The 60948-nt window shown below is 39.5% G+C and overlaps 2 protein-coding genes across 3 annotated transcripts; both read right to left on the bottom strand.

Annotated features, from left to right (window-relative positions):
- Window positions 1–207: 207 nt before the first annotated feature.
- Window positions 208–18694, bottom strand: LOC137290510 (cell cycle checkpoint protein RAD17-like). Its single transcript, XM_067821490.1, has 17 exons — window positions 18537–18694; window positions 17864–17995; window positions 15742–15975; window positions 15361–15438; window positions 14967–15132; window positions 13514–13650; window positions 11946–11998; window positions 10208–10403; window positions 9017–9125; window positions 8342–8536; window positions 7785–7873; window positions 7020–7166; window positions 5276–5425; window positions 4494–4533; window positions 3643–3723; window positions 3193–3247; window positions 208–2600 (listed from the first exon to the last, which is right to left on the bottom strand). The coding sequence occupies exons 1-17, from the start codon at window positions 18537–18539 to the stop codon at window positions 2381–2383; spliced, it is 2085 nt and encodes a 694-aa protein (XP_067677591.1). The 5' UTR covers window positions 18540–18694; the 3' UTR covers window positions 208–2380.
- Window positions 18695–28516: 9822 nt separating this feature from the next.
- LOC137291119 (pyrokinin-1 receptor-like) lies at window positions 28517–44160 on the bottom strand. 2 transcript variants are annotated; one of them, XM_067822400.1, is made up of 3 exons: window positions 43988–44160; window positions 31234–32198; window positions 28517–30559 (listed from the first exon to the last, which is right to left on the bottom strand). In XM_067822400.1, exons 2-3 carry the CDS (start codon window positions 32078–32080, stop codon window positions 30150–30152), a joined length of 1257 nt encoding a protein of 418 aa, XP_067678501.1. In that variant the 5' UTR covers window positions 32081–32198; window positions 43988–44160; the 3' UTR covers window positions 28517–30149. The 2 variants fall into 2 exon arrangements, with proteins under 2 accessions (XP_067678501.1, XP_067678502.1); XM_067822401.1 differs by having other exon boundaries at window positions 31234–32185.
- Window positions 44161–60948: the final 16788 nt, after the last annotated feature.

Here is a 60948-nt window from a genome sequence, read left to right as displayed (position 1 = left end):
CCGATTTAGATTAATGTCAAATTATCTCCACACGCCGCCATAGACCTGAGTGCAGCAAAAAACCTCACTCACTATTGAAAAAATACTCCGAATAGTACTATTCCTTTTCACGTAAACAATTATATTATAAGGTACCTTCAATATATAAATACTGTGTGTAATAACACCTCTTCAAAGGTTCTCAAATAAGAACAAAACACAATGCAGTACAAATTATCGATTTCTTCATCAAATATTTACAAAAAAAATGTATCCTTCGCACATTCAGAACACGAGATGACTTTGAATAAAGTGTGTATGGTTTTAGGCCGTTTATCCCGCTGGGAGCACCAGAAATGTGAGTCACTCATTCAAGAAATAGAGTGATTGAGTGAGTATGGTTTTACACTGTTTTTAGAACTATTCCAGCTATATCACGGCGGGGACAGCAGAAAAGAGATTTACGGCTGTATCCATTGGGTGAATCCAAACTGGGTTTTCAGTGTTACCAGCAAACGCTTGAACTACTAGGCTACCCAACCACACCTATCCCATTATGTGTATGCTGAAAGTTTTGTAGTCTTGTTTCGCATAGCTGTCTTGGAATTAATATTCCATATATCAGTTTACCCGTACCTTAACATACCTTAACAATGACTTACCTGGTAGAGCTAAGACTGCTTTTGACAAGGGCACCAAGAACAATTTCTCTACACCAATCTTTAGATCGGTACAAGTGATGAATATGTCTGAAAACACCAGTGAGTTTGCGTGGGGACTTCACTCAGTTCAAATTCCCCACATAGGCAAATTGTGAGAAGGTTCTGGTATAGCACCACACTGGCTTGCTCATACTACAATAAGCCATATTAAAGAACACTACATAAGTGAGTGGTAATGCTTGGAGCCAGCCAACCTGAGGCTGAAGGTTGGTCATTCACCACTTCTGCGAACCTGGAACAAAACTGCTGTCGATGGTGATGGCTACTGGAGAAATTGTTTAAATCACATGTCAAAACTCTTGGACACGCTGGCTTGGATCTAGCAGTGCACATCATTATTTCACTGAAATAATCACTGTGATGTTTGCGAGCACTTTTGATGATGCCATACGCACATATGCAACACAATAAATATATGAATGTAATTTACAATGAACAAATATTCACAACAAAACCTTATTTGAACAGCAGTTATTCCATATATTGAAGTGACATTAATTCTACACATTGAAAACCCAAACATCAACAATGATGGTGTCTTCCTCCAAGGTCAGAGCAACTGTTATATCTTCCAAGATTCAGTCTTAAACCATTTTGAAGTAAAGTCTCTTGATTACTAGCTTCAAAGAAATAGAATGAACTTCCAGACTATCTCAAGAATTCAAACAAGAAATGAAGACATTGCTTTCTATAATACGTCAGTAGTATTTTTCATCTGTACTTGTGTGGGTTTAATGTATCCGCAGGCAAGAAATCATAAGGTATAAAATAACAGACCTCTTATTGATAATTTTTAACATTAGCTCACACTGGAATAGAAAGAGAAAACACACCTAAATACCTAATGTCTGCTTGTTATTTTCATCCTTAGCAAAAAAGTTTGTTTTTCAAACAATTTTGCTGGTAAAGTAACTGTTGAGTTACTATTGAATATTTCTGACAGTCCCAAGACTTTTTTGTGAATCATAGCTACTCATAATGAAGTTTCACTGAAAGGGGAAACATCTTGCAACATTAAGAATATGACGAACCTGTATGTCAGTAAAGATACAAGATTTCAACCACAAAATTTCAGAATTTTTCAAGGCTTTTCTGGGTAAAATTAAGGCCAATAAGACAAGCAATTACATAAGTAAACTTAGTGAAAATAACAAATATAGCCTTTGAGCACTGTTATAGTCTGATTAGAAAGTGTCCCCATGAATTCCTAAATAGTTCAGTATGGAAGTAGCTAATAAATATGTACTATGTACATAGTACTAAGTACTTTGAGGCATTCATGAATAACCTATACCCAAACACCTTGACTCTCGGCTAACAGTTGCACAAGGGGGTTGCACAAGATGGGTGCACAAGGGGGTTGCACAAGGAAGTGGCTTCACACATTGTACTCCAGCAGGAATTGAACCTGGGGCTTTGGTGAACGCTTTAACCACTATGCTAACCACCACCCCAGGTACATTTATAGAAATCGGCCTATGTGTTAACCTGATTTCTGACAAAAACACACTCAATAACCACATGATCACATAAACCATGTGCCACACATTTACAATGTAAAGGCATTTTTGGAAGGTTTTTTTCAACCTATGTCATCCTGTATTGCTTTTAGCTTTGACACAGTTTGTTCCTGAGAAGAAGTGTTTCACTCAGCAGGTCGCTTTAAGGTACATGCTGGGTCATGTGAAACTGTCATCTGAGAGGAACAAGTCTTCATAGTCCTCATCATCGTAGTCCTCTATAACTGGGTCATTGTCTTCCTCATCGTCAGGCACCTGAACCTTGTTCTGACTGAGGGACACCTCCTCCCCAGCTGAGGTGGGGTGTGTGGTGGCTGGCAGAGACGGTGCTTCATCCTCCCCATCCAGAACATCAGTCTCCTCAAGCTTCTCCAGTCTCCTGTAACAGATGGACACCATTAGGGCTGGAAGGTGTGGAGACACATGAAGGCTACAGCAATATCAATGAAGAGGTGATTTCAGCACAACAGCAGTAGGACAGCAACGGTTTGGTTGGATTCATAAAAAATCAAATTTAAAACTCTAATTTTGATTTTCAATAACACCTGTAACTATTCTGATATTTGAACATCGATTCAAAATTATTTCCACACAGCCACAATGTAATTCTGATTTGAACTCGAGCAGTTTCGAGTGCTGAAATAAGGTGAAAGCAGAAACTTGATTAACCGACACCAGGCTAGTTATACGATAACAATTGTTGTTAGCAGACATTGCCAAGCTGAAGATGGATTCCACGCCAAAAGGCAGACTCTGAGAGTTAAATGAAATCTGATGTTTTTACTTATATGAAAAGGTCTCCAGGTCACAAAAGAGTTCAATCATTGTTAAATCAGTCAAATCAATCAGAACACAGTGTCAAAAGTAGTTAGCTTTAGTTGTAAGGTTAGTGTCAATACAAAACAATAATTTCTTCAGCCCATGTCAGAAAGCTCAAATTGACTTTTGTGAAGATAATACTTTCTACTTACCTGCCACTGCCAAAGGTTGAATATCTACACATCTCTTGGGTAAAGGAAATCTGAGCTGAAAGTATAGTATTAAGATGAAAATCATTCATACATTAATCAGTACAAAAACAATACAAATCTGCTTGTTTGCCACTGGTCCATAACTTTTGCAAAGAGATCTGACTTGAACCTTCATCCAAAAATATGTCAAGAATATTTTCCGTTAATATATTATCTGAATTATGCATGAAAACATTGCTGTTGTGATGGACAATGGACATCCAATGATCAAGGGAAAAAACATAGTGCCTCTGAGCATCTGGATATCGGCGATAAACAAATGTTAGCATAATAATATATTATAGACATTCCTCCAGAATACAAATGGTATTGTTGCAGAGCGAGGTCAACAATCACATGGATCTACATAAAATGATGATACACATTGACATGGCTGAACAACTGGCCTACCTGGGCTGTGTAAAGTGACGTTGATCAGGTTCATGTAGGGCAGGACTTCCGTTAGGAGCATCTTGGGATCCCAGTGGTAGCCTGTCACAGCAACAGAGTGAGTGAGTGAGTGCGTGAGTGAGTGAGCAAGTGAGAGAGTGAGTGAGAGCAAGTGAGAAAGCGAGTGACAGAGAGAGGGAGAGAGAGAGAGAGAGACAGAGAGAGAGATTATGTGGATGCAGAGGTAAGTGTGTCAGTCAGTATGGCAACATGCACAGAGATTCTATGTAGCAGTTTGGTTTCTGACCTGGCAGTTCTGAGATCATTATGAACTAGTTCAATTTGTAAAACTGATAAATAGCTATACATGTACATAATTAAAATTTATGCAAATTCTATAACATAACTTTCTTGCTAAAACATTTCCAGACCTGTGAATATATGGGTTAGAATTGGTCTTCAGTAACCAATGCTTGTCATAAGACACAACTAATGGACTAACGGGATAGGGTAGTCAGGCTCACAGACTTGGTTGACATGACATCATTGTATCCAAATTGCATAGATTGATGATCCTGCTGTTGATCACTGGATTGTCTGGTCCTCAAAGCAAGAGTTAACATGAAACACTTTGTGAAGGTGAAGAGAAGATAGGACAAAGGGGATGATTCACAGAGTGTTGTTGAGGTGTTGAGTCAAACACCAGAGCAGATGAAGACAGTGATGTGAAAGGACAAGATCTATTACCCTTGAAAACGTCAAGATCTACTACTCCTTTTACCAATGGTCATTCATAACCACAGACTGACAACACAACAGTACAGTCACAATATACACTGAACTGAAATAACACCAAGTATTTCATATCTTACCTTTAAACAAAGCAGAAGCAGTTTCGGTATTTCTTTTTGCCTGTAATAAAAGCACAATGACATCTAGCAAATGGACTATAATTTAATGGTGAACCATTCATAGTTCGATCCTTAAATGCACCTTGTTGATTCTGGATAAAATATCCAGTGGTTTGATGCCAAATTCACTGAGCAGAGTTGTGTTCTGTATGTATGACAGGATCTGCACGTCCTCAGTTTCAAATCCATATTCTTTCCACGAATCTGATTGTCTGTGAGTATATCCAATTTGCCAAAATGTTCATCTTCAGCCGGCATCAGCATTAATTTAGTTCCATTTCAGTCTGATATGCTGGAAAGGTACTGCAATACTGCCAAGAGCACCATTCAAACAAAGGCAAAATTTGCTTATTTGTCACTACTGCAGCAAGAAGCTGACTGCACCATAGGTAAGCCAGATGCACAAGAGATGAACCTATTGAATCAGAAATTACCCATGGCAATGAAAATAATTGCAAGATTTGTTACAATGAAATTGTTAACTGGGAGATGTCATGTATAAAGATTGCCTTCGCATGTCATTAGTTAGGGGGAAGAAGCCATGCCTTGAGACTGCCTTCACGTGCCATTTGCTCAAGGGAGATAAATCATGTTTCATATGCCAGTTTCCCAATAATCTGACACCAGATACAACAAGACTGCTATTTTATTTTAGTGATTTTGAAACAGAAAGGATTTAGACTGTAAATAATATTCTAAATTTCCAATTGGAGTGTCACTGTGAGACTACCCCTGGGTGTTACCTGTCTGTGTATGGTGAACCACTGAGACTTGTGGATTGGTTTCCAGCCCAACCCTGTCCTCTTGCTGTCATGGCGAGCATTGGTGGAGTTGGAGTGAATTATACCTCGTGTAGCTATAGACGCAGCATAGTTCTCCATCGCTGACCGGGACTGGAAATACAATAAATGCACTATGACCCATCGTATCCATGTGCTAGAGACTGGGTACACAATAAACAGACCTATGATCCATCATATCCATGTGCTAGATACTGGGGAGAACAACAAACAGACCTATGATCCATCATATCCATGTGCTAGAGACTGGGGACACAATAAACAGACCTATGATCCATCATATCCATGTGCTAGATACTGGGGAGAACAACAAACAGACCTATGATCCATCATATCCATGTGCTAGAGACTGGGGACACAATAAACAGACCTATGATCCATCATATCCATGTGCTAGATACTGGGGAGAACAACAAACAGACCTATGACCCATCATATCCATGTGCTAGAGACTGGGGACACAATAAACAGACCTATGATCCATCATATCCATGTGCTAGATACTGGGGAGAACAACAAACAGACCTATGATCCATCGTATCAATGTGCTAGAGACTGGGGACACAATAAACAGACCTATGATCCACCATATCCATGTGCTAGATACTGGGGAGAACAACAAACAGACCTATGATCCATCATATCCATGTGCTAGAGACTGGGGACACAATAAACAGACCTATGATCCACCATATCCATGTGCTAGATACTGGGGAGAACAACAAACAGACCTATGATCCATCGTATCAATGTGCTAGAGACTGGGGACACAATAAACAGACCTATGATCCACCATATCCATGTGCTAGATACTGGGGAGAACAACAAACAGATCTATGATCCATCGTATCAATGTACTGGAGACTGGGGACACAAGAAACAGACCTATGATCCATCGTATCAATGTGCTAGAGACTGGGGACACAAGAAACACACCTATCATCCACCATATCCATGTGCTAGAGACTGGGGACACAACAAACAGACCTATGATCCATCGTATCAATGTGCTGGGGACTGGGGACACAATAAACAGACCTATGATCCATCGTATCAATGTGCTAGAGACTGGGGACACAAGAAACAGACCTATGATCCATCGGATCCATGTGCTAGAGACTGGGGACACAAGAAACAGACCTATGATCCATCGTATCAATGTGATACTGATACGGATAATTTCAAATTCTATTTCAGAGATACATATTTTTCATGTTTCAAAAACGAACACTCACAGAAGATACAGATTCAAACATGATGCAATGTTTTCATAAGGAAAAACATATCAAATTTCAGCTTCCTCAGGTTGGTCACCAAAGCTGCAAATTGCTGATGCAGTCGTAAACAATATTCACTCACACAATCCTCAGGCAGTGTATGAAATAAGGACCATCTGACCACCTCAGATGGCCTAGATTTTGATGGACGGTCTAAATTTACAGATAAACAGCCTGATGGTCCGGTAATATGTTTTTAGATGTTCTATTCATATGGGTAAATTAAGTAGATCTGGCTAAATCCTTTTTGGGCTGGTAACATTTTGAAGTTAGCCCTGATGTCTGGAAGGATTTTGGCTTATTTTATACACTGGAGCCTCAGGTTGATGATTCTGAGAAGTTTACTGCGTCCAAAATGCAAACTAAACATTGGGAGAACACATAACATTTGAATTTGTATTCACACTTACTGCCCACTCTGCAGTGAAGAAATCGGCATCACTGATGTACTGACTAGCTCTCACAACGTCGTCGATGTCAGTGTAGAAGTCTACATAGTTCTGGTGTAAGAAGCTGGCAAAGTAGTTACCTGACAGGTGTGACTTCTCTACAACCTCCTGTAAATACAACATTACAACATACACCAATGTCAGTTTGTGCTTGTTGACTAATGCCTTTATAATATTCCTGCGATATCATGAGTGCCTGTGAATATTTATGTCTGCACCACACAAATCTGCCCCATGCCTTACACTTGTTTCTTCCTTGTTTAAAGCCACATCAAAAGATCAATCCAATGATTGATATCATGAGCAGTGATGGATGTAACTGTTATGATGACATGCATCAACATTATCTGTGAGTCTGAAATCTGGTCCCATTAGTTTCCTCCAGGGTGATGGTGTAGCCTAGTGGTTAAATTGTCTGCTTCTCATGCTGAAGACCTGGATTAGATTCCCAAAATGGGTACAATGTGTGAAGATAGTTTCTGGTGTCCGTAACTGTGATATTGCAAGAATACTGCTAAAAGCAGCATTAAAACTAAACTCACTCACTGTCTCCTTTTGCAGCATGCATGGTTGCTGAACACCAGTTCTGCAAACCTTGATTCTCATACTTATCTGCCTTGACCAGTTTTACATAAAACTTTAGACTGAATACAGAGAGGTACCTGGTACACATCTCTTGAATGCTGACAAAACATCCCTCCATCAGACAATGAAGAGTGTACTCACCTCTGGGTTGAGGAGCAGTGGGTCTCTGTCGTACAGAGATAAATGTGATGGCAGTAGACAATGTTCAGGAAACTCCTTGGGGTCCCCTCCTACATGGGGGCAGAAACATATCATGATCGCCTCCATGCTGAAAATCACCCACCATACACTCTGTCCAAATGAGTGAACACTGACATGTATATCAAAGTAACTATGGGTAAAATGCTCTGTTTTACCTATTATCATGGAAGCACCAAGCTGTGCTATTTCAACCATTTTGTTGGCATTCCTCAATGTATCATTATTCATTCTAGTTGACATTCTTCATTAATTTTCATCCTTATCTTAATCAGTGAAATTCTTAAAAATAAAGAAAAGGCTATACGATGCAACCACTGGACTCCATTGTTCCTGCTTTGGATGCCATATCTTAGGAATGGCAAGTCTTTCTGGATGATCAGCTTCTTTATTGTGCAACAGTGACGTTCCAGTACAGATACTTATACTGTTTTCAAGCATGATTTTATCCCCGAATGTGAGGCTAGAGAGATTTTCATCAGTGTCAGAATGTAGCTTACGTTTACAGTACAACACCTTGCCGATAGCATGGAAGAGGAAACATGAGGTGTCTCTGGCTCCGATTGAGGACACTGCCTCAGAGTTTGTGTCCTTTTTCTGACTGGTCTCATACTTGAGTCTACGCCCCGAGCCAGATGAAGACTTCTTTGGTGCTGTTTGTTTAGATGTACACTTGTGCTTTAGGTCTAATGTATCTGTCAGAAAAACACAGCAGAATTAAGGTAACTTGTAGTCTTCTGTGAAACATGCATTGTCAAACTTCAAAGTGAGTGGATAAAATGTAAACAGCAAGCATTTGTTTATCTTTGATAATCATTATCAACCATATCATATTCATAAGATAATATGTTGATTTCTGTTTTGATATCAGTTTTCAGTCTTACATTCTCTCTTCCAAGCTATAAATGAATGAATGTTGTGAAAGACATGAGACTGATGTCTTTACACGTAATACACAAGGTCATGGGATAGTGAGAGAGAATCCAATACATTACTGATTGTTTTAATCACAAATAACTACGTAACTGGATCGCCAATTCCCAGACCAAATGGGCTATAGGCTATTTATCAAAACAGACTGAAGACACAACTGTGTTGGACAATCAAGAATGCTGGGAATGTGTTTTCAATGTATCTCTTCTTGTCTGGCCATAATCACATTTAAGTTGGCCTACCTTGACTACAGGCAAACTGGAGGGAGTTGATAGCAGACCTCACGTCGCCTGCACTGGACATGGCAATGGACTCAATGACTGGGGATGATGGGATGGCAGATATTGACCGCTGAAAAACACAAACATAGTCGCCATTGTACATTATAAGTTGTTCACTGGTCACAAAGGGAACATGTGCTGATTTACCATTAATTTTTGTTTATGTTCCCTGAGCCTGACAGAAAAAGGGGAACATAAACAAACATCGAAAGTACATCAGCCCATGGGCCCCAAGGGAACAACATATTTATCTTACTGAACACCTCAATGCTAATTTGCTGTGGTCTAATTCTCCTTCTTAATATTCACAGGGACTGCATTTGAACGTTTTGTCAACATTTATTCACTGGAATGTGAGGCAAATGTTTTTGTAGCCATCCCTAGATCTTGTGGATGACACACAGAAAAACAGATTTCGAGTTATCTCCGTTCCACCCATTTGCATTCGCAAACCATCGGCAATTTTCATGATTCACTGTTATTCATGATAAAGAAGTACTACCACAAAGTAAGGAATCAGTTGCCATTGGCAGTACACTGGGTGCAATGTACCTCGCTTGAAAGTGGGGTGTATTGAAAATAACTGAAGAGCACTCAGCCAATTCGAAAACAACGTTGATGTGTGAGGTAAGATAAACTCACTGTATTGGGTAACAAAGATAAAGAATTAAATAACATCTGAAACAGAATATAGGAGCTGATTTGAGGTCAAAAGGACACATTTACAGGTTTCACCTTGAAAATATAGTTAATCTTTCAAATAAGCAGTTGAGTACGTGAATGGCTTGAACAATGTAACCATTAAGATCATTTGAAAAGAGAAATTAGATTGGCTGGCTTATTTATTTCATTTGAAATAAAGCACACACATATTGTTTGGGGTAGTTTTTGTGGCCCAGAGTTTGCAATTCACACTGCATAGTGAAAGGATCAGTGAAAGAATCTGCTGGTGATGAGTCTGAATTTCAGCCTCAACCCATCACTGATGTTTTAGTCAACACAATATTGTGACCACAGAAATCACAATATTTCTAAATGTCTAAACTATTTACTACGTGAGGCTGCTCTCCCTAATTCAACTAACACAAGTGGTTTGACTTAAAGGCAGCACACAGAGTATCTCATAATAGAATTACCAATATATTTCTGTACCTGACTATACTCTGAGTTTGCAATCCTGGCCAGCACTTTCACCATCATGGTGGGAGCCACCGGGTTGAAACTGATACTCTCAATACTGATCTCAGCCTGGAGGTCTGCAGGGAAGAGTTGTCTCTCATTGGATTCACCACTAGTGGTGTCGCTGATAATAAACACCAGGGGGCAGCGTCCAACCTGTCTGTACTTCCTGATGATAGACAACTCCAGTCATAACACAGATCATGGAATGTCATTAAGAAACTCTTAAAGCTCAAATGGACACGACAACTTTCAGCTGCAAACATTTTGCATGTTATATTCTTCAGATGAGCAGTTGATTGCACAAACCAGGGGGGCACAGAAGCAATGCAATCATGGACTACAAATGTGTAAATGAGCAGCAACAGGAGATGTTGAACAACACCATAAGAAAACGGGGTCATGAAGGCTCTGCTTGGGAGACGTCCATAGTGATAACATCTGATCTTTGGAATTTACAGTCAATGTTAAGGTTGCAAAATAGTAACTCCCATAACAAAGGCTGATTTGATCTTTTGCAGTTTGCATCATTATAAATGATAGATGACGTAAAAAATAATAACTTTCATGCTGAAACTATTAAAGATGTAGCTACCATACAATCTCATTATCACTATAAGAAGAAACTGATAGGAGGGGCTGTCTCAAAAACAAAACCAGGACAGATGAAGCAGACGATGGTTGGGGTCGGGCTGAGGGATAGAGATATCTGCAAAGATGTGATAATCCTTTTAGGGGAATTAAGGTAGGGAAGTACATGGCATGTCCTAACATGTAAACATTATCTAGTCTTGTCGGTCTTTGAGTGGTCATGGCCACCTATGTACTTTGAGACATTTAATACAATGCTTTTCTATGGGTATCAGGTATCATACTCTTTTACATATCTTGACATAAACATCATGAAAGAAAGACACATAAGATGTTAATAAATAAATGAGACATATTCAACACACGTGAAAAAGCACAAACTATATTTGAGATGACCCCCTTCTGCCAGTAGGCTGCACATGCATTTCATGCCAGGTTAGTCGATTTTCCGTTGTCATACCTGGCTCAGCGACCTAATTGTCACCCATAGTCTGATCTATTGTTTTCCTCACCTGGTCACATATTTTCTAAGTTTTGCCTGATTTTAGGAGTAAACATGCTTTTCTGGATATCCTCTTATGCTGAAAGCCCAGTTAGGCTGAGATGAGTAATTTCGACATATCCTATTTGAAGTTGTGTATGTTTGAAGGATACAGACTAACAGCCTAAAAATATTTACTTTAGCAGTAGTTTCCCCAGGAAAAGCAAAAACTTGATTCTTACATACCAGTAATGCATCTCTTTCCACAGCAGATATCAATGAGGTCATTAAAAAGAAAATTATCATGCCCCATTTTCTCGAAACAAACTTAAGTCTGAGTTTTAACTTTAGTTTAACTCAAATTTGAGAAAATGTAGGAAAATGAATTTCCCAGAATGGTCTGAAATTGATATTAAACTCAAACATAGTAGAAAATTTGAGTTTGAGGGATCGATTGTTTAAGCTGCATGGGCATTACTGTTTTAAAAAAGCAGCTGAGTTAAAAATTCAGTTGTTTCAAATTGTCCAACTCAGTTTGAAATATGAGTAACGACAAAAGTTTGTGTTGAGAAATCGTGGCTTGATGCTGGTCCATCAGTTGTAGTATCACATCAAAGGCAACCAATGTTAATACTGTACCTGAGTATATTGTGAAATAATGAAGCATCACGGAAGAAAATATTAGGTAGTTCCTGAAAAAATAAATATGTACATATATCACTGTTCTAGCACAAATTGACCCGTGAAGGTCCCGGGATAGTATAGGCCTTCAGCAACCCATGCTTGCCATAAAAGGTGACTAACAGGATTGGGTGGTCAGATTCGCTGACTTGGTTGACACATGTCATCGGTTCCTAATTGTGCAGATCGATGCTCATGTTGTTGGTCACTGGATTGTCTGGTCCAGACTCGATTATTTACTGACAGCAGCCATATAGCTGGAATATTGCTGAGTGCAGTGTAAAACTAAACTCACTCACTCGCTCACAGTAGCACAAATTACTTTCAACATAGTGAACATGAAATGATCGTGTCTATTATTCAGCATGTCCAGATAGGTCACATTGTAGAGAAGGTAACAAAAAGTGTGCATACTCTGTTGAATGGAACAGAACAAGTTTCTTCTGTAAGTGATATGAGAATGTTTTCTGAAAATGCATACATAGCATGTACAATTCATTTTTTATTCATGTTTGAAAATGTTTTGTGTTTGATGCTCAAATGCATGACCTTGTAGCACATGATGAATATGATGCAGTTTTGCAGTTAAAGATCAGACATGAATCTAACGTATGCAACATGCAATGAACGCAGACAACATGGCCTCAGTATCTTGTGTACATGATGTATACTGGACAAAACTAGTTAGGGATATATGTAAATTTTGAAATTAAGAATAATGATCTGTTTATTCATTGACACACTGATGACATATCAAGCATAAAAATATCAATATCCCTAACTTATTTTGTCCAGTATATATCTATCAGCTGCTGTCACAGTGTCAGTGCTGCACAAAATTTAGCATAAATTTCACAATTTATGTTCCAATTTTTCAAGCTTATCACATATAAAAATGAAAACAATGGCAGCCAAATCTGTACACAAAGGTAAAAAAGTCTAAATTGTGACAAATATCACAACACTGCAAAATGTGAGTAACTTTGGTTATCTTTGTTAGTTTGGGGACAGTGGGGTAGATGATTGGTTAAAAAGTTTGCTTGTCACACCGAAGGCCTGGGTTCAATTCCCCACATGGGTACAATGTGTGAATCCTATATCTGATGTCCCCCTGCATAAAATAAAACTCACTAACTTTGTTACACCTAGTAACCTTCCAGTGACACAAGATATTGGTTTCAAACACTATACCATTCTGGGAATCAAACCTAAGTCTTCAGCAGGACAGGTAAACACATTTTCCATTAAACTATCCCAACACCCCTCATACCTCACATATACTGACAATCAATCTTTCATGACAAAATATGCAGCGTTAGCTGAGTGAACTAACTATTGCCTCTTCGATATCCCAGTCATGGTTAAAGCTGTCAAGTGATGCTCCTTCAGGTGAGGTAGAAGTTTAGTGTTAAGACCCTTTAGGGCTCCAGTGCAGTTCTTAACAACTCTTAACAATAGTAAACAAAGCTCTGAAATGAAACTAATTTCGAGGCGGGAAAAGGCACAAATGTGAAACAAGATCTTACCTCTATAAAGATTATCTTGTGACTAGACGAGAGGGTGTCGCCTATCTGCAGAGATGAGTATTTGTTGGCTCTAAGCAGGAAATTCTTGAACTGTGTCACTTGAGATTCTGAATAGCCTATGTCTAGACCGGAGTGAGCTGGACATAAAAGTACACATGTAACAATGACACATTATGAGACCATTATGAGTGCTATCTCTCATGGACAGATGTGTTCTAGGTTGACACCTTGTAAAGAAAGGGAGGTAACCCTGATCAATACTTGCAATGCACAGGGTTAAATTAATGCTTTTTGAATGGATACCTATGTTTATGAAATACTAGTCATGTAAAAAATATCCAAAAAATATCATGTCCAAATTAAAATCAGTTTAATTCAACATGCTCAATGATGTGAGTTGAGACAGAGTACACTGGAGACTGAGTTACAAGAATCCATATATCTCTGTTACTGCTTGTACTTGTCAGGACAGTGCCCACCGACTGTTGGTTTTTTTTGTTTAATGCCACTATCAGCAATATTCCAGCTGTATGGTGGTGGTCTGTAAATAATCAAATCAGGACCAGAAACCAGTGACCAACAGTATGAACGTCTATCTATGCTTTTAGAATACAATGACAGGTGTCAACCAAGTTAGTGAGTCTGTGCACTTAATCCTGTTAGTTGCATCTTATGACAAGCATGAGTTGCTGAAGGGCCAGTTCAAACCTGGATCTTTTGGGGTCATATGCTCACTGAAATAGCTCACTGAAATACCACACTGCAGATGGACATAATACCACACACAGACACAGGTTACTGACACCTTGTCAGGCAAGGTAACAACAAGTTGCACCATTTACAGCCTTCAGAGGACTGAATCTCTACCCTTCTGTTCTATTGGTAGCAGGGGTTAAAAAATATGTTGAAAAGCCACTTGCCACAGGGCAAGTGATTTCAAAAAAGTAACTTGTCCTGATTAATTTTCCTTTTGCCCTAAATTTATGACACAATGCGTGATGTTAATGTTCACTTGACTATTTATTGAAGAGTGATAATTTCACTCTCTACTGACTCTACTTTATTATTATTGCGAACTTTAATAGCTTTCTTATGAGCAGATATGAAATTAAATCCAAGATTATTTGCACTTTCAAACCATTAGTGGAAATTATCTAGTAGTCCACAGAAAAGTAAGATACCATTATTTGATTGCAAAGAAATGAAAACTGACTTGTCCCGGGCATCACGCAATGGGATTTTTGAAGATGTTGTACCCTCTACACTTTGGTCAGAGGACCTTTGCCTACACTGCAGCATTGCTTTGGAATTCAATGCCATCTGACATCAAATGTGCTGAATTTTTGAACTCTTTCAAGTCCCTTCTGAAAACCATTACTTCTCCATAGCTTTCTCTTAGATCTTTACATCTTTGGTCATAATGTTGCAGAGATTAAACATATTCATTCCTTACCAAAGGAGTTATATGCTGATGGTAGGAGCTGCTCAGAATTGTAGCTTGGCTGTATTGGATTGGTCCATTCCTGTACCTCAAGCCCAAGCTCCTTGCAGAGCACTTGGATTGTGGCTGTTTTTCCCACGCCAGCTGGGCCTGTTAGAAGTAAGATGGGGGCACCATGCTGGAGGGAGAGAGTAAATTAGAGTTTGAATGCTGCCATCATCTCATGCAGTACAAGTAACAAGAGTCTAGAGGGTAATACTTCTGATGGTTGCAAAAGCAATTGTCAGGTCAACTATTCTAATCCAGAATACCAGAATAAAGAAATAAAGTTCCCCGATCATGACTTCTGACACCATAGCTTTGAACTAAGACATGAAAGGATGAGTATGAGTAATGACAGACAAACCTTTGGTGTAGATTTACTCCGATCTTGAAGCCATGCTTCAACATCATCAACCTTCTTCTTGTGAACTGCTAAATCACCCTGAAAAAAATCCAATGGTTTGTGGGATGAAATTGACAGATGCACAGAAATAAGTAACATGTTGATCAAGTGAATAACTAAACATGCAAAAATGTATATATGAAATGTTTAGCAGTATAACTCAATGCTACTTTGACATGTTAGTCTACATGACATATACTGAACAGCAAAAGAAACACAACTCTGACTTTCTGTCAAGTTTATAAATAGTGGATATAAACATGAACGATTACTTTCATGAGATTTCGTTTTTTTCAACAATTGCTTTTCTTTGCTGTTCAGTATATGGGATCTAGACCTTACTTTATTGCTTGGCTTGTGTTTATCTGCCCAGAGATCGTCTCTAGAGATCTTCTTGAGTTTCTTTCCCTTAGCTGCAGGGGAGGGTCGGTGTATTGGCACAGGACGTACACTGTCCCTAGGTCGCTTCTTGCTCTGAGACAATACAGCATCTGACAGCTGGGATGAACATGCAGGCTTTGATGGGAGGAAGTCAGCAAAATCATCAAATGATGAACTAACCCATTTAAGGGATTTCTAGAACAGAGAAATCAGATTCACAATATGACTACATTATAAACTATGTAAGGAAAACAATCCTGCATACATAAATTTGGGTTACCAGGGGAAATAATGTCCATCATGTTGTATGTGCTCCAGGGCCCGCTTGCACCATACAATTGCTATAATCCACTTGCACAAACACGATCTTAAGACAGCATGGATTTAAGATTGCAATCTTAACTAAGATCGAACTCTTCAACATTGGAGGTAGAAATTTCTTAAACTCGACTCCTGTCTACAGCTGTCTTCAAGTGCGAATAGCATGCAGCGCAAATAAAACGTGGAGCTGGTTACTGCACGCAACTGACATTCCTTGACAAAGGAAAAAAAAAAAAAATTCAAGCAAGAAAACCCCACAAATCTTTGTAATGACAAAGTGGAAGATAACATACATGGTAACTCGTACCTCGTGGGCTATTCTCTAATTTTTCTACATTCTAATATTATTTATGAACTAAGGATGCCATACTGCAACCACAGAAATATCACGTTTTATGATAAAATATTGAAATACAAACAATAACATTAACAAATTTGGGTTTTGAGTTACTGACCTAGTACTCATGAAAATTAAAAGATAACATAAATTATAAACAAAATTTCCTTATGATACAACACCTAAATGTACCATGATTTGTCAATGGCTATCAATGAATCTGTGTTTGGCATCTGATTGGTGTAAAATCCCAAATATATCCCACAAGCATTAGATGTGTAAAGATAAGAAAGTGTGACATGAAAGTGGGAGTGTTGTGGAAAATGCATGACAGGGAAATATGAAAACGTTATTATTCCATGTGTTTTGTATGTGTTGTTAAATACTTATCTACAGTATGTTAATTGCTTTACGCTATTTTGTTGATAATTATTTTTTCTTTCAGTTAAAAAACTTTTTTACGCAAATTTCACATGCCTCAGCAAGTGTATTTTCCTGTTTGAAGAATACTTGTATTAGAATGCATAGATTAAACTCTATTCTCTCGTCAGAAAGAAACAAAAATTTGTTTGTACGTTAACCAACTGTAGATTATTGATACGTCTTTGATCGAAAAGAAATATATGTGGAGATCTGCGCTGTCACAATATAACATACACTGTATTTGGGCATAGCAGATTTTAAAGCAACGGTATAATACCCAAAGGGAAACCACTCCCATCTTGCGTAAAAACCAAGATTAGCTGCCCTTGAGTTATTGAAAAGGTCATGGCCATTGCTAATCGCATGCAGGCACCTTTTGTTACTATCCTTTCCTTGTTTATCAAAAAGGTATGGTGTTCATACTTTTTCCTGCACTGAATCGGGTGAGAATTGTACTCTATGATATCTACTCGATAATGATGTTGTTCACTACCTCAAAAAACGGTATTTCAGACGTTAAATCGTCGATGTTGCATTCTCTGTGTTGTTGAAGTGTCGAGGCGAATCATACAGTTTTATGCAATATAAAAGCAATCCCCAAACGTAAACTTAATTATTTGCGTGAAACTGACACCAGCTTGAACGCAATTTTGCTACTGACTACAATGATCTTAGCTCCTTACAATTGGTTCCGACCAATTGTAAGTTTTGATTGTAACTTACAATGATCTTAGCCTACAATCGCTTTGTGCAAGTGGTTGGCGATTGTAGCCGAAGCCTAAAATCGCGATCTTAAGGATTTACAATAATTGTAGCTCTAAGACCGTTTTGTGCAAGTGGGCCCTGGTATGTCCCTGCCGCAGCACTATGTTAGTAAGACATTAAAAAGTCTACAATATACATATGATTTGTGTTTCAGAAAACTGATTTATATGGAGACAATGATAAAGTGAGTCAAGTAAGTTAATCATTCTTGTGTTAGTTTTATTTGAAGCAGAATACCTTGTGTGATGGGACTACTTTTACGATTGAGACATCTGTATCATCATCATCATCATCATCAATTTCAGGGGTTTTGCTGCTGGATTTCTTCTTTAGATACCCTCCCAAAGTCGACTGATGGCTGAGTTTGCTCTGAAAAATGTAATATGTGCTTTAATATTGTATATCATCCTTAACCATATGAACAGTCAGCATGTTACCATGGTTACTGTACAGTCATGTAACTACAGTGATTGGTACTGTTTGGGTGGTTTGATTATTGTCTAAGACTTAACTCATATTCAACATTGTTCCTGCTATGTAACAGCTGCTGGCAGATATCGGGAGTACGAACAAGACAAGAATGTGTTTGGTTAAATGTCAACACCCTAAGTTTCTGCAGAGGATACTTGGGAGACACCACAGAGAGTATAAACAGTGTCTGTGTATTAGTTCAGCCAGCTAACATGCTAAACGTCGTGGCGTACACCATCTGTGCATATGGTGAGCATGTTTCATTTGCTAATGGTGTAAGGCCGATGGCAACGTGATGAAATGAGCGTTGCCTAACTAAAACTCACCCCGGTAAACTGCTCGATGCTTTCTAAAACATCAGTGAAACTTTCGGTTTTCGTGAGCGAGCGTGATAACATAGCACAATCAGAACGAATAATTCCTGATAGTTCCACCTTACCATTGTACTTCCTCAATTCCGAACAAATAATAGCGTATGGCTTGTCAGCTGTATTCCCTTTTTTCAGCGTGTCAAAAGAGTTATTTGATTTGAACGAACAATACAACGACGGTGTTTTGAACGCGCCGCCATGTTTGTTTTTACCGGAAGCGCACAGTGCAAAAATGTGGAACCTGTCTAATGTGAAATACGGAACATCGTCAGGATAATCGCAAACATTTGCTGTCAGCCTATATTTCAAAGTTCATGTTCACTGTGATTTATTGTCGTTTATACATGCAACCAGGGAGACTCTAACAAAAATGACCAAACATTAATCTCGGAACATTATTGCTTGTCAAAGACTGAGGCATTTGCCCACATAGGAGAATGAGCCTCATTTGAACCGAATAATTGTTTGTGGAACAGACGGTAAAATTATGATAAAAACATGCCTTTTACTCTTCACTGCATTCTCCTATAATTAACTTGAAAGTTCATAGCAATTTATTCACAGGACAACAACACTTTCGCTTTTTATCCATGCTATATTTTAAGTAAATTAATTCATTTACATATTCCGCATTCATTCCATAGTCACTCCATGGGTCAGTCTTTATGCCATGGACTTTCTTACATGGTATATATTTGTATTCCAATAACTCTGGCAAAAACAAAACAAAAGGTGTTTACAAGTGACGATGGTGGAGGACATGATGACGATGGTGGAGGATTCGGTGACAGTTGGGAGTGGGCTACTAGATCTGCATTACCCAGTGCTTGCCAGAATGGATCTTCTTGACACCGTGTTTGTCAGAATGGATCTTCTTTACACAGTGTTTGTCAGAATGGATCTTCTTTACACAGTGTTTGTCAGAATGGATCTTCTTTACACAATGTTTGTCAGAATGGATCTTCTTTACACAGCGTTTGTCAGAATGGATCTTCTTTACACAGTGTTTTTTCAGAATGAATTTTCTTTACACAGTGTTTGTCAGAATGGATCTTCTTTACACAGTGTTTGTCAGAATGGATCTTCTTTACACAGTGTTTGTCAGAATGGGTCTTCATTATACTTTAGCTTGTCAGAACAGGTCACAGTCAGTCAGTGCTTGTTAGAAGCAGGGATAATCTACAACACTTGTTATGGTCTCCGTGTTACAAGTACCTGCTACATAAAACTAATTGACAGAATATAACCCAAGTAGTAAATGTTTTCAGAATATATTCTTTTTACCAGGGATAATCTACAGCAGCGAATATAATGGGCAATTGAAAATACAACGGGCTCAATCTTAAAGGTCACATATACTCTAATAGGGTACAAATGCAAAATCACTTGCTGACATCGTTATAAATGAAACCCCGTCATTAAAACTGCTCATTTCGACCCTTAATTACCTTAAATCGACCTTTTTGTCGACAGTGCACAATTCTCAGCCGCAAACGAAATTTCAACCAATCAGAGCGGCGCGTCTCCGTGACGTAATTGTAGGTATAGAAATTAGGGTCTGTGCAGTATTCATCTACATTTCAGGGGTTAAACTGTTTCGTTTACAGGTTTGTACAAACCTGAAATCGCGAAAGCTGTTGTGAAAAATGAAAGCTATATGTTCTCACAATCTACTATGACTTAGTTTTGTCTCCTGCTTTACCTAGTTTTCGAGTTACAACCCTTGTTTTCATAGACGATTCTGTCAAAATCACTTGGTGTCGCTAGGTTGTAATCCGTGTTAGCTGGTATAAACCTACACGTTATTTGTCATCATTCACTTGATGGTCAGTTAATGAATTTATAACAGGTATAATTAGTGGTAACGCCACTTAGATTACCCAACAAAGGCCCCCATTTGGCATTTCTTGTGTCTGGATCGATCAAAGGATTAACCGATAACACGCTGATTGATTAATTAGTTTTATGCGGATTTAAATGGGGGATTTGTCAAAAGGGAGTGTTTATGTATGTACATTTACTAATCTATGCTGAATACACTCTGTCATATCTGTGCATATGGGAAAACAAGACCCTTCTTTCAAAGGGTTAACCGCAAATACATTGATTGATTGCTCATTATTGGCTAACTAAATACTTTTTAAATTTTTTAAAAAGAAGGACGCACATTATGCAATTATGATAACACGATGCCATTTAGAAAGTGGTCAAATGCGACTTATGTCATATTTGGGATTTCACTTTCTCAGTAAAGTACAAATTCTAGTACTTTTTTGGTTGAGTGCCATCCGGGATTCGAACCCGCACCCCAAATGGGACTCAACCCAAAAAGTACGAGAAAGTGAAATCCCAAATATGACATATGTTGCATTATATAATTAGTTGCCAGGTGTGCTGTCTTGGGTGACCAATGAGACTATACAGCAATGTGAAAAAACTGAAACGATACATTTCCTATATTCGATTGTTGAAAGACCATCATCTTGGGAAATCTGCAGATGATTTATATATCACTCCTTGGATATTGATGGATACATTCCCCGAACATTGTAATTGCCTGACATTGCTCCTATAACTTTAATTTGTTTTAATTTTAATATTTGCATTTTGTTTTTGTTAAGTTGTCGTAATTTTCAACAGAATCATTGTTTTCGTCGTGAAGTTGTAATGGTACAGACGACATACACTAGGGTGTTCGTGCGAATTATGATTCATACAGTCAAACTATAAAATGTCTAGATATTACATTCCTGTTATACATTCGCAGATCTGTTGAGTTTTAAAATCCATACAAGTATGATTATAAAGTAATTAGGATCATGAGACCAAATATAAAGACGTATATTGACAAGTGTCTACATACTGGTGAGTGAACGTTTACAAACCAAGTAAATTTAGCAATTTACAAAATCAAAATTACTTTTCACTTGTAGTAAAATATGCATTTTATTGATGGACATTAGGATTTTACACACCATTGCTTATAACATAACAATTTCATTCTTGGAATCGAGGCGGGGGCCGATGTAATATTTTTTACGATAGTATTGTCACTTCAACCACAACCTCGCGTCCGAGGAAGAAAGCGTCATGCAAAATCCTTTTGGTCAGCAATGTGTAGTAAGCAGTCTTTATTGTATAAACTCGATGAAACTTGAACTCCCATTTTCTATCCTGGAAGCGTGGTAAGGGACGAACCATTCTAGTTAGTATATACCAAAGGCTTCCACAACGCTCGTTTCGCACACACAAACAACCAATTTAAGCACGAACTACGGAGTCCGGTGCAAATCTGTGCATAGTGACACCATCACCTGACCCCAAGGAGCAATTGACGGCAACACAGCAATTCGGCATGTCCTTGGTGACGTCGAGAAATCAGCAAAATGACGAACTTCCTACACATTTTCTCTACCTCTAATTGGAAATCGTTCCCTCTCTTACGTCACGTCCGGTTCTCTGGCGGCAGTGTTACGTAACCGTGTCTGTGGTTTCGTTTGCGGACGAGAGAGAAGCAGACGGCTTTTTAGCAACTTTTAAGCGCTTGGTATTAATTAACCACAAATTTGTTTTTTTTTATAAAAAAAATGGTGTTTCGTTTTTGACTAACCAAAAGTCTTTCATATGCAGTGACAAAAAGGGTACAAACAAATTGAGTTTACTGGTCCTTTAAAACTAAGTTGCCGCCATGTTGGCTACACTGGTCACGAGACGACCCGCGACCCGCGGCATACGCTAACAGGCTTCTGACGCTAACAGGTGTGACCACTCCCCGTGTTCGAATTCCATTGCTTTTACTCAGTTTGGTGTTGTCAAAATATATCCCCATTTCTAAGTGTTGTCACACCAGATCTCCACAACTAAGTGATGTTGACCAACTGCTGTTGGAGTTCCCTTGCTTTTACCAGGGAGCCTATATATAGAGGGAGAAGAAACTCCCCGATAAGCCCCCGAACGTATGTCTCGGGTCGTTACGTAGCAGCGTAATATTTAAGATTGAGGCCGTTTTTTTTCAATAGCTGATTAAGTTCGCTGAGTGTTGTAACAGCTGAAATCCTACTTGTAGGAGATAAGTTAACTATTTTGTCACTTTAGCTTTAGTCAAATAATTGGTATTAGTGTCCGTGTTAGGACAGTAGATTTGTAGTAAAGTTTCAAGTCGGTTTTTACAGCTCACTAGCTTCTATTCTCGAAGATAGACTAAACTGTGCCGATAAAATCTTCTTTCATACATTCGTTTAACGTTTAGAAGGGAAACATACCTTTAGTTGAAAGGTATTTGCACGTAATTGTAATAGTTTTATGACTTAAAAACACTGTTAGTGTGTAACTGAGGTGTGTGAAAAATATGACATATCGCCGATCTGTTCTGATCCGCCATTGAAATGCTACACGCCGCTGTTTCAGTGATTCAAGTTATTTCTTCAAAAAACATCTTTCACATACACCTTTAATTCTTATGAGAGGGATATACTTTCAGGTGAAATTGTTTGCAGGTAATAGGGATAGTTTCATTATCTAAAACAAAATGTTAGGGTGTATTTGAGGTGTGTGAAAAAGATGACATATCTGATCTGATCCGCCATTAATGTTTGTGATGCTTGAGGGTTATAGTTCCATAACGTCTTTCTTTCTTCTTGATCTTATTATTTGACAAATAGGAAAGGTGTTTAGGACTCTTTGTGACAGTTCTACACTTTCTGTTTTCGAGGGGTCTGTGACAGTGTCAGTTAACATTTTGTTAATGTCCATTCCATTCCCCACATGCAATAAGATATCTGAATTAATTATTAATGTAAACAAAAATGTCTCAAAGTAGATTTTGTAAAAAGGACAGCTGGAGTTATCACATGTATTCTCGCGATAGTTTTACATTCTTTAACATGTTTTGGGAGGGAAGGCCGCTTTGTATCATTTATTCTTTCATTCATTCACATATGTACTTCTTTCTTTTGTTGTGTTTCTTTCTTATATTCATTCACATAATCTTTGCACTTAATTCTTACTATAATTCATTCATCCATTCATTCATTGTAAAATTCCGACTGATGCAATAAACTGGCTGAAGTTAAACACAGGTGAAGTAGCGCTGGGAACGAGCCAAGTCCCCGTGTGCGTTGGAGCATGACGAGACACACGTTAATTAGTACATATGGTAAAGAAAGAAAGCGAGTGACCTATCCCTGTTGTAGATTATTCCTGCTTTTACTCAGGTTGGTTGTCAGAATATATCCCCATTTCTAAGTGTTGTCAGACCAGATCCCCACAACTCAGGGATGTAGGAATAACTTCGGGTAGTTCCGCTTTTGGTATGTTTCATACTATATCACCACTATACCGTCTCGATCTGTACGTGTTGGAAGACCTGACTCAGCGTCTTGATGGGTTGTTACAAAAAATGACTTATGTATGTGTCGTCATGCCCCCACTGTGTGGGTCTGCGCTTATGATGCTGACCGTTGGTTCGCCTGGTCAGAGATCATGTAAGCCCAAATATCGCTTACATAATTTGGAGAAAGTGTTGTGTGACTATCTGATGGTCAGCGATGGCGGTGGGGTAGGCTAGTGGTTAAAGCGTTCACTTGTCACGCCGAAGACGCGGGTTCGAATCCTTACAGGGGTACAATGTATGAAGTCCCTTTCTGATGTCCCCGCCATGACATTGCTGGGATATTGCTAAAAGCGGCGTAAAACTAATTTCACTCACTATATTACTACGAAAAGCAAGATTTATGGATGTCAACTTCTTTATTGTGGAAAACAGAACGCTTCGGAACGTATGCTTGCGTCATCATCAGGATCGCTTCATGGAGAAGGAGCAAGCATAAACTCCGAAACGTTGTGCTATCTACAGTAAAGAAGCAGACATCCATAAATCTTGCTTTTCTTATGCTTTCCACTTCTAAATGCCCTTCAAAGATTTATATTACTACGCCTTGGTATGTTCAGTTGAGTCTGGAGCAGGACACGCAGCGGCGTCTGTCCTTGTTATGGATGGATTTGACTCCATTTCCGTTTCCAGAAACCTGAAATTATTTGGGCATTTTCCGTTTTTGGTAATTTTAATATTCTTTCTTCTCCGTACATCGCCATGTATTAACCAGTGATAAGTTACGTGGATACAATGTACGGAGCCTATTTCTGATAGCCTATCCTGATATTGCTGAAATATGGCTAAAACGGCGTAAAACATACTCACTTACTCTTCAAAAGAGGACGGCACTTCTCTAAATTAACCTCAGTGGACGAGGAACCTCACCGCCGTTATTACCTACAGCACTAGCAATTACACTTATAAACACATACAGTTAATGGTACTGGATATTAGAATCCAAGGCACATCTACAGGTGAATATCCGTATAAAGTGAAATACCGCACTTCGCATGGTTCTAATTTTTTACACGCTGTCGTTGATGCTATCGACGTATCCCTGGTTTTCCTGACTTACATGAGATTTTAGTGAAAAAATAACCGTTTAGCTAACACCGACAGATAATACTTGAAACCTGTCTATGTATGTCCTACGCGAGAATGCAATATTTCTCAAGTGCATACCTAAGTCTGAAAGACACAGTAGGTGGTCCACAACCATATCGTCTTAGATATTTCCTGCAACCTGGACCAGATACTGTTTAAATTCCATTAAAGTGTTGTCACTTTCAATCAAGTAATTATCTACCTTTTTGCCAGCACGTCACAGAAACGAGCAAGGGAGTCGAGGCAATAAACCAGTTTTATGACTGCTATGTAAGGAGTTTAGGAACCTCTGAATGGCACTTCATTACGTTATTGCTTTCCGAACGCAGTGATGAGTTTCTACTCACCTCAGATGTTTTGAGATAAATGTAAAATTGGGTGATGTGGGTTGGTGAAAGCTTTAACACATGTGTGAAATATTGTGGGTGAACCAGCTTAATTGATACTTGATACGTTCTTTGATGTCCACATTGTACAAAATGTATCGAGGTTGATTCTTGAAAAAATGACTGAAAACTGACTTACAAGACAATAATCACTTCCGATATACATAAAAGAGTTTTTTTTTTGTTGTTATCAGGTTCTTTGAAGAGCATCTCGCAGGAACACCCTGAGTCATTCCGGACTGCAGATTGTGGCTTAAAATGTTAACTCACTCACTCCGGACTGAGATAATCGATTACTCTGTACACAAGAGGGTCAAAGGTCTGTATGCAATAATATATTTATTGCTTCTTTCATTGATAAAGGCATATCCCAGATACTATAACCCAGGTTAGCAACAGTTGGAACGTTATCGATAGAACTTAAGGGCAACAGAAGAATCCCGGAAAGGAAAGACATTGATTAGGACAACATGTTCCCGCTTGTCTGGAATGAGGTCCTTGTATTCCCTTATTTGGTCATACTCTAATATAAAGGACAACAAAAGACGCACAGGTATGGCTTTTTGTCAAGTTTTCAAACAAAAGACATAAACACGAATGCTTACTTTCATGAGATTTCATTTTTTTATAGAGACTTTAGTTTATTTTGCTGTTCAGTTTATTATGTAGGTCAGAAGTTAAAGATTCTAGAGTTGTCTGAATGTAGCGCATCGATGCTCCAAACTGCATCTACAGATACAGTGGATAGCAGTGGAAATACTGTTATCTCGTAACAGTGTAAGACCATGGCTGTAGTCAAGGATTATTTCCGGTAACTGGTACTAACTCTTAATGTTCTTTGCTGTGTGTGACCACTGTTGCAAGTATTCCGTTTCTGTTATCCTCGTATACAATAAGTAATTATGCTTGAGATCGTTGATGGACAAATCCCACTACCGGTACACAGAATAGCAAATGGTCGGTTATTCAGGCAGTCCCTATCTGTTAGACTTAAGCAGTTCCATCTTTACGATGACCGAATCTTTGAGAAAATTGTGATTGACTGAAAATAAGGAGTATTTATATTTTAAAATGTAACTGTTTGTTCACTGAATATCCTGAATTTGTGGCGCTGAAAGGGTGGAACTGAATATTTGATGGTTGATTCTCTTTTCAACTAATTTGTATGGCAGGTATTGGCTCCATGCACAAATTCTGTAGGGAATTCTCACATCCTGAAAATTACGAGTAAATTCGCCATTAAGTAATCACGGGTGTCAATCACTTTAGGTAGCACTGATTAAAAGCATTTTTCATGCCTAGTCATAACATACAAAATAGATCCATGATTAGAAACATGTTACCAACATCTGTTTTGGGCTGTATGTAATTATTGACATATTCGTAAAGTCCTATGTTCGTCAAAATTAGTGTTATGATGGGAAATCAAGAAAGGGGTCAAGCAATAGATATTGTGTTTCGTTAGTGTGTGCTTGGTTTGTGCAGCAAGCCCTATAATCACGCGTTCCCACAACAAAATCTGTTTACAATTATTCTTTTTTCTCATGTGTTGTTCATGAAAAACCGTCATTTAAGTAAGTCCTCTTTCTTTTATATAGATGCCGAATTGTGTCTTACAAGGGCATATTTGGGGCATGGTGGGCGAGCTGGCAAGGCGCCTGGATAGTGATCCTGTGAGGTTGAGGTGTGGGGATCGAGCCCACCTGTGACCGGGTGTAAAAACCGTGGAGTCAACATTCTGTGCAGACTCTTTCAGTGTTGTCACAACCCCTAATGTACAGTACACAACCCCGAGCACTTAAAAGAACCCACGAATCTGTTGATATATGACCAGATGGTGGCCACACGAATGCGTGCAAACACCTAGTTACGGGTACAGCAGTTGCAATTGGATAAAACACTGTGACTATGTGTCCCAGTCCACTCAGCTCTTAATGGGTACCTCGTTAGGATGACACAGCATCAATAAACTCGGTGCGCCAAGTGGCAGCTAGAGTTGTATACTCCCCAGGGAGTTGAGAACACGATGTGCTGTTGAGATTGACATCCCGTGATCTAGGGAAAAATACCAGCGCCTTGAGCAAGCACTAGTGCGTGGATATGTGCAATATATAAATATCCTATATCATATCATTTATATCTGTTGTGTGATTTTAAATGATGCAAATCCTTGACAGACCAACCCGAGAATTTACCAGTGTTTCAGGTCAGTGACTTTGACTGTATTTTTCGTTAACCAGAAAATCCATTTCAGTATTACCGCCATTGTTTGTTGTTGTGAACCCAACAACAGACATCCTTTGATCTCACGCAGAGCATAAAGATTAGTTGTGCTGTTACAAAGAACGATAGTGTATTTTTTAAACCCCTATCAACGTGTACGTAATTGCTTATCACTGTAAACTGATCTTCAAATATAGACGAATAATCAGGTCTTGTAATTAGGTTTTGCTTAGTCATATTATTGGAAATAAAACATGATTATATGTTTAGGTTTAAGGCTAATAAAGACTGATGTAATTTAGATCACACACTGGGAAGGACGGCCGTGTTGTGTTTCAAAGCATCTCTACTTTATTGTTACCCGCTCGTCGGAACAGCAACAGAAGCAGCTTGTCCGTATGATTGCAACGGACCATACCAGGTTTAAGCGAATGTCTCAGTCTGTTTCCATTCCAAATTGTGCAAAATGTGAATGAAGTCGATTATATTAATGTAGTATAGATACTTGTTTTTCTGGAATGAATAAAATGACGAAATCGCAAACGTAGGGTTGCGTTACCTGCAAATGAAACAAGATTGAAGCTTATCAGTATCTTGCATTCGGAATCGCTTTTTTACGATCGGATCTAAAGGAGTGCTACTGGGCAGAACCAGCCATAAATAAACGCTCACTTCTTGATGCAAATTATGTGGGTTTTAGGTGCAACAGGTGGGCTGGACATGTTTATCGTTTTAAGGCGAACACCCGGTGTCATATTTCCAGTGCTTTACCGCTATATCGCCATTAAATGTGGTGACTGCCTAATCCGATTTCGTTAGGTAGCATTCTGGCAGCTCCACACATCAACCACCAGACGGACCTTTGAAACTTTGCTGGAATATGGCTAAAGACGGCGTAAAACCATACTCACTCCAGAGGATGTTTTCTTAGTGGTTGGAAAGAGTAACGCCAAGAATAAAGTATCGTTCTCAGCAACATATTTATTATGTAATTCTGAAAGATCAATGTTCGTTTCAGCACTGTCTGTGCACACAAATGTTTGCTCGTGTTAGGTCGTGATTGTTGTCTGGGAGAATTTGATGTAAGAAGTCATTTAAACATCATTTGGACGAACCGGGATTCTAACCCACAACCGTGGTTTCCGACTTGCCTACACACGACAACACCGCACAGACATTCAAGTGTAAGTGAGGCCTTCGCTCCTCTTGTTCGACACATTTAAGTGTTTGTTTGTTGTTTAACTCAGAAACGCTATTCCTGAATAGTATGTCGCCTGTAAGTAATCGAGAGTGGACCAGACAATCCAGTGACTGACGTCACGAGCATCGATATAAGCAAGTGGGATAAGGTGACATGCATCAGCCAAGTCTTTGAGTTTGATCATCCAACCCCGCCGGTTGCCTCTAACGACAGGCATGGAATGCAAAAGACCAATCCGCAGCCTGTCACAGTCACTGAACCATCTTAATTTCCCTAAACCCTAGCCCTCCCTGCAACGATAAAGCCCTAAATGAAGCAAGCCTAGATTTCCACCAATTCTGATCGCTGCTAAGAATATTGAATCCGCTTTACTGAACAGCTCTTTAAGTCTTCAGAAAGATGATCACAAAGACAACGTTGGTGATTCGTGAAGACGATGAGAGAGTTTGATTGTTGAGTGAGAAGCTCTGTGATAAGGCACTCCATGTCGTTGTTCTTGTACGGAGACACCGATGAATGAAATAATTTGTGTTTACTGAAGCTTTTAAAACGTTTTCTCACATGCCGTTATAATGTAGGCAGGAGTTACTCAATGGTTACTAATCAAAACCCCAGTTGACAAGCCTTGGATCATAACGAATCCAACTAACAACAAGCGACCAACTCTGAGGTGTGACGATATGTGTCATCAGTCACACGTTGATAATATTGAAAGGCACATGTCTGAAACACCATGAATATATTGCACGTCAGCGAGACATTTTTCGCTCTGTGGCATTCTGTGACGTTTTTGAAGTCACCGTCATTTAACTGGGGGTCATATTCGACCAGCAGTCCGCTTTGCAAGAAGCCAAGTTTCATTCTGCAACATTCAGTGATATTCTGGGACTTTCTTTCACTTTCTCAGGCTTTTCCCGTCCACAATGTTGGCAGAGACATAATATACTCATTAGGAACATTAATTTGGTTCACATTTCAATTGTCTATTGACCATTCGGTGACGTTCCGTGAAGTTCTTCGGAGTGTTTTCAACGAGCGTTGACTATTAGCTAGAGACACTCTGAGCTCATCTGTAGAATTAGCCATGTTGTCATTCAGCGACGTTCTCCAGAGTGTTTTTAACAAGCGATGACTATTCGTTAAAGGCTTTCTGAGCCCACTGGTGCAATTAGCCTTACTGCAATGTGACATTTTGTGTCGTGTTGTGACGCTTATGACGTCTTTTGACGTTACCACAGTCAGTAGCGAGAGGCCGTCTTCACGTGTCACCACTTTAGTGCATACAGCAACATGGCAGTCATTGTGTGATATGTTGTGACATCATCTGATACCCACATGAATAAATTAGGTAGAGGCACTTTAGACACATGGGGCACATTAGGCACATTTGTAATTAGATATCCGGTTTGGTCCACATTGCCATAGGACATGGTACATTCTGTGAAGATCCACTCGATCCACAGCAGCGTGTTGCCGACCCACTGTCAACCGCTGTACATATAGTATCCGAGCCGCTGTTTTTATGGACAAATTTGTAGGTATAGCTATTCCGGTTCCTGTTTCGCGGACTCCTACAACAAGGGCAAAGCAGCGTGGATCTGAACGCCTGTCTGAACTTGAGGGACATGATGCTGTACAGGATAGGGTTGATGGTGGAGCTGATGTAGTAGAAGACACCGGAGACGTGGTAGAGACGTTCATGCACGAGCAGGAGTTGCTGTGTCCAGCGTTCTACGTACATGACGAGGAGGCGTTGGGAGTGGAAGGGTGCCCAGCAGACGAAGAAGGCCACGACTACTGTCACTGGAACAAGAACATTGGTGGTGAGGGGAAGAACATACACATATGTGTGCCTCCGTGCGTTCCTGTTGTTGTCTTATCTCAATTATGCGAAACGGTAGGGTAAAAGCAAATATCATCTTCTACCATCTTTTAGCACGGATCGGGAACTGAACTGAAGCTCCCGCTTTCGCAAAGATAAAGAACTTCAAAGGAATGGAAAAGTATTATGAATTTTTAAAAAATAATAGTGATAAATATTTATAATTGTCATATGTGTGCTTATAAGCAACCACAACTTCGTAAGTGAGATCTTACCCCACTTTATGCAATATCCCAGTGGTATGAGACAAGAAGTAGAATTTTACCCACACGCATTAACAACTTTTCGGTCATATTCAGACGTATTAACGCTTGTTGGCATACTAAAACCAACTGCAAGTTATACAGGATGTGGATTCGATCTTGATCCCACAGGATGTGACTATATACGTTTGGTCTTACAGAATGTGAATAAACGCTTTGTCTCACAGAATGCGGATAAAGGTTTGGCTTTAAAGAATGTGAATAAACACAGAATGGGAGTAAAATCTTGATCTTGCAGAATGCTGATAAAGGTTTGCAGAATGTGAGTAAAAGTTTGGCCTCACAGAATATGAATAAAAGCTCGGTCTTACAGACCCACTGATGTGTCTTACCAAGCATCTTGAGGACCGACTGTCTGGCCCTGCTCTGCTGCTGTATCCGAATCTCGGCTCCAGAAGGCTGACTCTCCGTCGAGGAATCAGACCCACTTCGATTAAGTCCAGACCTCCGGATAGCGATAGCGATCAGGAAGTACAAGATGGACAACACCGTCATTGGGAACACAAAGAACAGAAACGTTGACAACTGGAAGTAGATTCTGGCTTCTTCTTCATCCATCGTGTTGCACTGGGCAGACTCCTCTATCCTCAGCATGGAACCCTTCTGGTATCTGTACACAATTCCAAACTGTAATGATATTGGTATAGAACATATAGCTGATATTACCCATATGGCAGATATCACTCTTACAGCCCTTGGCAGGTTGGAGTTGCTTGGCATCCACATCGGATGACATATAGCCACGTATCGCTCAACGGTGAAGGCCGTGATGGTCAATATGGACGCGTATGTTGACGCCTCCGCGGCAAAGAAGCGGAACCTACAGAAAGTCTCACCGAAGATGTACGGGTATTCCGACCAGAAGGAGTATGTTTCTTGGGGAAGCCCCAGAACTAGAAGCAAGAGGTCTGATACAGCGAGGTTAAACAGGTAATAGTTGGTGGCAGTGTGCATGTATTTATTGCGGGCGATGACAATGCAGGTGCACACGTTTCCCCCTATACCCGTTACAAAAATGAGGGAGTATACCACAGTCATTGGGATTACCGTGCTCAGAGCGCGCCGCTTGGGACCGATCAGGAGGTCAAGGTCAACCGAGGCCATGGTTATGTTCTTGAAATCGGATGAACCTAAGGTCACATTCTTGCTGTCTGTCGCATTGAAAGCTTCCACTAACATTTTTGCAACTCGTCGTCTCCTACGGTATATATCAGATGGGTGAACACGGCTTGCTGGCTGTTAGATCATCGGTTGTCTCCCATTCTCCACATCCCGGGTAAATTGCTGAAATTAATTTCTGAAATATATGACAAAAAGACATGAAGTAAAAGTTTCACAACAACACAGATGGATTGTGCCAACCTTCTTAATCTGTTGCTTCGAATACAGGTGAAAAATGTAATCACACGGTGACATTCATAAGAGAACCATACGAAACATGTTAAAACCAATGTTAGACAGACATGCACAATTATTATAGATTTAACATAAGCAAGTTCATTTATGATCTATTGTCAAATCCGATCTGAAAAGAACCACTCTTGATATATCCCTGACGTTCGACACCTGTGCAGTTTATCCTCAAGATGCGGTCAATATATATTATACGTGATGTTTTTTACATCTTAAAACGTCAATCCGTCCAAGGTCAAATCGTGATCTTCAAGCCATTTCTTTCTTTTGTACAATGTCAATCACATTAATCATTTATAATATGTCGTACTTGTAACGCCTTTTTATTTAACCTGCCTTTCATCCTTCGTGAACCTGAAGCGTGCTGTCATTGTAGGCGTGTTTTTATTAGGTTGAGGGGATGTAATTAGGACACTTGTGAATGTGTCGATGGTAATGTCTCTTTTGACGTGCATTGCCGTCCTATATGCTAGAGACTTTTACGTACTTACTCCATCGTATTCACTCAAAAGACTCCATCAATCAATTATCAGCTGTTTGCGTGTGGCATGTCATTTCCTCTCTTTTGAAAATTATAAAAATATATGTAACAGTTTTTCGGGCCATAACCGCAATGAAATGACATAAGGACATTTAAAAGACAATATCATAAATGCTTTATAATTTATCAATGCCGTTTGCACGTTAATTAAACACTAATGACATCCCAATGACGAATTAATGTTGCTTTGGGCGCCAAACTGGTTATGTAACGTCGTCAGTGAGGACATACTGACAAGGATGTTTTTTTTTCAAAATTGTTTGAAAATGTGTCTTTTTTCAACAGGGGATTATGTGTATAAACTCATGATAAAACCTTGAAAATGTATACGGGGCAGATGTTGCAGATAAAAATGATGATGATTGGTAAAAGCCATACCGAATTTTTAAAGAGAGTCATTCTGTGGTTTTGTGTTAGGTTTCTTATGTTGTGAGCGCTTGTTGGAGAGACACAGAACACAATGTTTGACGGTAATTATTAAACACGTAATCATGAAGTTCATTCTATTTATGGCGACCATTTCAAATTTTTATTGATATGCAGTAATATTCCAGATCTGTACCATCGATGGTTAACCAGACCATCCGTTAGATTTTAAGGTAGTGTCAAATCTGACACGACCTTATAAATGCATATCATAATTTGACGGATCCGCTTACGTGGATGGTACTTTCATTGGACGCTTGATCAAATAGATTGCCGAAACACTTTTATCATTAAACATGAAACATACGCGAAAATTGATTTCAAATTTTCCATGAATATTTCGCAAATGGATTGTAAGGTACCAGTGGTCACGTGGTGTAAAACCTCACTCACCCACTCACTTAAAATGCCACAGATGACAGAAAAATGATTGCAAGCATTTCAAACACTTCTGTGAGTTACACACTCCAAATCCTCTTTAAAGAACAGGTTCCATTAACAAACTTTAACAAGTACCTTATTCTGAAACAGCGTTGAAAGGCACACGACTCATTATCCATGTGTAAATTCCGGAAGCTGGAGAACAGCCTCCCCAAATCCACCCCTCCCCTCCTCCTACCCCTAACACCTCGTTAGTTACACACTGGATCCCTCCTATCCCCCCAACTCCAACCCCTTCGTTCCAGCCCACGGCGGTGTTACTGTCTGCAGGAAACAATCTTCAGGTATATCCACCTTCACAAAAGAGCACTGTCCGCTTCACCTGGCTCAACAGTGGTACCCTTATGAATGCATAGCGGTAAAAATAAGGCAAAACGGCACTAATCACACACAGAGGAACTGTGCTTCAGAACTGTGAGTCAGAAACAGAGAAACAGTGAGAATGACGAGTCAAAAGCACCTCTAGTCTCTGCGAGTGTCTGCTTCAACGCAAAAGAAAGGCACATGTCTCCATACAGATATAGCTCTTCTAGGCTACCATACATATAGACCCTTAATGGCGTTACCCATGGTGTTTGTGCTGGAATACTGATAAAAGAATGTTATATCTACATATGGCATATTCGAAGAAAGTTAGCACACTTTTGAAAATGGTTTTGCAACTGTCGTAGAATTGATGTTTAGATCTAATACGTAGCTTTTCTTTTGGTAAGACTTAAAACTGGTAAACAGAGAGCGGTTTGAAATATGATAACTGGATTGACAAAAATTGTACAAACATTATCGGTACGTTACATGGCTGGAAACATTCAACCAAAATCTGCAAAGTCTAACTTCTAACTTCCTCACCCCCAAAGTCTCTACACAAACATATCCGAATACACCACGTCACCGTCGAATATCCGTTTGTTTGTTTTCTATTTTACCACATCAAAAGTGGGTGTATATCTTCTGGCTTTTTATTTGGGTTTTAATGCAAAAGTAGAAAATGTTTTTGTCTGATATCACTCCTATGGCGACAGTCTGTCAGAAGGTTTCGTTAACATGAATTGGCCCAGAAAGAACATTTACCGACCAATCAAAAGGAAGTAACAGTATGCATGTCTTTTTTAGAAGTATCGTTAATGTACGCAACCGTCTGATTCGAAATTTATCACTGACCAAAGAGCGACCGAGAAAAAAGATGAATCTGCCCGTGTTATTCATTGGTTTCACATTAATTTCAGACTCGCTGTGCGCATGCGCAGAACGTGTAAAAATATCCACTGTTCAATTCCGCTGACTTTTTCCCAAAAGCCCCACGCTGATTGAATGATCAGAAAGCTGCCCCGATGCGACCGCTGATGAACGTTTTTTTTCAGATCCTGACTTGGAGAGGTTTCAAATCGTAGTAAAAGGTATAATTCTGTTAAGATTGTGAAAATGCAATGATTATTCTGCAAATTAATGCGTGCTATATCTGTGATATCTTTATATGCTTGGCTCAAGTGTATCTTCCGTTATCAAGTCTGCGGTTTTGATGACAGTCACAAGTTATTTCTTGAATGCAAATTCTGCAAAGACCTCATCAGAATCGCAATGCATTAAGGTTGCTAATTTAATTCCCCCAAATATTGTGTTCAGGGGTTGGATATTTATTTTGCAATCGGCGATTCAATGTTGAGCAGACACAACAAAACAAGAGGAAAGGGAAACCGATTAGGAAAATAACATGTTTTAGAATGTTTTTTCTATAGAATCAAATTAACATGAAACACCCATGGACTCATAGAATGGACAAAATACCCTTTTGAAATTTAGAAAAATAACCCACTTTACATATTTATTTAAATATTTACTCAACAGTGAGGTCGTGAATCAGAATAAAGCGCGCACAATTCCCGCATGGCGTACAAATTAGATGTTTGTTTGTTTGTTGCGAGCTTAGTCACACACTATGCTTGTTTACCCGTGCTCTTAAAAACAATTTTATTTCTCCGTAAATAGCGGTTTTCGTAACACCAATGTCCTCGCGCCGTGGATATGCTGCTAACAGACATGGCGAAAACGAAGTTGCCAGACAAATTATTGTTAATGGAAACACTCATCTCTTTGGAGACGTTATCTAACACAATGCAACAACGGGTGTCCGTGGAGAAGATTATAGCCTGTGTCTCACCGGTAGCACCCACCACTGACACAATTTGTTGGTTGTCTAGCGGTACACGACAGGAATCCTGCCTTGTCGACACAAATCTCTATACCCCTATTTTGATGTTGAAACAACGCCTAAACAGAAACCACCCTTTACGCCGAGTGAGTGAATTCAGTTTTATGCCGTAGTCAGCAGTATTCCAGCCATATGGCGACGGTCTGTAAATAATAAATAATCGAGTCTGACCAGACAATCCAGTGATGAACAACATGAGCATCGACTTGTGTCAAACCAAGTCAGAGAGCCTCAAAACTCGATCCAGTTAGTCGCCTCAGGCGACAAGCATAGTCGTCTTTATGGCAAACATGGGTTGCTGAAGGCATATTCTATCCCGGATCTTCACGGGTATTCTTACGCTGAGCCATTAGAAACGTTTTGCTGGTAAATTTAATGCTAACCGTCAATTGAAGGGACAAGAAAGACCAGAATAACTACAGCGCGGTATATAACGGTTGTCAGGTGTGAGGTATGTGATGTATGGCATGGACACTAAGGAGTTTGGAGAAATGAGGATGCCGTGACGACAGAACGACATCTCAGCGGCAGGATCAGCAGCAACAGTAGGGTCTGCTTTTTAATATACACAAAAATGCATACTCAAGATAAGGTGCGTCTGAACCGAAGGATTCGCGTGATGTAAATGATTGAGTATGGTTTTACGCCACTCTTGGCAATATTTCAGTAATACCGAGAGAGGCCACCAGAGATGGGCGTCAAACATTGTACCAATGTGCTGAATCGCAGGCTACCGCTTTTGGATTTCCTAAACTCATGATGAAACAATGTGTTTCTGGCGACTGAAAAAGAGAGAGAAAACTTTGGATAATCAAGTACAGTGGAAGCTGCCAAAACCGGCATCTGTCTAATCCAGCAAGTTGTCAACACCGACATAAAACCCAAGTCCCTTCTGTGGCTTGTATATTTATCATCAGCTCTGCAATCCGGTACATCCGGATAATTTCGTCAGTCACAGTGAGTGCCGGATTAGACAGCTCCCAGTGTATATCTATTGTACTATTTCCATTACATCGTATCCATTCATGATTCATCATTAAGGGATGGCGGTATTCTGCCACTTGCCCTTCTAAGCACGGCATGTGTGATCAGCTATTTGAGTGCAAGTAGTGGACTACTTGATGTTCATCAGGAAACATTCATGCCATAGACAACTCTGCCGTTTGTCTTGGTGATGCTGTAGGGGTCGTTAGCTTATCAGAGCTCTAAACACTGACACAAATTAAGACGTCTAGACCAGAGCTTGAAATAGTGGCACCAGACTGCCTGTTTATGAGTAGACGTATATTAGAGAAATTAGGGAATGTTCGTGGGATGGGTGAATACACATTGAACAACAAGCTCATCAGACGAGCCCATGGCTTTGTTGTACAAATAAACAGTCGTGTTACAAGTAGCTTATTGCTAAAATTTAATAGTTATTAGTCTTATTACTATTATGACTAATAGTTACGGAAAGCTATCACTATGATCATAATATTAAAGTCAATGTTTATTTTGTTGATGTTCTCTACTTGTGTACAGAAATAAATGCTATGTTTGAATTCAAATACTCCGTTGGTAATGCTCTTTGAAGTACAGCTGCATCGAGTTTTATGTGTAGTGCATTGAGAAGAACACCATCCGTGCGGAGGTTGGTTGAAGAGAAACAGAAGGTTCTCTGTTTGCAGCTCACTCCCCGCCCTCAAAACCGCCATTGTGTGATATTGCACCAAAATGTAATAAAAAAAACAACAAGAAATGAAGACTATGTCTTGAACTGATAGAAGATGTGCCTGTACAACACCTTGATGCCAGCACATCCACGTTGTCTCTAGTCAAATGAAGGCACCGCTCAATCCTTTCTCTACTGTTGTAGTCAACCTTGTGGTTTTAACTCGGATTTCCATCCTTGGTTCGACCCAAAATATGTTAACGGAGTCAAGGAAAATTACAGTTGTAGAACTATCGACGCAAACACACATTGTCCTTTTCATGAAACCGATGAAAGCATTTCTGTTACACATTTGATGAACGAACAGATGATAAGATACGAAACTCGTGCTACAGGCGTCTACTGCAGAGGTTGTCCTTTGTTGTCACGGGTTGACCCCATTCGTAAATACCTGTCTCTTTCCGTGACCTGCAAGAAGACTCATACCGTTTTCGTACGCCATTATTGCCAAGAATCGTTTCAAACCAATCAAATCGCGCGTTTTAAAACACATGTCAAAACATGAAAATGGCGGGACCGTTGAACTTTGAAACTTCTCTCAACTACACCAAACACAATTTTAACATAAACTTTGAGCTACAGGATGAGCAACTTTCAACACTGAAACACATAATTGCAAAGGGAATGACCATATTGCTGTTTTGCCCACGAGATGTAAGATTTTCCAAGAGCCATGTTTGGAAATTCAGAGCTATTTTTCCTTGATAATAGTACCATTTTCATCTCCTTGCCCGTTTGCGCTTAGACAGGACCCAGTCGTAACATGACCACGAGAACGGGACGAGACGCCATTCGGGTTGCCGGAATGACACAGGTAGTTACGATTGGGGTTGACCCAAGATCCGAGCACTTTGATTGGACAATCATGGTTATGTCACTATCATATGACTTCATTCATTCTCTCGTTATGGTTTGGTCACATTGGCGACGAATTCCATTATTTTAATGTAAAGCATTGACTTTTACCAGTGAATATTTCTTTAAATGACTAAACATGTCAAAATACATGGAACTTATTAGGAATAATAAAATACATGTCTTGATAAAACTGTCAAGATTTCTGAATGTTGTGTTTGCCATCTTGTTGTAATATCCGATTAACTGTGTGTAAAATGTAACTGATGTACCGCCGTTGGTGGTTCTCTTAAGAAATTGGAAGATGGACAAGTATCGCTGTTTCTGATAGGAAATGCACACTATGTAATGATGCAGTGGGCGACGAATACCACTTCCTTTTAATATGCTCATGTCTAGCAACGCTAAGAAATAAATATCTGCCTACGTACTTCTGTAATAATCCTTCATTAGATAAATTCATCTCAATAATGAAATCACATTATAAACCACTCACTTTGAAATTAGCTAAATATATCAAGGAAGGTTTATGTCTGTACAAATGAGACTGCCATGTGCAAAATTGTAATTCTCTTTTTATTGTTGACTTGCACAAACCATACTGTACATATTGTAAATCATCTGTATGTTCTCTGTGTCACTACATGTGATTTATGAGAATAAACTTCTTCTTCTTCTTCTTCTTCTTCTTCTTCTTCTTCTTCTTAAGTAATGAAGTGCATCACAACACGGATACCTGGGAAGATCCGGGTCAGCATGGTCTTCCGTAACCCAATTACTGTTTGTCGTATGAGGCGACTAACGGAATCGGGTGGTCAGGTTCTTTGACTTGGCTGACACATGCCATCGTATCCTAGTTGCTTAGATTGATGCTCATGATGACAATCACTGGTCGTGACCGCGTGTAATGGGGGCAAGAACCCTGATCTGATCAGCATAACCATGGGCTCCTTTCATGAAGCAACTTTACTAAAGTTAACCTTTTGCCCCATTCTTTAAAACTGCACTAAGGTTACCTTAGTGACTTACGATCACCTTAGTGCTTTGGTAAAGGAAGATATGTCTGACTGCGCCAGTCCCAACCTCTTTATTGCATTTATTTTATCTGTGTAACGATTTGTTGAGTGTTTATTTATATTTAAGGATGTAATGCTTGTATTGTTTTAATTGTGACATTGCACTGATTCAAGGAATCATCGGGAACCACTGACATCGAATGCATGGTACCTTTTAAATCAGAACAACATGGCTCACGATAATGGTGATCCTATGAGTCATAAATACATGTATTGGTCAAGACATGTCAATTGATCATCTGAAGAAAGGACTCCGGCATGTACAATTCAAATTGCCTTTCTGACCATCGAAATAACGGGGTCATTCCTTCCACTAATTGGCTATCAGTTACCGTAAGGTGAAGCGAAGTCAGTTTCTCAAACATGCCTCGCTGTCAGAGGCATAACCCATGCTACTAGTGCAATGTGGAAAGTCGACTCAGTTTCTTTAAAATATTCCTTTGTTATTGCAGGTAACGGCAGGTAGACGTCTCTCAGCACCGTATGATTAATATGAAATTGGTCTTTGAAAACAGAATTGGCTGGTAAGGCCAACGATGTGTGTCCACGAAATATAACTAAACTAAACTAACATAAAACACAACTCCCTTCCATTGCACTATGTGTTTTAAACAATCTCCGTTATTTGTATATCAGGGATATCTGCCCCCCCCCCCCCCCCCCTCCCAAAAAAAAAAAAAAAATTATATTACCCTGTGTTTTCTGTACACATAAATCTTTGTGTAAACATGTTTTCACTAAGGGTGGCACCTTCCTTCTGAATGTTTCTTCACGTTATAACCAATCATTACGTTATAAGTATGGATCCCGATACATCTCATTTCGTCTCGTTGGTTACATATATCATTTAATTTCTGTGCAAAAGTGTGGTAAACCAGGAATTCCATAATTATGTCCCCCAAACGTCCATCTCAGATTCATCCGGAAGCTGTAACTATGATCAAAGAGGGTGTGAAGAATGTGCTCACATTACTGAGCCGTTAGATTCTGAGCTAAGGAGAATGGTCAAACACTGATGATAGGTTGCTGGCAACAGAACCATTCACAAATGGAAGAATGAGAGAGTGGACGAGAAGAAGAATTAGTGAGTGTAGATTGTTTTGTGGCGTAACATCATACCTGGGTACAGAAAATGGAAACCACACATTACACGTCTCACCTGAATAGCGAACGCTTTCAGCGTTTCACTTATACGACTGAGTGAGTGAGTTAACTTTATACCGCCTTTAGCAAGATTCCATCAATAAAAGGGCGGGGGACACCAGAAATGGGACTCACACTGTACCCATGTCGACAATCGGGTCTTCCGCGTGAAGAGCGAACGCTTTAAACACTAGGGTAGCCCACCGACCTGCTCACCTGTACCAAAATATCCAGAACCATTCATCTGTACCAAAATATCCAGAACCATTCATCTGCACCAAAATATCCAGAACCATTCACCTGTACCAAAATATCCAGAACCATTCATCTGTACCAAAATATCCAGAACCATTCACCTGTACCAAAATATCCAGAACCATTTATCTGTACCAAAATATCCAGAACCATTCACCTGTACCAAAATATCCAGAACCATTAACCTGTGTCATAATATCCAGAACCATTCGCCTGTACCGTAATATCCAGAACCATTCACCCGTACCATAATATCCAGAACCATTCACATGCATAATAATATCTAGAGCCATTCACATGCAATGGTATTTCTGTTAGATTGTAGCTCTTCCATTCCTTCTTATCGCGTCTGTCATAAAGGAATATCAAACATCCACGTATATTATATTTTATTTCGAGCTGTTTTACGTTGTTTACACAGCGGCAGTGATACACTAAATGGGTTACACATTCCAGTCTCTACGAGTCTAGTGAGAAACACATCAGCTGTATGCGGTACAAACAGTTAAAGACTCATCCAGCGGAAATCACGATAACATCTTGAACCCGAGAAAAAATATATAACACTTAAAATATCTGCGTGAGTGTTTACAGAATTTGAAAGTACTTTGATGTTATGTGAATTATGAGATGGTGATATTCTTTTATGACAAACGGGGCAGGTGATAGCTTCAATTTCAACGCTATACTGATATATGCCGTGTAAACGTGAGTGATGAGATCTCGGACTCATTAGAAAGGTTTATCACTACGGAATCCTTGAAGGGACATAACTAAAACGTAATCCTGTTTCATCTCTGCGTCGTTACAGCACGTGGTCGTGGCTTGATAGATGAATGCCATGTGAGTGAGTAAAAATCAGCCATATCGATACTATAACAATACACAGTTTTTTATAAACAGTAACGCCACCGTGTTATCACAGATGGAATGTTGAAACTAGCATATAAGCATTAAACATTTATGTAGACAATACAATATCCGAACCGGGCTGTAGGTCATCAACAGCTGAAGGTAGCTGGAACCAAGATATGTTTTCGGAGTTAGGCATTGTTTTAAGTAAGGCCAAGATTTAACAGTCTTTGGTCTTGTAGTGAAATGCAAATATGATGTTATAAAGAATGTGTAATTGTTTAACAGATCTGGAAAAATAGATGCATCATCTCTGTGAATCTAACGGCACCGTATTAATCTGACGCATGTGGAGTTGTTTTTTACCGTTTTAAATAACATTTCGTCTTGTTTAATGTTACAGATAATGTGACACTTTTTGACAATGATGACAATATAATATGTTTTCGATGTGTATTGTTTTTATCGAATGTTCATTCAGTTGATACCAAAATCACGCGCAATCGAGGGAGTGAATTTAATATAATTTTACGCCGCTATTTTCAATATTCCCACAATATCACGGCAGGGGACACCAGAAAAGGGGTTCACACATTGTGCCAAACCCGGGTCCTCGGACGCTTTATCCACTAGTTTACCCCACCGTACTCGCACAATAGAAATAATTATTGTATATGTACTGACAGATAAAAGAAACCTTACACTGTTCCCCTATGTCCCATGTCGCGTTACCTTTCGCGGACGTGGCGCTTGTAACATGACCGCTGTCTCATTTCACTCACCATCACACTTCGGTGTAATGATTCATGTTAACGTCATGAGCAAAACATTTTTACGTGAAAGATCTAGTATCAAGTCGCCCCATAATTCGCTATTGTGCCAGTATCCGGATCGCATTTGTTCGGAACCCAAAGGGGTATTGATCGTCAAATTTGGTTTTTCGGAACCAAGGCCATTTTGTTGGGTTTCAAAAAAATAACACACATGTCAGATTTTATCAGTGATATGATTGAAGTACGACTCAGTGTTCCGCAAGCCTCACCTCTGAAATCTGCCACGTCTTTAATAGAGATACAAATATGCTTCCTAAACTCCGTTAATTAGCTGAGGATCTTTCAGTCTAAGAGTTCTGTTCTTCGGTATCAATCGTCCAAGACAAGCTGTTATAGAAAGATGGACATATTTGTAACCCTACTCTGTGGCGGTCAAAGATCATGACCTAAAACCCATCCGTTCTGTGATATATAGTCGGTAGATGCTCTTTGCTAATCCGTCTCAGTATATGGTGATTGGGCATGACGTTATCTACAAGCCGTTATCTACAAGTTCGAGAAGATATTGTTCTCAATATACATTCCTGGGATATTGTTCTCAATATACATTCCTGGGATACATTCGTCAGAAAATACACTACAAGCTTTGAGAGAGAACGATTTTTTTCTTTAAAATAATTCACTTAAGTTTTCAACACGAGACTAAACTTTTCGACACTTTCTTCAGACATTCTATTTGACAAAACAGTAGCAAATTAAAATACTCAGGGGTACTCATTTATCAATTGTGGTAAATCGACTTCCTCTGCAAATTTGTCTTTCTCAAATATTGCATTTCCTAGGAACCTCAACGAAGAAGTTTCTGTCTGGTACTGCGAATGATGAAACATATACCTTCCCTTAAATAGCAGTACATTCAGTTGATTAATGACAGGAACTTGATTTGGTATCTTTTGAAAGCAATACAAAATACCATCGTTTGTAAATGAGAAACGTAATGAAATATATACTCTAAGTATTTGTGCTTAGCGTTCAGTATTTGTTTGTGCATCTGCGCAGGCACGCGCACACCAGTAGCAATATTGAATTAATGCACAGTCTCAGAATGCATGGAGTGATTCAGTTTGTTGTCATCAACAACATCAAACTGAGAATGAAGACTGAAGACATTTTCTCATACACCTATCACACACATACACGCGCACGTGTGTTTGTATGTGCGTGTGCGCGTGTGCGCGTGTGCGCGCGTGTGTAGGCATTCAATTATGTCTCTATACACTACATCACATCTCGCAGTGTAATAGACAGTGGCAATACAATCTGAAAATGCACGATGTCATCTTTTGTAAGAATAGTGTTGAACAATAATTAACTGAAAACATACTCACTTTGATCAGCCCGAGATTATTGTCCGAGGTTATGACAGGTCACACAGACAGTGCCAGTTGATCAGCTCTAACTGTTCACGGAGATAACCGAACGTGCCAACCAAGTCAGCCGGAACACAAACAAGTGGTAGTGCATACTGACATGCACTTACGTGATGTTTGTTTCTGAGCCGCTCAGAACCTGCTCGACTCATTGAAGCAGTGGGAGGCGTGTTTTTATCTGATCACCTGAGTTTCATCTCGGATGTGTAAGAAGTAAAACTCGACTTCCGGTGTTAATTGTCACTGACAGGCGGCACAGGCGACCTGACGTCAACCTCAACGTCAGATATATCTCTGTCTTGACAACTGTCCAGCATTAAATGAAATTTACGCTTTTGGCACGAACGTGTGCAATAAAGGGAAACTATAATAACTTTTATGTATTTTCGCTGTTAGCCTTAGAAACTATATAGCATACGAACGCTCATGGACTTTGTTATGGGGTTTTGTAAATGAATAATTACTTCTTTTGACATGTAAAAGTATGCAAAAATCTTGTTTCTACACACTATAGTGTGGTATGGTTTATATGTTCATTATATTTTCACGAAGGCGTGTGATTGTACTTCATTATTCTGTTGATGTGTTGATAAGTCCAAAGGAGCAGACAGAGAATACACTTGATAACCGCCTGCCATTGTAAATACTAACTTCCGAGGGGTACAAAAATAACAACATGTGCTCTTTTGAATATTGTCAAACATGTGTTAAATCAAGGGAGTGTGGTTATGTTTACTCACGTTTTGACATTTTGCACATTAAATTAGTCAAAACATTTGCATAAGAAGAAATGTTGAAGGAAGCCCAATCCCGTAAATAAACGGAAAATAAACTGAATAATGCCTTTACTCTATCGACACTTTTACTGAACCCTCTTTAGGTGCAAGAGGCCAAGGTCCATCTTTTAATCCATCATTTATGCAAGGACAGTTAGGGTTATGCGTCCGCTCGTCACGACGAAGACCAAGGTTCGATTCTCCACATGAGTACGATGAGTGTAGCCCATTTGTGGGGTCCCTCGAAGTGATATTGCTGGAACATTGTTAACATCGTAGTAAAACCATATTCACTCACTCACTCATTTACAAGTACTTGATCCGCTTGGAGAACTATATCGTTGGAATAATGTGGAGCACAATCTTTCCATGTAAACAACAACAACAACAACAACAAAAACCAACAACAACAAAAAACCAAGTCCATTTGCATGCCACATGTTTTGGTCAGTAAATCAAAACTAAAAAACCCCAACATTCTTATGATCTGAAGAACTATCTACTGAACCAGACCAGATCCATTGCATCATTGCAACGATGTTCACAGCCACGTATTTAGGACAACTGTCAATTATGCAATGATGGCACCAGGTGTTTAAAAGTGTAAATATATATTGTCAAATCCAATTATATTCTGAATAAAAAGCCAAATGAAATGGCTTATGACTAGAATAATGCAAAAAATTTCATATTTTATGTATATTTCAATGTTTTGGCATACTTTCTGATGTCATGGACTGCACTTTTCTACAATTTTCTAATTAACAGGAGACAACAACGTGAGCATCTAAGTAGGTATGAAGAATGTATATGTCGCTACACGACTACAGACGCATAGCCTTGTTATGTTGCAACTGTAAAATATATATTATGGAACCATGTTTAGACAAGCAGCCAATCAGAGGGAACTCGTTATTGACAAAGACAACACCAGTTAAAGCCCGCTAATGCCCCAATTTGTATCCAGGGCCTGTGTAGATACATGGAGATCTTGAAGATTCCTCCTCAACCAGACATGTTGAACATGTTCAATGAAAGTTGGAACTTTTATAAAAGCCATATATAAAAAGAAGATCATTATGATCAAAGACCGTCCACATGTAAGATAAACATCATGAGTTTGGTTACGAGATGACTTATCTGAATAATTTATTAATAATGGCTATCTAACCTCAAAATAGTACAAATCTGAACCGAATTAAAACATGTAAACTGAGCAAAAACTCATTACAAATTATCAGGAACAATTTATCTAATTTCTGTCAGTGTCGTCGTTCGCATTACTACCCACGTCTTTATTGGTAGAGTGGCAATTATCCTCAGTGAAGAGTCTGGCACTGCGTGGAACTTGGTGTTTGGCTACATGTTGGCACTTCAAGAAATCAGTTTGTCGGACACCAAATTCCGAGCAGCTGAGGCTGATGACCATCATTGCGTATCTATTTTTCAAAGTTTAACCAGAACTTGGGCTCTTAATCTTTTCACGTTCGCAACCCTAATCGTGCACTTACAATGGCGATGGCAGCCACTTCTGCACGTTGCCAAGCAACTAAGACAATCTGCATGTTACATTTTCCCTCCGTGTAAAAATGCAGTGGTAAGTTTATCAACCTCATCAGTCAAAACATCAGGCCAATTGCTGTTAAAGTGTCGGGTATGGAAACAATGAGGACGCTGAGTGGAGCAGAATTGGCTGCATAGTTTGAAACAATTTACGCTGATGTAAGATTCTTTGTTGGGTAATTAGACTTTTCATGAAAAATCTAAAAATAGTGCGTTTGTGCGTAACTACGGTATCATGCTATTGTTTGCAATATTTAGTCAACATCATGACGGAGGCGCAGAAATGGTCTTCGGACATGACAAGTAAAGAAACATGCTTGCTATAAAATGTGCCTGTCGTAATAAAATGCTTGTCGTAAAAGGCGACTAACAGGATCGGGTGGTCAGGCTCGCTGACTTGGTTGGTACATATCAGTTCCCAGTGCGCACATTGATGCTCAGGTTGTTGATCACTGAATTGTCTGGTCCAGACTCGAGCTTTTACAGACCGCCGCCATATAGCTGGAATATTGCTGAGGGCGGCGTAAAACTCAACTCACTCAGTCACTCAGTCACGAAAAAGCTAGCAAACGTAATATGTCAGTGAGTGAGGATGGTTTTCTACAATCTTTACCAATATTTCAACACGGCCGAGAACATTAGAAACGGCTTCACACATCGTACCAATGTGTGGGAATCAAACCCAAGTCTTCGTCGTGACGGGCAAACGCTTTAACCACTAGGCTACCCCACCGCCCTAAAAGCAAAAATAATAATAAAAGGGACGATGACATGTGCCAAGGTCACTGAACCTCCTATTACTACGTGTACAAATTAATGGATTGTTGATGTGTTAAATAGTAAATAGATCATAACTATTTGCCAATTTCATATTTTGTAGAATAAAGTTATATTCTATATGTTTTGATATTATCAGCGATCCTTTTGACCTTTCACGGAAAGAAAATTCATAATCTTTTTGATATATGACGAGTGTCACATTTACTGGGTTTATGTGTTATAGTTTTACGGCATGTGTTCATGACAGGTGTCACTGCATGGACAGGATGCATTTACCTTCCAAGTAACACCTGCTGTCATCTCTATTTCAATGTTATTCATGAATTCATGATCGTTTTATAGTCACAGTTGTACAATGGAATCTGCTCTTAGCAATATTTCTTGTGGCTGCGGAAATACTTCTTTGACTGGCATTCTGGAAGTTGGGCAGATGAAGGATGAGGACTATTTTATGGATGTACAGCTACTTTAATTTATATTTGCATCATTTCGGCATTGATTCTAATGTTGTTGTCACACACACACACACACACACACACGCACGCGAGGTAGATGGGTAATTTTGGGGTTACACACACACACACGCACGCGAGGTAGATGGGTAATTTTGGGGTTACACACACACACACACACACACACGAGGTAGAAAACGATTCATGGCCTCGTAGGAGTAATCTGCATTAACTGTTACACTTTCATGCTGATTTAAAACAACATATTCAGGTACTGAGACTTACATCGTTAACTAACGGCTGAAAGTGTATTACACTATAAAAGATCATTCAAAGGTCAAACGTTTTGATCCTTACAGAGTTTCAATTATGATACAAACATGCCCTGATGGGTAATGTGTTTGCACACACACACACACACACACACACACACACACACACACACACACACACACACACACACACACACACACACACACACACACACACACACACACACACACACACACACACACACACACACACACACACACACACATACATGAGGTGCTTGGACAACAGACGAGGGATGAGGCGAAAATGAGTTGTTTCTACAATACATAGGTAGACAGAAGCCAACAGAAGATGGAGATGGTTGTATAAACAAGGGAAGTTGATTGTCAGCCAGTAGGGAGTGGTGTACATAGGTGTTATGTTATGTTGATAATGTACTGTTAGGAAGCCAGTGGAGTTGTGATGGACACAAGGGTAAATTTACAATAGCTGGGCAGGGTTACATGAAAATTAACTGAGCAAGTGGTGATAGGCCTTGGTGATGAAATATCCTTCATTTCTGTTTATGGGTGGGCTGACCTTCTTTATATGGAAAGCTTCAAGTAGATTTCGGGTTTTGAACTGTGCCTTGTTCCTCTCAATGAGCTTGGTGGTGTTCCATCTGATGTTGTGGTTTGGATTGACTTTAAGATGGTCAGCTATGGCGGATTTCTCACTGCAACGTCAAGACCAGTCACTATTAGGATCACAGAACACCAGGCCTCAGTGAGTCTTCATTTCTCAGTCACATGCAAGAATCAGTATTATAGAGACCCCCTCCAGCACGATATCTACATCGCTTAAGCTAAAATGAATACGAAAATAACAAACTGTGAAACCTGTCACAAAATATACTGAGATCAATATCGTTAGCACTTTTCCTCTTCGTTTGATAACTTCTGAATCATGTGATCTCGAGTTGATGGCTATTTCAGTGACTGTTCTCAAAAGTGGGTTGTTGTGTCTGGGCGGGGTATTACTGTTGGGATGCCTGGGTTGTCCTTAGCCCGCTTGAGTGAGATGTATCATGTTAGGACAGAACAAATGGTGTGTCGTCCCAGCTGAGGTGGAATAAGTAGAAAGGCCTTTTACTAACCTGGTCTAACTTCTCACATTTTGCCGACGGTACGTGCTATTAAATGGCTGGTCTATATCTGACTTGAAACATAGGGTTTGATCTTGATAGCATTTCAAACTGTAACCTCGATATGATGACATCAAGGCGTTGCTTAATTGTGTGGGGAATAGGTTCAAACGATTCAACGAAACGTGGTTCAGTATCAGTGGGTATTGAACACCCATGGTCAAACAGGAGACAATCGAGAGAAATTTGAGTATTTTGTGTCTGGCTAGCGTCATATGCAAACACGACGCAAGTGAGGTGCTAATCCCAATCGTCTTGGTTCTCATTGACGAACATGCACAATACATGAATTGGGTCTTTTACAAGCTCTAGCTTTCTGGGTGATGACTGCGTGTTTTTAGTGCGTTCATCCCCAAAATAGAATATACCGTATAAACATGACAAGGAATAGCCGCCAATAATACCTTGGGGACCCCATAAACATAAATATACTTGGAGTGAAATGGCTACGAGGGGCGTTTATTAAAATTTCCCGTAACACACATCTGTTTTTCCTATGTTGCTGAAGCCTCATGAGAGTAATGACGCATATGTCTATGGGCCATGTGGTGGTTTTCAGCAGTGAACTATGATCGAACGCTATTTCTCTGACAATCGTTATATTGAAGCAAGGTGTGACAGTTCAGCCAGCTGAGTACCGAGCAGTAATCAAGTTTTAATACTTGGAAGGTCGCACGCCAAACAATAAAATGGAACCTTTCTGGGAGGATGCCCAATCGTATGGCGTAGTTAAACACTGGCATCGACAGTTTAAATGTGTTCGGAAATTTGTGGGAAGGACGTCATTCAGCCATTGATGAAGACACTGACCTTCACGTGGAGACTGTCATTTTAGAAGGTCGCCGTTGTACTGTTTGCCAGTTAGCCAGTGATGATGGTTGCATAAAACGGTAGGAGAAGTGTGTAACTGTTGTTTTGTCGCTATGCAGAAAAAGGAGCTATACGCTGTGCCAAGTCCACTGGAAGTGGGTCAGGGAAAATCTTAAATGAACGCCCCTCGTGACTCTGTAGCGTCCAGCGAGGAAAAAGGGAAGACCACTCACCTCCCAGAAAATGCCCACAAAGGTACTCAGTGATGACCTGCTTTTTAGAAGGGCAATGGTCCTATGAAATCAACTTGAACGGGGTTAAATAATGCCCCCTTGAGCTGAAACAACTTCTGGTTAATGGTGGTGCCCATATCAGTGACATTTTACTATTTAATCTCCTATTTAGTGTTATAATATCATGATATGTGTATATACACTGTGTGATTAGTCGGAGGATAGTTAGGAGAGGATAGAACATAGGATAGTTATAATAATAATTTAATTTTTCGGCTTTTCAGTATATTTTGAATACGTGGTATTCAATATTTTCCAGAAAATGCATAAAGTTTGAAACTGATCATTCGATATGTTGAATAAGCATACTATTTTACTTCTCTTTTGTACCTAGTGTTCCAGATTTTAACACATCTGACCTGATCTTGTGTTGACCTCATCCGATCCGAGTGCAGCTCTTGCCCACAAGCAGATGATGTAATAATTTACAAAGACACCCGTTTGTCATTAGAAATTACAACCAATTCGTTATTCCGATTTGTGATTATTCTCATGACGGCGTCAGTGTTTAGAAAGCAGCGTGACACAGCACATTAGCAATGAGAGACGGAGCACAGTAGCCACGAGTGACGGCCATGAGAGACGACAATTACGTGATTAAATATATTAGCTATGAGAGACGGAGAGTTCAGGTACAGCCAAAGAATAAAAACGAGGCATGGCAACATGATCAAGGTCAGGCCAGGTTCGAAATATATATATACTGTAGACCCCTCACTCACTGGCTTTGCGACCACTGACGGACCAGCTAAGCTTGGGGTACTTGGGCACCAATACTACGGCAATACGATTACATACATATAAAATATACAAGATTTTAGAGACTATTTTACTTTAATGATGACATAGCAAAAATCCCTAACACAATATAATTTAATTGAATGAACAGTTTGCAAAAATTATTTTTATCATTTTGTTGTATGTATACTCATGAAAAAAATATTTCATAATGTATAATAGTACACATCCAATCTTCTCTGCAGTTTCATCAAGTATGAAACCGTGTCTGTGTAGGCGAGTACATTAAGTCTGCCTGCAGGCAAATCATCCTTAAAAATGTCTATATTTCTCGTAAAGTCTCTATCCAGCACCACACTGGTCCGGATGGATTTCATTCAGTTTCTGTTCAGTCTTCAGGAAAAACCCCCAAAACAGTTAAGATGACTATGCAACTGTTTTAGAGGGTTATGACTGTAGCGTTAGACATCAAACAAACTCTCAAATCTCAACGTAAAACAACCCGGAGAAACGTCGGATATTAACGTACAACAACGTGCAGTGAAAACCCAGCGTGCATATATAGTTGCAACCAGCTAACAACGTACAATTATACGCTAACAGTCAGCTAACAACGTGCAAACATACATTCACAATCAGGTAACAATGTACAGATATACACTCACAATCAACTAACAAGGTACAAATATACACTCACAATTAGCTAACAATGTGCAAATATCAACTCACTATGCGCTAACAACGCATAGTTATACACTCACAATCAGCTAACAACATCCAAATATACACTAACAATCAGCTAACAACGTACACATATCCATTCACTTCAGCTAACAACGTGCAATTATACTCACATTCAGTCAGCTAACAACGTACAATAATACACCCACAACCAGCTAACAACCAACATATGGGGACAATTCAGTTCTTGGAATGGCGCCGCTGGGATGTCTCTGTCTCAGCATGCGACATGTCGTAAAAGTTCAAACCCGCACACACTTTCGCTAAAAATAGTCTTGTCTGAAACCTTTTAGCATTCTAACGCCGTAAAAGTCGGCAAGATTGGTGAAGAGCAAACAGGCAATTACATGATTAAATGTGGGAACAGTTTTGGATCTGTTCTCAGAACGAAATGTTCAGGCATATAACGACCTTTGCGCATGCACCGATTTTGTTCCACGGCGATTCGATGTAAAGGTAGGTATACCCACGCCCTGTTGTTAGATCAAAGAGGTGATAAGAAAGACAGATTTGTTCCTAATAGTGGAAAACACCTTGAAACCCACTTCTCCAGTGGTCTGACCGAGCTCACATATGGCATTTGTGAATACTTAATGACCAATCACCGTCATGTTCCAATCACTTGAAGAATGATTGATTCAGTGAATCTTTCTGCACGAGTCTTCTTTATGGCTTTGTCTTCTTGTTGTCAAACAAACTCGGTATGCATTAATTAAAGGCTAAACCTCGTTAAGGGAACATCAGGGGAACATCACGGAAGTCTTACTGAAATGTATGCGGTGAATTTCATGTTCACATTTTAACCTTATAAATTCAAAGAAAAAATAATTTTCACAAGTGTGGATTTACTGGGTTTGCATATCAGATTCAAGTACAAGAACATTCCATGAATATTTAAAATAAATAAATAAATAAAATATAAAAAATGGGGAATTTCTCTTGAGGTTTCGAGAAGCCCATTAATATTTGGAAGTAAAGGTCTCATTGTGCTCGGAGCATTATCGTTCCGTTACTTTCAGTGTCACAGAACATAGACATTCCTGTTGTCTCAGTGGTTGTCTGTGATGTTAAGTACGTCGAATAATGCAGTTTTCCATGTTAATTTGAAAACCTGAAGTGGTCTCCAAGGATACATGCTGCCGCCTCTTTGCCCTCGTTAGCTGCTAATGTGGCCCATCCTGGTGTTGGTCTGGCGGGACGCTACAAGCCCTTCTTGTTACACGTGAAGCTCGTGCACATCGTTGATGTACATGCGCGCTTTAAGCATTATGACATGTGCGTGTCATGCATTTAAGCATGCATATTTTTTTCGTTGCATGTGGTTCAGTCCATCAAATTTGTTTTCGTCTTGTCTCTTCTTTACCTTTGCCCATCCTAGCTTTGTCTACGTGTTGTTTCAAAGAATACCTCAGGATAAAAACGTTCCGTATTCAAAGCGTCTCCGTTCAAAGGTAGTGGCAATTAGCCCTGAGGTCAGAGTGGGGATGGATTTTGAAAAAATAACCCATCCCATTTTTATGGAACACTTGGATATGTATCGCATTGTAGGATAATAGTTATATGCCCTTCATTGTAAACAAGTGAGCAATTAATAAAGTTAGTAATCATATTTTCAAGAGACGTAGTTGAGCGCCTTGCTGACAAGATGATTAGCACCTGTAATATATATTATATACATTTCAACGCCGTACTCATCAATAATCCAACATATTGATCTTGAGAGCAACGATCCAGGAGATGTGTGGATACACTATCTGCAAAGTCACAGAGCATGACCATGGCTTCATTCCGGAAAACACTAAACAAAGGCATTTATGGAATCAGTTTAGCCAATCGTTTGTGTTCCCTGTTTCGACATGGAAAACCGTCGATTTTAATTGTTGACAAATGATTTGCTGTCATATATGATTTACAGCTACACCAGATCACAAAGAAGCCAATTGTACGCCACTGTTTGTTCATCTTTGTGTTTACCGCCTTGCTGATGTAGGGATATTGATCTGGCAAGAAACCATACAGGTTCTATTACACCAAATCAGAAATCAGAGTCGTTTATCAATGGGTTTACGTAGAGATTGAATGCAGACTGAAAAATCTGGTTGGTGTGATTGGATGATTTTGTGACCTGTTTCTTTTATACATACAGCCATTTAAATTTTTGACGTTTTAATATGGTGTCTTGAGCTAACTGCAAACACCGAAACTGTTACACTGACGACATATGTTGCAAAATAGGTTTTTCGTGGGGTCCACCTTCGGGTGTTTGATTCTTTATGGCTAGACTGGGCTCATATGGTCTAACTTGTTGTTGATGGAAACTTGTTTAAATGTATATATAACTTCAGGTGTATGTGGGAAAATATAGATTTTGAGTGACAAACTCACGCAGTGTAAATGGAGTTACATCCCTTGATATATCCTCAGTGGGTTTCCGTTGCTACTCGCCCTTTGGATGATTTGTTTGTGACAACACTACAAAGCAGCTAGATACCATGTTGGATTATAAATATCGTGATGGATTATAAATATCGTGATACAGGAACCATCTTTAATGTTTTAGAATAGTTTGAATCTAAACCTTCAACTAAGTGGCATCGTTGACCGTTTTCCAACTTATTTCCTCTTTGTAGAGCCAAGCTGACGAATATGGTCGTTCCCAAGTGTCCCATGTTGAGCCAATCTGAATGGCGTTTACAGAAAGGGACGAGTGGTGACGAATGGAGCGAGCTGGTGTCGCCATTCTGTTTGTATCGGAATAGCAGAGATACAGTGGTCGCTATTGTTTCTTGAGGTGGAATAGCAAAGGAAGCGCATGTAAAATAACAAATCTCTTCTCACGAAGTCTTTCGTATGAGCTGACAACCTCGCTGCTATGAAATAGATTCCCAAGGTTGGTGAAAAACGCGTTGTTTAAAGGGATGATAAAGGTACCATTGCAGACATGCTCTCTCATATCCTGGGAAAACATTTTGCGTTTTTTTACCCACAACACCATGCTTCGGCCTCCTAAAGGCCTGGAACGCGTATCGTTCGTGTAGCTTGAAACAGTGTCACCAACTGAAGACTCTTCGAAATATTTAAGTTTGTGTCCTTTAAGAAACCATAAGGAACGATGGACCCATGAGTAGTTTTCAGTAGAATGAAAAACAATATTGCAAGAACTCAATCTGCTATAATAACGTGTATAAAATGTTTCTCATGAGCTGTAACAAACGAGCGCCCCAATAATTGTAACAAATATTACACAACACTTTGGCAAAATACGGTTATTCAACAGATTTGATCGTGAGTACTCGATCATGAATGCGATTGTACCATGCAGATGGTTGCATTGTATATGTCTCCGCAATATATGTATGTGCCGAGTCAATATATGCATGTGAATATATTTCTCTCCAGTATATGAATGTAATTTTATGCCTCCTCAATGTATGCATGTTGTTGTATGTCTGCTCAGTATATCCATGTCATTATAAATGTCTCCTCAAAATATGCATGAGATCGTCTATGTCTCCACAAAATAAGTATTTGGTTTTATGTGTCTCATCAGAATGTATGCATTTAATTATGTATGCCCCCTCAATATATGCATGTGATTGTATATCTCCTTAATATATGGATGTGATTGTATATGCCTCCTCAATATATGCACGTGATTGTATTTGCCTTCTCAATATACGCATGTGATTGTATATGTCTCCTCAATATATGCATGTGATTGCATATGCCTCCTCAATATACGCACGTGATTGTATATGCCTCCTCGATACATATGTTTCCTTTATATATGCATGTGATTGTATGTCTCCTCAATGTATGTATGTAGAACTTGAGCAATGCTTTCAGGTTGGCACTATGTCTATCAAACACGACATCAGACATGACAGATCTGAAATAGCATGATATGCATCCAATTCGAACGGTGAATGTGTCATCCGTCAGACCTCATTAAGATCAACAATCGGTTCCTCTTTCCTAGTCTTCTCATAGGCTTACACACCCCAATCAAAATATACTAAGCGGAAATGGAATCTAATGCCTCTAAGCTAAGGAAGTCCTTGGATGTTCAGACAGGATGTCATTACAGAACCCACCCTGTTGCTGACACGCTGATGACTGATGCCATGTTTATTAGACTAATTGGGAAAACCTGACAATGGCCATAAGTGAGAGACTGACACATTCTGCACATATACTCTTCAAAAACATAGGGGAACTGTACTTTCAATGCACGATTGTAGAATTTTGGAGATATATGGGATTAAATCAATGTTGATACAATAATAATGGATGTTTTGAGAATGCATCACAACATGGATTTCAGTCAAAGCAAAGCTGTTCCTTCACCCTTGTTAGGTGACTGGGGTATAACGTGAACATTTCAAGTTTACAATTTTCAGTCAGTAGAGTGTGATGTGACCCTTAAAACCCTGACCATGCACAGATGCATGACAATTATCGAAAAAATGGCCTACAGTGATTTATCGACCTGCCTGAAAAACGCCAAGATTCATGATGACACCCATGCACGCCAAGGAGGCTCCCACGTTGTGCACGTGCTTCCCGTGCGTGAAATGATACTGTATTTACACGAGGAATGTCCTTGTAACGTTCCTCAATGGGTTTTCTTTCTACCAGCCTTCAAAGTTCAGGTTCCCCTACTTTTTTTGAAGCATTGTGTCCAAGATACTACAATACTTCATGAGATAAAAATCACCTGCAAACGCACCTCGTGAAAATTTTCAAATTTCCACATGGATAGAATGTGTGAAGTGGAATATGTCGTGAAGTGGAACATGGCTAAAAGCGGCGTAAAACTTCTGCCAGTCAGTCATATACTATTTAATGTGAATAAGTATTACACCGTGGAGAAGACTGGTCTCACTACACTGACACCCCCCCCCCCCCCGCCCCCAATCGGCACGTCGTTGCTATACAGACAGCATTTCCCGATAGTAGTTTTAATCCGAAAAAAATCATGATCATGTTTTTATGACTAGGAAGGAGTGGGAGTGAGTTTAGTTTTACGCTACACTCAGTAATATGCCAGGTATATGGCGTCTGTCCGTAAATATAATCGAGTCTGGACCAGACAATCAAGTGATCAATGTCATGCGCTTCGATCTACGCAATTGGGATACGGTGAAATGTGTCAAACAAGTCAGCGAGCCTGGTCGCTCGATCCCAGTAGTCACCTCTTGGAATTATCATGAATCATGAACAATTGTTGAAAACCATTTCTAACCGGATAGTCACGGGTACATATTTACTAATCGAAGGTTTCGGATCAACTGTTTGAAATAACGATTGTTTTCTTTCACAGTTTGTATTTGTGTAGTATTTCAGTGTCACAGTTAACAACAACAACAACAACAACAACAACAACAACAATAAATATCCATTTTACAGCTTCTACTTCTCCTTTGTTGTTGACAATTCCTGCTATAAGCTGTGGCAGTATCTGTTGCGAATTGAAAAGTGCTATCTCATTTTGTAGAAAGCTGCTTTTGGTCAAAAGTTCTACAACTGACAAATATTGTTGTCTGCAGTAGAGTAGTCAGTTAATTGACCATGGGGGTGGAAAAACGAGTCGAAACTTAGAAGTCACAAGGAATGGAATTTACATCATGAGTTTACAAGTGCAAGAGACTGATTTTTGTCTTTGAATTTTAATTTTAAGGAATCGATTACCCTGTTAACTTCAAATTCAAGAACAAGCGACTTGTGTCTATTTACAAGGCCCAGATGCCATTTTTCAAGATGCCGAAATGACAAATTAGAAGCTTAAGGTAAATCTGTTTAAGGTAAAAAATGAATCTAATCCGACTATGAATTGCACTAGGTCGGTGAAGTCGCTCATGTTCATCGACATAATTAAGTGATGGCAAAGACTAAGATGGCAAAGACTAAGTTAAGCTGATGAACTTACACAAAAGCTTTAACGCGCTGATACTTTGAACAGTTCCAATCAATCTGCATTTTGATTTGCGTGGAGAATAGAATACAATTGACAGAAGGGATAACTGGGGTCTCTTTATAAGGTCATACGTTAAATCAAAGTTAACCCACCAAAAGAATGTGATAACATTCTTGCTGTATCTTCATACGTGTTGACTCTGTGCATATTAATTCATAGGAGTATTATTTTTCTTTGCAACGTAACTGATGGACATATGTCCGGATGCTCACAGCAAGACTGACAGATGGGGGCAAACTGGTCATTTCAATGGATCTGAAGGTATCTGTGATTCAGTGAGTGCTGGAATGTTACGTTCGCCCGCACTTCACACTGGATAATGAATGGAGGTTGAACATACATGAATTGCATTGCCCTGTTCTGTTGTAATTGTCAAAACCAACATTTCTGACCTTTCGTAAACTGTGTGTACATAACTTACAAAAACGTCCCAGTGGACTTCAAAGAATTCATTTCTCCGCTTCCTGGATACAGTTCAAACTATTACGAGGGCTGGTCAAGGCTTACATAATTCATGTACTGCAGACTTTGCCAATCGAGAGGTGTGAGACGAAGCATTGTCATGTAAAATCAGATCGCCAGCGCTCACCAGCGCTCAACATCACTCTCGTTGTACTCGTATGTATACCCCAGCATGCTTCAAGGACCTGTTGCTTTCGAACTAGTTGATCTATTTGAGTAAAATAACTGGAAATGCTGATGAAGAACACTGTCCAACAACACTCCAAAGATATGGTGGTGTCACCAGTCTAAAAGTTGTGTAGGCTTAGCCCCTCATACCAATCAACACATACTCTGTACGTCCACATGCAGTTTCATAACTCTCACATGTGACACTTTGAACCTTCAGAACCAGGTACAACATTCCCATGACAATAGTTACCTTTGACAAGGTCAAAGTCACATAATTGGATGGTACGGGATGTACTGCGTACTCATAATCTATAAGGGATAAACTCCCTTGATCCCTTGATAATATTCCCTTGTTGATAATCTGATTCCGTTTAATCAATGTGTTTGTGACATCGGGGCCAAATCCATGGTATTAACGACGACCGCCATTATCTGATAAAATCAACCCTGACGTGACTCGGAGACAAGATGCCCAGTAAAGCTTTTAAGCAGGCCTACAAATATGGTGGTGAGGAGTTTTAATTTAACACATGAGTGATCCGGCAACGTCAGCCTGTAATACGAAGTTTCCAAGGATTCCCCGTAGTGATGTTATTGATTACGTTCCTGGGGGTAATTTTGGAACAAAAATGATTTCATGTTGTTGTTGAAGAAAAAGAAAAATCTGCAGTATTAATCAGTAGTGATCTTCGTGTGCTAGGGAGAGAAAATGTGTACGACATGACGACATTTCAGAAGCCACCACGTTGCCGATTCCGATGCTGTCGAATGTGAAGACGTGGTAATTAGAATCAATTAGAATTAGACTCTTAGACACTGTGTCCCCCGAAATGCTCAGGAAATTAGGTATTTTGCTTCTATATTGACCTCGAAACATCACCTGCAAACAGCAATCGAGAAGGCAGAGCCTTCGTTACACCTACCAGGCGTTGCTTCACTGGCTAACACAATGGTTCCATTATTGATAAATAATTAGCGAAAGGTTACCAGACAATGAACCTGATGACGCGGAACCAGGTTCTTGTCTTCGAGAAAGCCAGCACAAATTACAAATGTTACGTTTATTACGTGCTGATTAGTGCTATAAATATGTTTGGTTTGGAGTCACTAATCTTGTACATTTTCTTGAAAGTCAGTGTGTTGACACTGAGTTGTAATTGAGATATTCAATGCTATGTATAGACTGACACATGTGTGAACGTCTTGTGTAGATAATACACTTGCACGTCCCTTCCTATTATATTAAGCAGTTGTCTCAATAATGGCCGTTTGAAACTGTATATTCATGTAAATATATATTTCTTTAGCAGAAATCACACAAATGGCCTGACTTCGATCCCCTACATGGACACAATGTGTGAAGCCCGTTTCTGGTGTCACCCGCCGTGATAATGCTGGATTGTTGCTAAAAGCGGTGGACAACAAAACCCACTCACTTACCTTATATCTGGGAAAATTGTACCAAGACGTTTAACCTGCGCAGCTGGAATCTTGGTGGCACTTTATCCGAGTATCGTGCAATACTTTGCTCTCTCTTGACATTCTGTACCGTGTTTTAACTGAAGCAGTGTGCAGAGCTTTGTTAAACCAAAAGCGCGCGCGCGCACACACACACACACACACGCGAGGTAGAATACGATTCATGGCCTCGTCGAAGTAATCTGCATTTATTGTTACACTTTCATGCTGATTTAAAACGACATATTCAGGTGCTGAGACGTACATCGTTACCAAACGGCTGAAAGTGTATTACACTATAAAAGATCATTCAAAGGTCAAACGTTTTGGTCCTTACAGAGTTTCAATTATGATACAAACATGCCCTGGGTTTGCTCATCAGATGTGGATGTGGTTGGTCCACTGTCAAAACATATTACGTACTTAACTTGACAAACTGTTGTAGTTTTCAACACCACACACCATCCAACCGTTACCTACAGTGATTCAGTGATTATACCAAACATTTCCCACATTCGCAACCTCTGTTTGACGACACTGAGTGACACATGTCTGTCATGTGAAACTCTGAACCATCAGATCCAGGGCCCTTATTCTCGAAACGTTCATATCCCTAAGGATTCGTAACTTTGATCGTTCGTAACTAACCTCGTTTGTTTACACGACGCAAGTTACCTTTGACGCCGTGATGTATTTAGCAACCATTTCCAACTGCACACAACCGTTATACATCAAGATGGAGGTTCCTAAACCTCACGTGTGAAAACTTCAACCTACAGAACATGGTACATGGCCATGCATTCACATGACACAAGTTACCTTGCCGCGGTCACATAAGTAACCAGTATCGAATGTTCTCAGTACTTCTAATTTGTATGGTAGAAACTCTCTTGACGATATTCTCCTGATAATAATCAGATTCCATGTTATGAACAAGTGACACTGGGGAAAAATCCGTTTAAGCGACGGGTAGCATCAACTGATCAACAATCTATACACACGGGACATGGAAACACGGAGGCAAGGGAACTTTCAAATTGGCCTACACATATGGAGGTGCTGAGTTTTAAGACATGAGTGACCCGGCAACACGATACCCTGTAGTGATGTTCATTAAGTATATTCCTAAGAGAAATATTCAGCATAGCGGGAAGTGATACAATACTTTCTTATTTTGCCTCAGACAAAAATGTCGGTTGGTGATTGGCAGAGCGTAGCCCGCTCACTGGCGAGTATTATTTT

This window comes from Haliotis asinina, chromosome 7, assembly GCF_037392515.1.
Source record: "Haliotis asinina isolate JCU_RB_2024 chromosome 7, JCU_Hal_asi_v2, whole genome shotgun sequence".
In the NCBI taxonomy this organism is placed as follows: domain Eukaryota; kingdom Metazoa; phylum Mollusca; class Gastropoda; order Lepetellida; family Haliotidae; genus Haliotis; species Haliotis asinina.
This window is presented reverse-complemented; position numbering and strand designations above follow the sequence as displayed.

What these genes read in the sequence shown, in the direction of transcription:
- LOC137291119 (XM_067822400.1), bottom strand. Translation starts at nt 32,080, where the DNA reads ATGTTAGTGGAAGCTTTCAATGCGACAGACAGCAAGAATGTGACCTTA. An exon ending in GTCGGTCCTCAAGATGCTTG is followed by an intron (nt 30,560 to 31,233) that starts GTAAGACACATC and finishes TTCTTGTTCCAG; the next exon opens with TGACAGTAGTCGTGGCCTTC.
- LOC137290510 (XM_067821490.1), bottom strand. An exon ending in AAGTAGTCCCATCACACAAG is followed by an intron (nt 15,976 to 17,863) that starts GTATTCTGCTTC and finishes TCTCTGTTCTAG; the next exon opens with AAATCCCTTAAATGGGTTAG. An exon ending in CGTCACTTTACACAGCCCAG is followed by an intron (nt 3,248 to 3,642) that starts GTAGGCCAGTTG and finishes CTATACTTTCAG; the next exon opens with CTCAGATTTCCTTTACCCAA.